Raw genomic sequence first — 72,089 nt, forward strand, 5'->3', positions numbered from 1 at the left:
CAAGCTTTCTGGGAGTGAAATGGACCAGAAGCTACAGGGTGGCTTCCCTTCCTTTCCCCAGCTTGACATACTCCTAGGAGAGCAGTTTATTGGGGGCACCTGCTTTGGGGGGCTGTACCTTGGCCCCCTCAATCCAGTTTGCACCAAACTTGGAAAGCAGGTAGAGGAGAGCCTGTTTAGGAGTTTTCTGCAAGTTTGGCATATCTTGCCAACTTGGGGGCCATTCTACACCTCCCCAAACTGAATGAACCAACAAAACATGAATCATTCAGGAAATAAAACATGAAACAAAATGAACCACCGAATCCGGCAACCCAATGAACCACAAAACAAAATGAATCACCATTTTCCCAGTTTGTGCCCATCTCTAAGCTCAGTCCTTGATTACTGAACATTCACTGCTTAAAATACAATATCTTAAGATAAAATAAAATACAATACTGTGAAACATTCACTGTTGAATGGGCGAACTGGCTCCATTGATTATGCTTCTGGTATTAAGGGCAGTCTGCTGGTTTATTCACAAATCTTGGCAAAATAGACAGAGCCTTAAATTAGAACATTATTGTTGTTTCTAACACATTTGCTGTTTTTCATTTGACTTATAAAGGACAAGAGTGTCAAAATCAAATGGGCCGGAGGGCTAAATTCTCACCCAGCAGAGGAGACCAGTGGCCAACTCCCCCAGTTTCAGGGGGAAATGTCTGTTTTGCTTAGGAGAGGATGTACTTGTTCAACCAGTAATCAGCTTCTAAAAGTAACTTTCAGCATTCAGTGAGAGTGTGCTACCCTGCATCATCTTGGTTCAAGCAGATTCTCTAGATAAGCGGCATAGGCATTTTCTAAATAAATACCAACACCCCTTTTCTCTCTACAGAGCATCCTTCTTAGCTACAAATAGACACTTTTCTAAATGTGCACTCTGTACTCAGTTCCACTTCAAGGCACTGTACTGTGTTCTTTTCACCCTTAGTACCTGTACTAATTTAAAAGGAATGGTGGGAGAGGCTGATGATGAGTCATACTTTTGCCTTATGAAGCTCATCTTCTTCCCTGCCCTGAAAACGCTTGAGCAGATTTCTTGCTCTTCACTGCACTCCATACATAGACTGCACTGGAGACCCTGATAAAGCAGACAAGGCTTATGGTCAGGGCCGTAGCCATGGTATCAAGTTTGGGAGGGCCCAAAACAGGATTTTTTGTTTGGGGAGGCCAGGGGGTCATCCGGTTTGGTGCTAAACACTTTCTCTGCTTCTCAAGTAAAGCAACAGCCACATTTTCCAAAAGTAATTCATTCTCCTCAAATGCTAGAGAAAGGGGCTCTTTCCTTCCTGGGTCCAGGCAGTCACAGCAGCTCCGCTCCCCACATCCCTTTCTTATCTGCCCCTCTCCTGTGAGGCACTACCTGGTGAGGTCGGCCCAGCACCTTCTCACTGCCCGCCCACAGACCTGGCTCCAGCTCCATGGATTGCCCAGGCTGGTTGCCCATCCTCATGGGCAGCTGAACTGTGATAGGCAGGTTACTGCTTCCCATCTGAGCTCCATGGTCCACTGCCTCCTCCCCACCCCCCAGGCTTCTTCTCTCTAGGAACAAGCCTGGGGCAGGGAGGAGGGGGCCTCTTGGCTGCAGCAGACGTTGGGTGGTGGCACAAAGTGCAAGAAAGTGGTGGGGGTGACAGTGGGTGCTGCTTGAATGAAGCGGCACCAAGCAATGGTGGTCTGGTTGATGGGGCCAGGAAGGTTACACAGGGGTTTGATTGGTGGGGCCTGGAGCCCCCAGGGCCCCACCATAGCTACAGACCTGCTTATGGTTGACCAGTCCAGGCTAGGAATTTGGGGATCTTCAAGCAGATCATATCTTAATGCTTTAACTTCCAGAGTGAATTGTATCTCTACAACAATTTGGAGCAGAGTTCTTTCAATCCTTATGCTTATTCGTACTTTCTAAGGAGCCTATTAGAACAACACTGTGACACATTGTTTGCTACATTGGACTTTGCTGCCTTGTGTGTGCGAGAGAGTGGAACATTATTCCTTTACCGCTTTGGACTTCTTGTAGACAGAGATGGCTCACTCAGCTTGCAGACAGGAAATGGTTTCAGTTTATTCAGTACTTTACAAAGGCCATGCTGAAAGCAGTGCTTATGATGAATGAACGTAGAGGGAGAATTAGTTATCAAAGATGTTTTTGTTTGCAGAAGGGGAAATAATCCATATTATTATATAAGCATCAGTGATGTTATAGTTATACTGTAATGGATCCTATTATAGATCCTTATATTTCTTTGAACCTAGCTGTGTATTCCCAGTCCTCTTGAACTCCAGAGACAACCCTTAGAGAGCATGGGTGGATCTACTGTGAAACTAATGAAGCTTAAGCTTCAGGGACCCTATAGCAACTTTTTTTTTAATGAGTGAACTTTTCACCAAAATTGATAGAGTTTTTAAAAAGTGTTTGTTATTAAAATAAGGCTATTTTAGTGAAAGAATCATAAGCCAATGGGTTGAAGTACTTAATTTTGACCTTAGAATATACTCTAATACCTGTTTCATATGGCCTTGAAATGTCCCTGCAATTGGTCAAATTTCAAAATTTTCCTGGGGGCTTGTAGCACCCAAAGCCCCAGTTGTGGTCGTTGCTATGTTTTATTGCATCATTCTATGATGTATCATGCATGTATATAATGTTTCTCTAATTTTCATCCCCCATAACTCAAAAATTATAAGGCATAGTCTAGAAAATTTTTATTCACACATGTAACTGACATAAAAGATAACCTAGTACAGTAATTTTAATCAAAATCTAAAATGGAGTGGTTAATTTAAAAAAAAAAAATGTAATCTGCCATGGAACAACCCCACTGAAGAAGATAACAACGGTTACCCAGACCTCATTGTTGGTGGGAAGGGGCTCACTGTAGGGCCCATTTTCAAGGGCCCTCCACCTCACCACCCTGTTCTCCCCCATTTGGATTTCGAGGTCCTTGCAAGGGCAGCAAGGCCCTTTGGACCTTGTTGAATGTTGCCCTATTGTTGCTGGTTGAGAAGGAGCTCCCATAACAGTTCAAGCTTCAGGCCCCAAAAATGTAGGTGCATCACTGCTAGGTAGTTTCTTCTTCCACCACTTGAGGTGTTCCAGATCAGTCATTCTTCATCCCTTGAATGGGAGGCTGCAAAGGTGTGTGAGAAAAGGATCTCCTTGTCCCACTCTTCTCAGGTTGATACCATAGAGAGATCTTAAAGCAGCAGCTTGTGAGGAAGCTAATCCAACAAGTCTCTCAAAGCCTGAGGTACAAATGGTAGAGGTCTTTTTTAATATGCACACAAACAACAAGTAGTGGAGAAAATTGACAAAGTTAAAATTAGAGAATAAAGGAGAACCCAGTTTCTTGCTTGCTGAGCACTTGAACAATCTTCAGAATATCTTCCTGCCTTAGAAGATGGCTTAGTATTGCCTCTGGCACTGCAATAAGTAGGCACCTGGGCTTGGCAAAAGGGGAAAAGAGCTATATTGATCAACACTTACTTCTTTGGAATCCATATTTCTATGGTTCCTCAGGATTTGCTTTCTCATCAAAAAGTGGGGACCCATTCAGAACAAAGGAGGTTTTGACCAAGAAACGTTTTTCCTTAGGATCCTGTATGGCCCCAAATAGTGTGGTGTACAAAAATGAAGAGTTGGTCCATGGGCTACTGTGACAGAGGACAAAGGTGTGATAGCTGTATGCTCCCCACCACCACTGCAACCACTGGAGCGCTAATGTGCTGTGTCTATATCATGGAATTGGGTTTTGTGCAAACTCAGAACAGGACAGGCCATAAAACATAAAGAATCTGTCCACAACAATAGACATTGTTCTGAAACACCAGAATAATAGAATTCTGACAAAGTGACATCTCTTTTTCCTCCTCTCCTGTTTGTGGTTAATTATGTATATAAAATTCCTTGTTAAATTCCTAAACACATCAGGAGAAAGTCCTATTGAAAGCAGTGGGATTTACTACTGAGTATCAAGGCTTTTTTTTGTAGCAGGAATTTCTTTGCATATTAGGCCACACACCCCTGATATAGCCAGGCCTCCAAGAACTTACAGGGCTCTTAGTACTCTAAAAGGTCACCACAAGTCAGCTATAACTTGACAGCAAAAAATGAAACAAAAAGCATCTGGTTGCACTGCATGAATGTACTTTATGATCCATTGTCACAATGTAAGTTGTGATGGTTTCTACTCTCATTCTCTCCCTTGCTCCCTTTGCTTATATTCCCAAAATGTCATAGTTAAACTTATGATGGTGTACCTGTAAGCCAACAGGCATGCTGGCGTTTGACATAAAGTATGTGTTGCATGCTCCTAAGCTTAAGAAAAATGTATCTAGAGCTTTGCTGTGTCTTTTTGGGAATGATGGAATTTTAGCAAGTTTCATTTTTCATAAGAGATTTTTGATTTGGTTTTGTTGGTCACCTGTTATTTCAGCTGGGATATACCAGTCTAAAGGTAGAATGTGAATGTTTTAATGAATAAGAAAAATATAGACGAAACGTGATGGTAAGAGGCCAAATTATAGAAGGGGATCCCTTTAGAGATGACATTTTTTAATATGAAGACCGTTGCTGTTTTGCATACAGAGCAGGTTCAGTGATATTTCTGAAGGAACTTTGTAACAGAGTGGACTATGATTCTTTGATAAAGCATACTCCTTTGTTTAATAAGGCAGAGATCAAAGGTTAATTACTCCCCCAGAGCATGGAATATTCTTGTCACTGAGAAGCTCTCTAGTGCATGGATTCTCAATTTGAAGAGCTTGAAAAAATACTGCAGAGTTTGGAAAACGGTATGTGTGCATGCATGTGGAAATGAATAAGGTTTTGAATTATTTAATCAGAATGACATTTCCTTTAGAAATACTCAAGGGCATGTAAGGAATGACATTTCCTTAAGAAATACTCAAGGGCATATAAGGAAGACCTTACACCATTGTTGTGGTACCTACTAATGAACGTTGTGTATGTCAGTAGGAGATATTGGAATGATGCTGCGGAGGGAAACTGGTGTGGCATGGGCTTGGGGGATGGGGCTGAAGTTTTCAGGACATTGTCTTAACAACAACATATTTTTGTTTTAGAAGCAACCTTGTATGGGATAATTTTGGTTGTCTGCATTGAATTTCTAAGTGTTAATTGCATCTCAGTCTTTCCCAATTCCAGAAACAGGAATGTTGGACACCCAACACCAGGGGCCCCCACCGTAGTGCCTATGAATGCTGTGCTGCCCACCAGCACCTTTACTGATGCCCACCAGGTGTGTTTAAAAAGTGGATGGGGCCATATGGAACTGTTACCCAGCAGGACATCTGATTGACCACTAGAGATCAGATTGATTGTGCAGATTGTAATAGTACTGCTTCAGTTGGAGCAGTTACCACACTCTTAGTTTTATTCTCATTACTCTTTCCTAGTGTATTTTTAAAATTATCCCCTTTTCCCCAATGCTTGGGCTTCCTCTGTGTATGTATCTCTACCTCCCGTGGCAGCTATTTTTTGGTTGGCTCTGTCTTCTTTAGCAGCCATTTTGTGCCCATGGAATAAAAAATTTAGGGATCCCTGCTCAACTCTGAGAAGGTTTGGCTGTCCTGGGTTTTGTCTTGAGATAGAAAACCTACAAATCTGGTTGGATTGAGTGTGGGCTCATCATAGCTGAATATTACAGACAGCTGTGCAAATACTTTTTTTTTTTTTTAAGAAATGGAAATAAAACCAAGTTTCATCTCAGTGAAACATTCTGACGAACCCTTCTGGAATCATTACTGAAGGATGTTTTCCTTTCAGAAATTCCTACTGCCTTAAACTTTGTAATTATTTCTCAGCTTGTAAAAATGGTCATATCGTGGCTCTTCTAATAAGTATAAAGTTGACAAATAATTATACAAATAATAGAACAAATTATTTACTTTTTACATTTGATAATACTCTAGGCAGGATTGAGTACTCTATTCACCATGTTACTATTTATATTTCTTCATTAGACAACATGAATTTGGGATTGGGGAAGGTGTTCCCATTAACTGATCTCTTTTCATGGAGATTGTTTTCCCTTCTGGAGCAAAAGAAAGCTTCTTTATATGCATAGACATAGCTCGGTGGTTTGTGACAAAGTGGATTAATTTTTTCCACTACCAAGCCTTATATAACTTAAACTGTGTTTAAATTAACACACTACAGCCTTGCATCCAGTTGTTCTTGATCTTCATCAGGAGAATTAGTCCCAACAGTTAGCTAAACAAAGCATGTCTCATGCTTTTCAACTACCAGCTCAGCAAAAGATTTTTCCCCTAAGGTGTGCCCTTCATGACAGATCATGAGACAATTTGCTTCATGGGTCTCATTACTGCTGTGAATGCAGAGGCATTCACAGTGGCAGTGAAGCATCTACACAATTCCTTTCCTTGCATCAGCCCTCACAGAATCATCATTTACTCCCCCTCTACTGAGAATTTATATATATATGGAATTTATAAATATAAATTCTTAGCAAGGCCAAATCTGTGGATACTTAAATATGAAGATTGGAGCCACAAAAGATACTAAGTCAGATCTTTCTGCAGACTTGAAATTGCCCCAGACTTGAAATTGCAGAAAAATCTAGAATCATAGAGTTGGAAGGGACCTCCAGGGTCATCTAGTCCAACCTGCTACACATCCCCAGTAATACCTGTTCCATGCCCAGAAGATGAAAAAAAACAAAACCCTCCAGGATCCCTGGCCTGGAGAAAATTGCTGCCTGACGCCAAAGTGGCAAACAGCATTTCCCTGGGCATGTAAGAAAAGTCCATGGCTGCGATCACACATGCTAAGTAATGCAGTGTAAATCCACTTTCAGTGCACTTTCCAGCTGGGTTTTACTGTATGAACTGGCAAAATCCTGTTTGAAAGTGGATTGAAACAACTTTATTTAGCATGTGTGATTGCATCCTATGAGAACTAAGCACTGATGCAGTGCTTCCTGCCCTCCTCCTTGTGATCTGCCTAAGTTCACAGAATCAGCATTGCTGTCAGATGGCAATCTAGCCTCTGTTTAATAACCTCTATAGGAGGAGAGCCCACCACTTCCTGAGGAAGCCTGTTCTGCTGAGGAATCGCTCTGTCATAAAGTTCTTCCTAATGTTTAGTCGAAAACTCTTCTGATTTAATTTAAATCCATTGGTTCTGGTTCAACCTTCTGGGGCAACAGAAAACAACTCCACACCACCCTCTATATGACAGCCCTTCAAGTACTTGAAGATGGTGATCATATCACCTCTCAGTCGTCTCCTCTCCAGGTTTAACATACCCAGCTCCTTCAACCTTTCCTCATAGGACTTGGTCTACAGACCCCTCACCATCTTTGTTGCCCTTCTCTGAACCCGTTCCAGCTTCTCTATATCCTTCTTAAATTGTGATGCCCTAAACTGAACACAATTTTCTAGGTGAGGTCTAACCAGAGCAGAATAAAGCGATAGCACCGCTTCACGTGATCTGGACACTATACTTCTGTCGATACAGCCCAAAATCACATTTGCTTTTTTAGCTACAGCATCACACTGTTGATTCATGTTCAGTGTATGGTCCACTAAGATCCCTAAATCCTTTTCACACATATTACTGCCGAGACAAGTTTCCCTCATCCTATAATGATGCATTTGATTTTTCCTACCTAAATGCAGAATTTTACATTTATCCCCGCTAAAATTCATTTTATTTGTTTTAGCCCAGTTTTCCAGCCTGTCAAGATCATCCCCCTCCCCCCTTCCCTACTGTCTCCTATAATCAGTCTCCTGGTCTGGTCTGCCTCTAATGCAAAGAAGGTGGATGAGGTGATGTTGGGCCTCCATCACACTCAGAGGTCTGTGTCTTCAGGTTGCTGTTGCCCTATGGCTGCCTGGCAAAAGGCACTTTGGCTCATCATTGGCTGCTCCCACAATGTCTGCTGTTAGTGTGATGTTTTGGGTTTCCCCCCTTATTTGGTGTTTTTGTAAACCACATTTTTTTAAAAAAAGTTTGAGATCTTTTTTCTGCAAAGTTAGGTGTAACCCTCTCCCCTCCCCCTAGTTTGTAGAAATATCTACTTTCTCTATTCATTGCCCTAATACATGGTTTTAACAACCCACATCTAGGATCATTTTCTGAATTAGGTATAAGGCAACACTTAATGTACAGTGAGCTATAACAGTTCCCTGAAAAAGCCCTCCATTGTGTGTGAGTGAAGGTACTGGCAACCATTTCGGGTGAGGCAAGGAAAACACTGTAGATATAGGTGGAACCTGCAAAAATACACACTTTCCATCCAAACAACTCCCTGCTATGAATATGATATATCAAAAAAAGATAGCACACCAGGTTTGAGAAAGATTGCAGCGAATTGAGGGGAAACAGAAGCTGGAGAAATAGCGGACAGTATCATGTGGATACCCCTGACAGCAGCACTGCTGTAAGGAAGCCAAAGTGGGGCAAAACATCTGTACAGAATCAGCCCTGTGTTATCAGTGTACTGTCTTTCTTCCTCACCAATTCTACAATATTTGTGTTTTTTCAAGTGGGTTGCCAAAAAAACTTCATTTGCTAGACAAGTTTTAGTCTCATGGTACTGAATTTCATACTCATGTTTATTGCAGGAGTGAATTCATAGAGGGCCTGGATGTGCCCCTCCTCCCACACCAATCTGGCTCAAGGAACATTCCTCAAGCTGTGATCATGTTGTTTTTGTAGGAATCAGATTAAAATGTAGCTAATGATGTCTGTTCTTGGCTCAGTTTCTCATGATACAGAAGAATACAAGCTTTTGAGTTCCACATAATTCTTTAATGACCAGAATGTCATCTAATCTGCTCAATTAGAGAGAGGATAAAGTATATACACCTATCTCTTAGCATATTTCAGATGTGTTCTTTAAAGGATCTCAGTGAATTAACACATCATCAAATCTAACCCTCCTGTGTCATAAGGTGCTGGTGCTATATGGCTGGGGACCTATATGGCTTGGGAACTAACATACCTGAAGAACTGCCTATTCCCATATGAACCTAGTCCTGTATGAACCTACCTGACCATTATGGTCATCTTTGGGGGCTGTACTTCAGGTGCCCCTGCCTTCTATGAATAGATGGATGACAACCAAGGAGAGGGCCTTCTCAATTGTGGCCCAAAACTCTGGAACTCTGTCCTCAGGGAGGCTCATCTGCCCCTTCTGTTGCCACTTTCCACCAGCAAGTGAAGACTTTGTTTCATTTAGAATGTTCTCAGTGATCCCACCTTCCTGCCCAATGTTTTAATTGTTGTTTTTATGTTTGTATATATTTTAGCTTTGGTTTCAGTTCTTTTAATGATGTGAAGTTTTTTGTTTAAGATGTGATTTTATTATGTACATTTTAATTTATTAGCTTTCTTGATGGCTGTAATGAAGGCAGAAAGGCAGAGTATAAATTTTGTAAAAATAAACAAGACTGAGAGCTAGGGCCTGTTCAGACACACAGTTTAATCAGTTGTCACTGCTGTTTCCTACCAGATTAAAAGTGGCTGATCATACAATAACATCTGCCTCCCCGTAGTTAATCGTTGTAGCCCCGCCCCATCCTTCTCCAAACCAGATTATTTTGTTACCTGCTCCTTTGCGGTGTTTTTTTAGTTGTCCGGTTTCACCTTGTCGTTTTCTCCATCTGGATAGTTCTTGACTAACTTCCGGATGTCTGAAGGCTGTCCCAGAGCAAAAGGAGCCTCAGACTCCTCGGTTTACAGTTGCCATTTTTTTTACCACTTAGCGATATGTGCATAACCGCATCACCACGTAATGTTTTCTGACCCACATGCACATTATGTGCTTATGCGCATTATGTGCACAAGTGCATTATGCGCATTATGTACTTATATGCATAATAGTAGGGGAAACAAAAAAAAGAACTGCATGGTGTTGTCATGTGGATAGTAGAAGACGGTTTCACTGCGGAGTGATTCGAATTGCAACATGGCAGTCTGATCGATAATATCCAGAACAAAGATATTCGGAACATAACCGGGTCAACATGCTGTGTGAACGGGGCCCTAGTGTAACTAAAAGATTAACCTATCAAATTTCTAGTTAAAAATCTCTTGCTGATGCCCTGAATGCGTGATGTGCTTTTAAGCAAGTCATTATCAGCTCCCACCCACCTCAAATGTCCGGGTCTTCGGACTCTGCACTGGCTTCCAGTGATATACCGAGTCCGGTACAAGGTGCTGGTTATTACCTTTAAAGCCCTATATGGCCTGGGACCTGCCTACCTGAAGGACCGTCTCTCCCCACATGTTCCCCAGAGAGTACTGAGGTCGGGAACACAAAATCTCCTCACTATCCCTGGGCCAAAAGAAGCCCGCTTGAAGTCCACCAGAGAAAGGGCTTTCTCCGTTATGGCCCCTATATGGTGGAATCAGCTGCCGGAGGAGGTGAGGGCCCTGCGGGACCTTGTTCAGTTCCGCAGGGCCTGTCAGACGACCCTCTTCCGGCTAGCCTACACCTAGCTAAGATGAGAACTCGATGTAGCTTGCTTGACGTCTGTTCTATATGTCATTGGAATGTTTACTGTTTTTTAAGGTTTTAACTGTTTTAAATGTTTAATTGTCTATATATTTAAATTGTTTAATTTTTATGTTTGACTAATTTCTGGAAGCCGCCCTGAGCCACTTGTGGGAAGGGCGGGATACAAATCATGAATGAATGAATAAATAAATAAATAAGTAAAAATATTGGCTTGCCTTATATGATTGCTGTAAGGATTATTGGGAATTGTATGAGAAGCACTAATTCAAAAGTGTTTTGTTAATGCTAAATATCCACTATTGACACCTGCTTGTTCAGCTATGCAGTGCAGACCTCAGAATATCATAAATTGAGAGCAGGTTGGGATGAAGCATAGAATGGTGTCTGTAGAGCATTTTGCTCCAAGTAGAGTTACCAACTTTGCTCCAAGTAGAATTACCTTAGCTGGGCCAGCCCTAGACTCTCTGGCACCCTAGGCAAGGCTGACTTCTGGTACCCCCCCATACCACTGATGATATCACTGAGTCACATGGGGTACCCAGTTTGGTGCCCGCAGAAAGCTCACACCCTAGGCAATTGCCTAGTTTGCTTAGTGGCAGGGCTGGTCCTGTCCTTATCTGTTTTGTTAAAATCACTTTCATCTGTAGCAGTTTTCAAGTTGTTATATCTCCATGCTGTGAAAGGTTTCAACAGCCCATTTCCACATTAAATTTCTACTAAAGGGAAAGGACCCCCCCCACCTCACCCAATTGACAGTCTTTACTCCAGGTGACTCACAGGACAATTTTATTTATTTACATTTACTAGCTGTCCTTCCTTATGGAGTTCAAATTGACTTACAACATAGATAAAACTCATGCAATAAAATCCATTAAAAACAAAAATTTAAAATCGGAACTCAAGACTGCTCATAAACTGAACATGGTCCTAAACAAAACCATTTTCAACTGCCTCCTGAAGATTGAAAGGGTGCCAGGCACACCTCCTTTTGGAGGTTGTTCCATAATTGTGGGGCTGCCATTGAAAAGGCCGTCTCTCATATACCTACCAAACACACTTCTTTGATTCATGAGATAGTCAGGAGGGCATGTCCCTGTGATTTTAATTTGTGGGAAGGAACATATGAGAGAAGACAGTCTTTCAGACATGCTGGTCCCAAGCCATGTAGGGCTTTGAAGGTCAAAACCAGCACCTTAAATTGGGCTTAGGAATGGATCGGTTGCAGGGTAATTGCTGTAATATTGGGGTCATATGCTCTCAATAGCAGACTCTGATCTGCATTCTAACCACAGCATTCTGCACTAGCTGTGCAGAAATGCTCTTCAATGCTCTTCAAGGGTAAAATAGGAGTCACGTTGCACCTTTAAGACCAACTTAGCTTTATTCAGAACATAAGCTTTTGTGTTCTTTCTAAGTACACTTTATCAAATGAGGAATCCTTTCAGTGAGCAAAGCCACACGTAGCTGGTAGTCCGTGGCCCAGAATGCAAACTGGTGAAAATTTAAGAACCAATGACAGTATAGTAAAATTATCTGGTAGGGAGTGGTTTAGAATGCAAAATGGTAAAAAAAAAATTAAGATTCAATGACAGATTAGTAAAATTAACAAATTGAACAAACCTTTGATCTGAGTAGCATGAGCATGCAAAAGCAATAAAACAATAATATGTCAAAATGTGAGAGTGTCTGTTAATGACTATATTGTATTAAGCCTGGGTCAAAAGGAAGGTATTTATATCTCAGAAGATTTCCCACCCAATTAATTTACCTTTTAACATGTAACATACATATAGTTTGCCATAGGAGAAAAATACATTAAAATTAGTGGGAGATGGGTTCAGTATGTGTAATGGGATAAACAGCCAATATCCCTGTTTGTCAATACAGCTAAAAGAGAAATACATTGGATAGTGATGTTCTTGTCTGTCTAATTTGCTTTTTAACATGTAAACATCATTCTAGTTTGCCATAGAAAAAAATACAATAAAATATAATGAAAATGGGTTAAGTATACGTAATGAGATAAACAGCCAATATCCCTATTTTGAGTATGTCAATACAAAAAATAATTCTGATACACTATTCTAAAAGAGAAATACATTGGAATGCTGTGGATGTATAACTTACTCAGGGTAAAGGTAAAGACAGTCCCCTGGGCAAGCACCAGTCATTTTTGACTCTGGGGTGACGTCACATCACGATGTTTTCATGGCAGACTTTTTTATGAGGTGGTTTGCCATTGCCTTCCCCAGTCATCTACACTTTATACCTAGCAACTTGAGTACTCATTTTACCAACCTTGGAAGGATGGAAGGCTGAGTCAACCTTGAGCCAACTACCTGAACCCAGCTTCCACTGGGATCAAACTCAGGTCATGAGAGCAGAGCTTGGACTGCAATATTGCATGTTACCACTCTGCATCATGGGGCTCTTCAAGAGTAGCCCCAAGTAGATTTCATTGCAGTAGTCCAGTCAAGGTGTAACTAACGTTAGTATGGATGATAGTGACTAGATCTGACTGACCCAGGAATGGATGCAGTTGATGCACCAGCCAAAGCTGGGCAAAAGCCACCATAGCCACCTGGTTTTTGAAGGTGACTGCTGTGTCAGATAGCACTCCCAAGCTGCAAACCTGACTTTTCATGGGGAGTACAACCCCATCTAAGACAGGAGCAATCTGAAGTCCCAGTTTTGCCTTTTTACTAACTCAGATAATCTCTGTCTTGTCATGATTAAGTTTCAGCTTGTTCACTTCATCCAACTCATTGCTGGCTCCAAGCCCAAGTTCAGAACATCAACAGCATCCTTGGAATTAGATGTGGGGAAGGTAGAGCAGGATATCATCTGCATATTGGTGACCTCCTGACCTCCTGATGACCTCTCCCAGTAGCTTCACATATATATTAAATAGCATGGGGGACAAAACTGAGCCCTGCAGAACCCTACAGGCCATGGGACAAAGCATGAATTCCCCAGAACCATCCTCTGAGACCCCCCTCCCAAGTTAGGACTTGAACCACTGTAACAAAGTACCTTCCAGTTCCAGTGCTGAGAAGCAGCACAGTAGGATACTATGGTCAGTAGTGGCCACTGAGGGATCCAGCAGAACTAACAGGATCATATTCTCCCCTGTGTAGTTCTCAGTAGAAATCATCAGCGAAGGCAACCAAAACAGTCCCTGTCTTATATCCCATCATGAAACGACACTAAAATAGATCCAGAAAAGCAGTCTCTTCCATGAGCCCCTGAAGCTGAGACGCAACCACCCACTCAAGCACCTTGTCCAAGACTGGAGACTGGCCAGAAGTTCTCCAGCATAGTAGGAGGGTAGCCATGTCTAGGAGCTAGATTTGAGTCTAGGAGCACCTTAGAGAACAAAGAAGCATTTGCCACTCCCCTTACCCACTTAGCTCCCCCACAGCTTTTATCAGCCAGGAAGAGCAAGGGGTGAGAGCACAGGTGGTAGGTCTCAGCTCTCCAAGGAACTTGTCCACGTCCTTAAGGTTCACAGGCTGAATGGTATCCATATAAATTGGACAATCAGGTGTCAAAGGTACACCATCTGAGCATGCAACCATGCCCATTGATTTTAGAAGGCTTGGACTGGAGTAACTCTGCATAGGATTGTGGTGTTTAAGCATTTAAGGCACGCCACATTCTGATTAAGAAGGCCAAAAGTTTCCATTGCCACTAGCCAATCTGCCAAGAAAAAAGAATCCATGTTGATCCCCCAAATAGCTGCCCATTGGACCCTTAGCATGAGCCAGATCCAGCTGTACTGACTTACAGAAAGGAGACTGTCCTAGGATGTAAATCCATTGCAGTCAGCATTCTGTCTCTAGTTGTTGTTCACTCATCCAGAAGTCTATGGTGACAAAAATATCTGCTTTCATTTTAAAAAAAAGTTATAGGATACTGAAGATAAATGGGTAAAACCCACAGGTGGGATTTGAATCAGTTAAGGATGATTCTGGAAATGAGGACCAGCCGAATTAAAGCAGATGGCTACATGCAGATGGCTCCTGTAGCAGTCCAATTAAAAGACATTTGGCAGAAGCACCTAGTGGAAGAGAATAACATTTTGAGGGAGGGAATTTACAGTGAAAATAAAGGGACTATGCTGCAGTCATAAAAAGTCAGCTCTTCACAGATTGATCAATAGTCTGTGTCCTGGCATTTATACACAGTTATAAATAAAGAAGAATGAGCATCAGTGGATCATGATTTGGGATAGCGCCCCAGCTTTTTTCCAGATCCATGAGGCAAATTTCACTCTTTCATTCACTGTTCTTTTCCTGTAAAATGGGAATGAGATTGGCATGCCTCACAGGGTTGTGTTTCTTTTGGCTGCTGAGATTTCAGTTACCTTCTCAGCCAACAGATCTCTAAACTTGCTGTTTTTCCTAAAGGACAACTGAGATTCTTTTCCTCCTGAAAATTGTGACATATAGCCTGACAAAGAGGTACTACTAAATGTTTCTTTTATTTATTTAGTAATATGTTTGCATCTTTGATTATTTTATCTCTACATCTTTGAGCAACAGTTACTTTCTCTTCTGGAACTGTTTCAGTAAGAGCACCACAGAATTTTCTTACAGGATAAAAAAAAAATCAGTGTAACTAGTTCTAGAGGTGCTTGTCTCATTAGGAGATTCTGGCTTCCATCTATGCAGTGAGTATTCTCTGCTTCCTGTTCATCATTGCCATGAAGACATAAACATTTGCACTGGTAACAGAGCATCCATACAGGAGTGAGCACCCTCGTCAGGTACCATTTTCCCTGTAGTCCCCCTTCCACCAGGCCACCAGAGGGCTTTTATTCTTTAAAAAGTTGCAACTGCTATTGTGTGACAATGAATGGTTTAATGCCATGAACTGCACATTCCTCTGAATACCCTGATTTCATTTTTTTTTAAAGTCACTAGTCATTTTCATTGCAGATATGTAAGAGGAAAAGTGCATCTCTTAATTAAAAGAGCTGGATAATTTTTATTAATGAAAACCATGAATTCAGAGAAACTAGTAAATCGTTACCAATAGATTGTTTTAGAGTTACGAAACTATAGTGGTCTAGCAATTACTGATTTATTTAAAAATCTCCTCTAATGGTATGGGAGAAGGAGTGACAGCCGCTGGGGCAAGGGAAATTATGCTGATGGGTGAGGCCTTCAAAAATATGCACCTTGAAGTCCACATGGTGTGCAGATGTGTGTTGTGACCTTTTGCAAGAGATAGTGTCAAATCAGGTTTAGGACAGGTTGGAACAAACCAGAGGGAAAACCATGTTGTATGAATACCCACCCCACACCCCACCTGCTGTGTCAAAGCCACTTTTGATGGGCATGGTGAAAGCAGCTTTGTTTACCAAGTCTTCCATGACTCGTTGGTGTTTTTTTTAAGCTTCTAAGCTTGCCATTCAGAAGTGAAATATGTCTGAGAGCAGAAGAGAAAGGCTGAATTTCCATTTGGAAGCTGGGAGTCTATGGTGGGGAGCTGGAAATCAGAAACAAAATACTTTAAAAGAGCCCATATAGCTTTGCTTAAAACAGAAATGGGCTGCTAGTTTTTAATCCACTGTCTTCCTTTCCCTCTCCCATTGAGCTGAAGCATTTATAGTACCAGTTGTAATTTACAATGGAGCATTAAAAACTATCATGGTTTGCCTAGAGGAAGTTTGTAAAGGAGTCACTGATGCCATTACACATCAGATTAAAATATAGTGGTGTTCTGAAGGAGAAAGTTTAGAAGCAAAATTATGTACTTCTATCTCATGTGTAATCCTAGTTTACTAGCCAGGAACTGAAATCCTTAATAGAGGCTTTGTAGTTGGATGGTTGCCCAAGTTGTTTTTTTCCTTTGATCAAATAGCCGCCCTGAGCCTGCCTCGGCGGGGAGGGCGGGGTATAAATAAAATTTTATTATTATTATTATTATTATTATTATGCTATGCCATGAAGGCTGATAAAAGGCAAAGATTTTGTTATTGGGCTTTTGCAGATCAGTACAGAACCAACGTAGAATAAAATCAATAAAGTTTTCAGCCATTGTTGGTTTAATTTAATTTTTCAAATGGTGGGAACTGGAGCCTTTCATTTTTTTTCTTTGCTGTTTTATCTTTATTTGTAGATTTGATAGTTTTATTGTTCTGATCTTTTAGATTTTTAAAAAAGAAGTTATTGTCCTTGTTGTTTGTTTATTTATTTATTTATTTATATGTAATTTGTATCCCGCCCTTCCCACCAGGTGGCTCAGGGCGGCTTACAGCATATAAAATCTAACATGAGAATATAAAAATTTAAACATTTCATACAGTTTACATGATTAAAATTTAAACAATTCAGACAATTTACATAATTAAAATATTAAAACATACAACAATCTTATAAAACTACGCTCGATTTCAAGTTTCAGTGCCGGTTAGTTGTAAACCTGCTGGAAGAGGGCTGTCTTACAGGCCCTGCGGAATTGAGCAAGAAATTGTGTATTGTTTCTGACATTTTTAGGATTTTTGCATGTTAGTAGTTTTACATTTTAATTTTTGTAATCTACCAAAGGATTTCAACTAGAGAAGAAAGAAATACTTCAGTATTAATTTTTCTGTTAGTCTTTCTTTCCCCCTTTGTTTTACTTTCCACTCCTTCCCTCTCTCTTTCTGTCAGTCTTTTCCCCCATCTCTCTCCTTCCCCCCCTTCCTTCCTTCCCTCCTTCCTTTCTCCCTCCCTCCCTCCCTCCCTCTTTCTGTCAGTCAGTCTTTTTCTCTGTCTATTTGCTTTATTTCTCTTTCTCTCTTTAAGCACTGCACCAGGGGTGGCCAAACTGTGGCTCTTTCACGTATATTGTGTGGCTCTTGGAACCCTCACTGCCCCGTCAGCCAATTTAGAGAAGGCATTTCTCTCTTTAAATCACTTCTCCAAGCCAGCCAGCAGCTTAGAAAATGCATTTAAAATTAAAGTTGCTTTCTTTCCACCTCTTTCTCATTCCTCCCCTCTGCTCTCAAACATCTGACGTTCATGCTTTGCGGCTCTTGAACATCTGACATTTATTCTATGTGGCTCTTTAAGTTTAAGCAAGTTTGGACACCCCTGCACTACACCATGCTGGCTCTTGTGATCGAGTAGTGTGCTGGAATTTGGGGTTTTTTTTCTGGGATGGCTATATATGGCTATATATTTGTGGACTTTTTCCAATGCTAGAATATCTTTTTTTGAGGTATTATAGCACTTTTGGTGATGTCAGAGGTGTGGCCTAGTATGCAAATGATGGTGATGTCAGAGGTGTGACCTAGTATGCAAATGATGGTGATGTCAGAGGTGTGGCCTCGCATACTAACGAGTTCCTGCTGGGCTTTTTCTACAAAAAAAGCCCTGAATGGACCTATTATTTAAAATGAACATATTGCTGAAAAATATTTTCTTGCATACAGTCAGTGTTGTAAAGAACCTTGTGCTGTGGTTGCAGCTGCTGCCAAAGCAATGTTTTTTTTTAAAAATCTGCACGTCTTGAGGCCTGTGGGGCAAAAGTCCCACAATGCTAAAAACTCTTAGTGAATGTCGGGAAAGATACTGGAAGGCTCCATGGTGCCCATGGGAACCAAGTTGGAGATCTCTGAATAGACAGTACTAAACTATATGAACCAACAACAAGGCAGCTTCATAGTCTTGAAAATATGTAACTATATCAAAGACCCTCTTCCATGAACAGGACTCTTCATGTAAACATATGAACATAAGAGAAGCCATGTTGGATCAGGCTATTGGCCCATTCAGTCCAACGCTTTTTTTTATCACAAAAAACCCAGGTGCCATCAGGAGGTTCATCAGTGGGGCCAGGACACTAGAAGTCCTCACACTTTTGCCTCCCCAAGCACCAAGAATACAGAGCATCACTGCCCCAGACAGAGAGTTCCAATAGTATGCTGTGGCTAATAGCCACTGATGGACCTTTGCTCCATATGCTTATCCAATCCCCTCTTGAAGCTGGCTATGCCTGTAGCCGCCGCCACCTCCTGTGGCAGTGAATTCCATGTGTTAATCACCCTTTGGGTGAAGAAGCACTTCCTTGTATCCATTCTGACCTGACTGACACTGCTTGCTGTTCATATAGTTTAGTATTGTTGCCACATACATTTGGAGGCAGTTTTGTTTGCTTGTTTTTATATGGTTTTGTTGCAATCATTCAATAGAAAATTTTCACATTTGAATCGCAAGTATAGCTGTACTTTGTTAGAAAATTCACACATGCATGTACGTTTTTCCTCATTGTTTGCAGGTAAATGTCTGAATGTCAGTCACTGGGAACTATTGTGGTGACTTTTTAACAAGTGGTATGAAAGTTCCATCTAGACATTAAATTAGGGTTACCAACTCTGGGTTGGGAAATATCTGGATATTTGGAGGTGGAGCCTGAGGAAGGCAGGGCTCCAGGCAGGGTGGGACTTCAATGGGGTATAATGCCATAGAGTTCTTCCAACAAAGCAGCCGTTTTCTCCAGCTGAATTGATCTCTGTCACCCAGACATCAGTTGTAAGACATCAGGAGATTTCCAGCCACGACGTGAAATACATTTTGACTTGAACCAGATTTATTTTTTTTAAAGGTTCCAGTATTTTGGCAATATGATCCTGTTGTGTTTTTTTTTGGGGGGGGGCAGGGGTTAGAAGTACTGAACCTGTTCTCTTGTTGACCATCTAAAGCTGAGAAACTCTGAATTAGATCTCAAAGTCCAAAATATCATCCAAATAGTAAAACCACTGTTTTTGAATATTATGTCCCTAAATACTAATGTTATATGATACATTTAATGGTTGCTTGGTTTAGTAAAGCAAGTGCCACCTTGCAAAATATGATGTCCTTTCCTTTCTCTTTGCCTTATTCATTTTCTTTCTGTGTGTTGTTCATGAAGAATTTCTGCAGAAAGTACTACTCTTCTTTTTAACTTGGGCCGCTGTTCTTGTGCTCTTTTGCTTATGTGTGGCTGCTTGCTGCACTTGGCAAACATATCAATGCCATGTGGTGGGTAGGCAGGTGCGATTTCACACCCTTTCAGCTTGTTGATTTGCTGCAGTGAGTGGCAGAATTGGAAAGATTTTTTTCTCTTAAAAATTAAAAGTGAGTGTGATTCACTTCCACTCTGGATGTAGGGTGGTTCTGTCACTTCTATATCTGGATAAGTTGTTTCTTTGGGATTCAGGGTGATCAGCACAAATGGAAAGAGCTTCTTTGCAGCTCATATAGCTAATGTAAAAGTGGATAAAGTTTAGAAATTTGTGTGCTGTGCTTAATGGCAGCACAGATGGTAACATAGTGATTTCATCCAGTCACTGATGTGAGTTCAAAGCAGTAGACAAGTGGTACCTTTAGGACCAAAGAAGTTTTAATGTGAGTTCAGTAATCTGGCATGCCCAGTTTATGACAAATGTTCAACACTGTGTTCTCTTTCTTACATGTTAACTTTTGGGTAGGCAGCCCTTTAGGTCTTTCTTGTGAATGGATGGATCACATGCATGCACAAGAGCATTCAGAGCAAGGGAAAAGATAAAATAACACAGCTTAGTTCAAAAATCTATCAAGCCCTAACAAAATGAGCCTATGCAAGAATGCCCTTCCCTTCCTGTTGAGATCTGAATAGCCAGCCCCACGTTTTGGCGAAGGATATTTAGGGAAAGATTTTCTGTTAGTTAGAAGGTGTCACTTACTGCTTTTCTTAAGAACATAGGAACATAAGAGAAGCCATGTTGGATCAGGCCAATGGCCCATCCAGTCCAACACTCTGTCACACAGTGGCCAAAAAAACCAAGTCCCATCAGTGGGGCCAGGACACTAGAAACCATCCCACTCTTTCTCCCGCCCCAGCACCAAGAATACAGAGCATCACTGCCCCAGACAGAGTTCCATCAATATGCTCCCATATGTTTATCCAATCTCCTCTTGAAACTGGCTATGCTTGCAGCTGTCACCACCTCCTGTGGTAGTGAATTCCATGTGTTAATCACCCTTTGGGTGAGGAGATATTACATTGACTTATTCATTTTTATACGTTGCAGGTTCCTTTGAACAGGACACAAGATGCAGTGTGCTTTTAATTGAATGAAATGCTTATAGTAATTATTATGAATAACATTACTATTGTTGTTATTATTTCCCCCAAGGAATCAAGTTGTTTGGGAAAGGTGACTGAAAGCTAAACATGGGAAAAGCAAATCTAGTTTCCACAAACTTCTTCATAGATATTACATTGCACTGGGCACATTTTAATGTATTTTAGATACTTAAGCCCTGCTTTCTTCCCCAACTGAGAGTGACTGGCCCAGGATCATCCAGCAAGTTCTTATGGCAGAGTAAGGATTTGAACCTGGGTCTCCCATGTCCTAGTCTGATAGTAACCATTATACCGTGCTGGCTACTGAAGGGAGTTTTTCTCCGTTTTGGGTGTCCTAGGGCAAGTTAATACATTTCAGCTTTGGCTCCTCCATCTGTAAGATGGTGATATCTCTAGTGGCCTACTTTGCAGGTTCCTTTGAGCAGGACACAAGATGCAGTGTGCTTTTAATTGTATGAAATGCTTAGAACAATTATTATGAATAACGTTTCTATTGTTACTATTCTTTCCCCCCAGGAACCAAGTTGTTTGGGAAAGGTGACTGAAACTAAACACGGGAAAAGCAAATCTAGTTTCCACAAACTCAAATCTGAATTAAATGGCTGATAAACAGATCAGGTAAAAGCTGTTCTTCCTTCACTCTCAACTGTTTGTTTTCTCAATTCATTGTGTTCCTCCACACTCCATCCTTTCTCAAAGACCCTTCTACTCCTTTCTTCCTTCTTGGTCCTTGGTTTTCAAATGATGTCACATATTGTCAAGGCTGCTTGTCTGAGAATTTTGCTCCCATGCATTGAGAGATGACTTTGGCTAGTACCCATCTATGGGAGGGAGGCGACTAACACCTGCTCCAGACCAGAGAAAAGTCTGGAGTTGTTCCAGTTGAACTTTCCTGTCAAGATGGCTTCTCTCCTGACATATGCTGGCTCACAACCTCTGACAAAAGCCATGCTGCTTGATGAAACCTGCCACAAATCAATTGTGTTTCCTTATCAGGGTTTACATCAGCTCAAAGAGGTAAATTTTTATTCAGGTAGCAGGATGGGAAAACATTTAACTCTTCCTTCCCCAGTGCTGTAGCCTTAATTCATATCACATATCCAGGGTATTTTTTGTAACAGGAACTCGGTTGCATATTAGGCCACATACCCCTGATGTAGCCAACCCTACAAGAGCCTACAGGGCTCTTAGTACAGGGTCTACTGTAAGCTCCAGGAGTATTGGCTACATCAGGGGGCTGTGGCCTCAAATATGCAAAGGAGTTCCTGCTACAAAAAAAGCCCTGCACATATCCCTCCCCCTCACCATTTGTTGCTAAATAACACACTGGGAGATCTGATCACAAATCCCCAATGTTGCATGCAGTTTGGCCATTAGTTAGCATTTAGTGAGTTTACAGTTGACATATAAGAAATACACTTTGTGATGTTAGGAAGTGAACCATGATGGCTAGCTAAATATAATGTTGATCTCATCACAAAGACTTTGGAATAGAATCCACTAAGTGTACTTGAGCATTCTGTTTCTCACACAGAGCAAAGTAGTAGTGGTATGTCATGCTTGGGTGCGTTGTCTGTTCATAGCTTTGATTCTTTGGCTTTACTGGTGGCTCCTTGTGAACCATTTGTAAGCACACAACTAGACACCATGAACACTAAAGCCTAAGTTAATAGTTTCTGAGAATGTAAGGGGGTTTCTATTTGCTGTTGATAAATGGCCTTCTAATCAACATTGGCAAAGTTTGGAAGGGCATCTTCTGCTAGCAGGTGATGACTTTTTGTTTTGTTTGCCATTACTCTCTCCCAAGTAATTGGCCCACTTTGTAGAGTTGCTTATGTTTTTTAATTGAATTTTACATTCAACTGTATTTTAATTGTTTAAATGTTTTTATGTTCACTACCTTGGGGACACTGATTGAGTTGAAAGGAGGCATTCAAATGTTTTAACCAAATTAATCTGGCCAGTTTGGAAATCCAGTAGATTAGGACCGCATCAGATTACAGTCTGCAATGGGAATCTCATTCCGCTACTCAAATTACACCAAGTCAGACACAGAAATCATTACTGCAAATAATGCCATGAGAGCAGATGTGTGTGTTGTTACTATTATCAGCTACATTCAGTTGTCTAGCGATTTAAAATACAAATCCAGACTCTTGCCTACATATAAAATGAAAACAAAACATTTAAAACACCTCTTCAGTTTGTCTTAATTGCTGGAGATTTTCAATGTGACAATGACTATAGAAAGTCCCTTGTGAGGAAGAAGATGACATGGCTTTGGACTTAAGAAGAGAAGAAGATGATATTGGATTTATATCCTGCTTTCCACTCTGAATCTCAGTGTCTCAGAGCAGCTCACAATCTCCTTTATCTTCCTCCCCAACAGCAGACACTCTGTGAGGTGGGTGGGGCTGAGAGGGCTCTCACAGAAAACTGCCCTTTCAATGACAACCTCTGCCAGAGCTATGGCTGACCCAAAGCCATTCCAGCAGGTGCAAATGGAGAAGTGGCGAATCAAACCTGGTTCTCCCAGAACAGAGTCCACACACTTAACCACTACCCCAAACTGGCTCTGAGCAAGGGGTTTGGACTAGATGGTCTGTATAGCCCCTTCCACCCAAGCACCATATTGGCTCTTATGGCTGCCAAACTACCAAAAGACGCAGTACTAATGAAATTTCCCCCCTCCCTTTTCAAAATGCCTTTCTAAGCCATCTTTGTCACGTGAAATCAACAGTGGCCAAATATGTTCCACAAGACTGTTTCTGTACAGTCAGTGGGTTTTCTTAGTACTCTATAAATGTGATTTTTCATTAATAATTATCTTTTAAGTTCTTCTAACAAGGGGATTCTGTAGTATTTTAACTCTCCAATCCTCCGTATGCTTGAATAATTACTGCTGAACTCTGTGGGACTGATTTCTAAATAGACGCATGTAAGGCTTGGACTACAAGGCTTATACAACCTTGACAGCAGACCAGTTCAGGTTTATGACAATGTAAGAACTGGGCCTTGGCTTTCATTTGTGGGATGAGAGACTTGGAAGGATTACCCTTGCAAATGTTTGAAAAATATTGTTAAGGGAAATGACCTGGCGTACCGAGAATAATAATAGAAGTTCTTGGTTTAGCCAGGGTTTGGGTTTGGCTGACACATTCTAGCAGGATAGCTGAGTTAGCCCAATTTAAATGTGAGGCACAGAACTTCCCTGGTATGATGTTGCACAGGGTCATGGTTTCATTTAGTCAGTTCTACAACTCTTGTAAAGTAGCTCTGTGTACTTAGCAGGCCAGCACAATATCTGAGAAGGCCATGGATCTTTAGTGCATCACTTAAACACGTGTAGCTGCTTTTCACCGATTGTAGCACTGCGTAGCACTTTTGTGTTACCAGCTTCACATGAAAGTCAGGTCTACATTTGGTGATGCAACAACAACAAAGCACTTAGAAGACTCCTGGATTGATCGCTGCACGATCCACAACTTGCGATCTGGACCCATGTCCCTCCTGGCTAATTAAGGCCTGCCAGGAGGTACTAAGATGTCCTATACGGGACATCATAAATCGTTCCCTTTCAGAGGGTGCTTTTCCAACACCCCTGAAAGAGGCAGTGGTCCGCCCTCTCCTGAAAAAAGTTACATCAGACCCAGCCGAATTGGCACATTACCGACCGGTCTCAAATTTGCCCTTTTTGGGCAAAATTATTGAGAGGGCTGTGGCGCTGCAGTTACAGGAGTTTTTGGAGGACGCTTCCGTCCTAGATCCATGCCAGTCCGGCTTTCGCCCGGGCCATGGGACAGAAACAGTCCTGGTCGCCCTCATGGATGACCTCCGGCGACAACTGGATCGAGGTGGCTCGGCAGTATTGCTGCTGTTAGACCTATCGGCCGCGTTCGATATGGTCGATCATCGGCTGCTGTCCCGCCGCCTCGCCAACGTAGGAATTCGGGGGCTAGCCTTACAGTGGCTCTCCTCCTTCCTTGAAGGTCGGGGACAAAGGGTGGCAATTGGGGGGGAGCTCTCCCGGAGACACCCACTTCACTGTGGGGTGCCTCGGGGCAGTTCTCTCCCCGATGTTGTTCAACATCTTTATGCGCCCCCTTGCCCAGATTGCACGGAGGTACGGGCTTGGCTGTCATCAGTACGCTGATGATACTCAGCTCTATCTATTGATGGACAGACGGACGGACTGGTGATGTCCCTATAAACCTGGACCAGGCGTTACAAGCCGTGGCTGACTGGCTCAGGCTGAGTGGGCTGAAGTTGAATCCAGCGAAGACTGAGGTCCTTTGTGTGGGCCGCGGCGGACCGGGAGGGGAGGTCACCCTACCGGCTTTTGACGGTGCGCCACTGATACCAGTGTGCAGGGTCAAGAGCCTGGGAGTGCTACTGGAATCCTCTTTATCAATGGAGGCCCAGATAGCTGCCACTGCTAGAGCCGCCTTCTTCCACCTTAAGAGGGCGAGGCAGTTGGCTCCCTTCTTGGAACGCAGCGACCTAGCAACTGTGATCCACGCAACGGTCACCTCGAGATTAGACTATTGCAATGCCCTCTACATGGGGCTGCCCTTATACCGAACACGGAAACTCCAGGTAGTGCAGAACGCGGCGGCCAAGCTGCTGGTGGGACTACCTCGGTGGGAACACATGCGGCCTGGGCTGCGGGACCTGCACTGGCTGCCGGTTGTATACCGTGTTCGCTATAAGGTGCTGGTTATTACCTTTAAAGCCCTATATGGCTGAGGACCTGCCTACCTTAGGGACCGCCTCTCCCCATATGTTCCCCAGAGAGCACTGAGATCTAGCTCTCAAAACCTCTTAAAAATCCCTGGGCCAAGAGAAGCTAGACTGAAGACAACTAGAGAGCAAGCCTTTTCAGCAATGGCCCCTTGATGGTGGAATCAACTTCCAGAGATGGTGCGAGCCCTGCGGGACCTGAACCAGTTCCGCAGGGCTTGCAAAACCTCTCTGTTTCAGCTTGCTTTTGGGACAGAACCTGGCTAAACGGATCTGTAGCCATCCAGCCATCCGGTGCATGATTGTGATCTATAGCACTTTATAGCACCTGTTTTACCCATTTAATTAACTATGTAATTGCATTTTAATCTGAATTGTGTTTTAAAATTGCTTGTTTATATTGTATTTTATTTATATCATGGTCTTCCATGCCTGTGAGCCGCCCTGAGCCCGCCTTTGGCGGGGGAGGGCGGGATATAAAAATAAATTTATCTTATCTATCTTATCTTATTGTGGCCAAAGTGTTTGCAGACTAGAGCCCGCTTTGTCATTTCATGCATGTTGGGACAGGCTGGAATCAATGAACACTTATGCTATAATTAATCTGCCACAGGATCCTTTCAGGTGTTCTTGTCTCCCTGTGCTACCTGTTCTATGGTCTAGCTGTGTTGTCTTTTCCTTTTGATATCCTGTTGATACTCTACTTCTGTGTTTTCTTTCCTCACAGTTTACCTGCCAAGCTAATCAATGGAGGGATAGCTGGGCTCATTGGAGTTACCTGTGTGTTTCCTATTGACTTGGCAAAAACTCGCCTACAGAACCAGCAGAATGGTCAGAGGATGTACACCAGCATGTAAGTGCTCTCCTGTTATTTAAAAAACCCTTCACTAAAGCAACTGATTGATTTATTATTGGTTATCATTTTTCATATCATGTTTAAGCAGGCCCATAGCCAGAAAATTCCAGTTGGGGGGGCCCACGGAAACATTTTTTGGATGGAGGGCCCCCCCTCTGGCGACCCCCACTCTCTCTGCTGCCACTCCCCCCCCCTGCGGCTCTGGCGGCCCCGCCCCTCTCCACGTGGCACCTCTCCCTCCCTTCCACCCAGCCACCCACTCACCCACCAGGCGAAAAAGTAAAGAGCGGGCTCCTGGGCTCTTGCAAGGTGCCCCCCTTGCCGATCACGTGATCAGCTGGAAAAGCTGCTCCAAAGCTGGCAGTATCTACACTGGCTTTCCGGCATGATCAGCAAGTTCAGCGCTGGGGTGGACAGCGCTGAACTTGCTGATCGCACCAGGAAGCCGGTGTAGGAACCGCCAGCTTCAGTGCAACTTTTCCAGCCGATCGCATGAGAGAGCTGGGGATGTATGGTGATTAGAGCATCTGAGACCAAACTAAGCAAAGCTAATTAGCAATCCTGTGGTTTGAAGAGTGGAGTTGCTGAGAAAAAAGCTGAAGATTATTTTCTGCCTAGTACTTGTCTTTTCCTTCCCAGAGATCTAAATCCAGTATGGGATGAGGTCGATTGATTGATTTGTGGAACAGTGACAAAAAAAGGCTAATGCAGTGACGAAAATGGCTAATGCAGTCTTGGGGTATATCAACAGAGGCATAACATCCAGATTGCAAGATCTCCTAGTCCCGCTGTACGCTGCATTGGTCAGGTCACACCAGGAGTATTGTGTACTGTTCTGGAGGTCCCACTTCAAAAAGGATGTGGACAGAATGCAGCAATTGCAAAGGAGAGTGACAAGGATGACCAGAGACCAAGCCCTATGGGGAAAGGCTGAGGGACTTGGAAATGCTCAGTCTGGAGAATAGGAGGTTGAGGGGGGACATGATTGCTCTCTTTAAGTATTTGAAGGGCTGCCAGAGGAGGACAGAGAGCTGTTCCTGTTGGCAGCAGAGGATAGGACTCATAATAATGGGTTTAAATTAAGGGGGGAAGGTACCAGCTGGATAGTAAGAAAAACTTTTTTACAGTAGGAGTTGTTTAACAGTGGAATCAGCTACCTAGGGAGCTTGTGAGCTCCCCCTTACTTGGCAGTCTTTAAGCAGCAGCTGGATGAACATTTGTCAGGATACTCTAGGCTGATCTTGCATTGAAGAAGATGAAGAAGATATTGGATTTATATCCTGCCCTCCACTCCAAATCTCAGAATCTCAGAGTGGCTCACAATCTCCTTTATCTTCCTCCCCGACAACAGACACCCTGTGAGGTGGGTGGGGCTGAGGAGAGGACTCTCACAGCAGCTGCCCTTTCAAGGACAACCTCTGCCACAGCTATGGCTGACCCAAGCCCATTCCAGCAGGTGCATGTGGAGGAGCGGGGAATCAAACCCGGTTCTCCCAGATAAGAGTCCACGTGCTTAACCACTACACCAAACTGGCTCTGAGCAGGGGATTTGGACTAGATAACCTGTATAGCCCCTTCCAACTTTCTAATTCTGTGATTCTATGTCTGAGGGCCAGTCTAATTGTGACAGGGGCCTTGTATTTGCCACAGGAGCAGCACTGTCATTTTAAATTGATTTTAAAACGCTGCAATGCATCTGCAGTGTGGTGGGCTGAGGTTCTTCCTCCCACCCACCCCCCACTTTTTCAAGTGCCAAAACAGCCATAAGGGGTAGGCATGCAGCCATTTCAGCAGTTGAAAATGTCTGGGGTGTGGAATGCCTTAGCCACTGTGCTGCAGACATGATCAGGATTGGACCTCCACAGTATTTTTAAATCACTTTAAAATGGCAGCTGCAAGGACACCATCACATCTAGTTTGGCCCTAATTTGGCACTGACTTGGACTGGGTGACTTGGGTTCATATCCACTGAAGCATGAAGTTTATTATGTGACCTTGGCAGGCTCGAGGCTAGGGGTGTCTGTGCCCCTAGGCCGAACTGTTCTCCTCTGCCCCCACATTGTGTTTCTTGTTGACATCACAATGACATCACTCACACACACACATGTGCCTTTGCCGCTCACTGCCCTGCCACCCACCCCCACTTTGCCATGGCCTCCCAAGCCTCGGGATACCTCGGCAAAGTTCGGAAGGGCAGCGGGCGCATTTAGAGCATGCTCACTGCCCTGCCAAGCCTTCCCCATTTTGCCGCAGCCTCCTGAATCTCGGGAGAACTCAGCAAAGTTCGGAAGGGCAGCAGACGCGCCAAGAGCATGCCCCCCCACTTTGCCATGCACTTAGAGCACGCTTGCTGCCCTGCCGCACCCCGCCACACTTTGCTGCAGCCTCCCGAGCCTCAGGAGACCTCAGCAAAGTTTGAAAGGGCAGCGGGCTGGCCTAGAGCATGCTCGCTGCCCTGCCACAACCCCCCACTTTGCTGCAGCCTCTCCCAAGCCTTGGGAGGCCACAGCAAAGTCAGGACAGCAGCAGCGTGGCCGCAGGGTGTGGGGACAGGGTGTGCCTCATGGCCAAGTGACGCCCTAAGTGGCTGCCTACTTGCCCTACTCTCATGTGCCGGCTCTGGACCTTGGGATAGTCATTATCTCTCACTAACCTGCCTCACAAAGTTGTGATTGAGGTATAAGGAGCAGGGATGGGAAGGTGGGATTAAAAAGTAATAATAATATTCGTTTGTGGGTATCCCAGTACTGAGAGGTACTCAACTACTGTTCCAAGCTCTTAAATATGTGAATTCATCCCAAGAACTTGAAGGAGGCCACTTCATCTTCTGCCTTCCAGTTTTTCTGTTTTGTCTTTTCTTTGTACCTCCGTGCTTTGGGTGTCTCACCTGCATAGTTTTGAATTTCTCCTACTTGGGCAAAATTTCACTTGGTCTTTCCTGGAGGCTGCTTTCAGTTCCAGGATCAGCCTTGAGCACATCACATTAAATCAACTTTTTAAAAGAAAATTCCATTTCTGGGCTTTTCTTACATATGGCTTGTCCAGTTGGCACAAGCAGAAAGTCTTAAGGACCAAGGTGTACATTGCCAACCAATTATGCTTCTGGATTTGTTTTTTTTTAACCAGCCATGGATGTCACCCAGGGTATTCAGATACATAATACATAGATACATAGATTTTGCATTGGGCTGTGCTACTGTTCTGCACCTGGACTTCATTCCTCATTTTAAAAATTGCTTATATAAAACCTTTCCTAGTTTTCCTGAGGGAACTGTTTTCAGAAGGTATGAAAGCCTTTATTTAAAAAGTGGGGGGGAAATAATTTTCCAACAGCATCCATTTGGAAGGTGTCTTTTCTTGTGACTGCCTTCCTTATGAGGGCTGGCAAGGTGTGAGCATTGCTGGCTCTTCTCATCTGCAGAAAGATGATTAAGGAAGGGGAGAGTGAGTGGGTTGAACCGTGTGGCCAGACCAAAGGAATCTTGAAACATCCTTTGGTTGTTTCCATTGAGACAACCTTGCATGCTGCCTTCACTGCAGCACTTTTTTTTGTCTCCCTCAAATACTCTGTTCAACCTGAAGGAGTTGTCCTGGCATCAGAGACAGAAGTGTTATTAAATCCCCAAGTGATGGCACTTTAGTTATTACTGCTCTGCTCTTTTCCCTCATCCTCCATCCATCCATATTTTCAATTCTTATATCTGTTTCTTGATTGTAGGTCCGACTGCCTCATTAAGACAATCCGTTCCGAAGGTTATTTTGGCATGTACAGGGGTAAGTGTTGGGCAGCATTCCAGTGAATTTGTCCATTGCAGACAGCTTTATTGGAGGAAGGATTGTTAGGTTTTGATCAAGGATGCTGAATGTTCTGGCATAGAGCTCTTGTGCCTTTAGCAGTGACAGGACACCCAGATTCTACAGGGGAAACTTTTCTCAGCATAGATATGGGGAGAGCTTTATCTGTTGAATTTCTACTTGAGAGGTGTTAAGAGATTCAGGTGCCCTGCCTGAAAAAAAGGTTGGGAATCCTGTCTTGGATCTGCAGATATGAGCTAAAGGTCAGTACGCTCATTATTCTCCATGAAGTTCAGTACAAGTTTTTCCAAATGATCATGACTGCATTATGGTTAATTAAGGGCCTGGAGGAACAGGAGTGGGTTTTAAGATGGAGTGTTGTGGTGACACAGGCATGGTGGTGTGCAGGAGACTGTAGCTGACTTTTGACAAGAGGGTATCTGAGATATGGATTTTATTGTAGTGCTTAGAGCTAATTACTACTTTGAGTCTTTATGCCATTTCTCAGTAAAACAAGAAAGGGAGTGGGACACCCTAGATATTTAAAATTTAGGATGGGAATTTTCTGTTAAGCAGCCATATTTGTAACATTTTGCAGTTTTTTATGTGCCGAAATTTCCTTGCAGGTATCGCAAAAGTAATGTGTGATTTTTATTGTGGCAGTGGCATCCCCTAGTTACTTCTTGGTGCTAGGATAGCTGCTTTTTTTCTTTGCAGGGCTCCCATGTCTTTAAACAGCTGCCCAAGAAGTGAAAATCCATGCCCCATCTAGGGTTGCCAGATCTGTGTTTGGAAAATACCTGGAGATTTTGGGGGTGAATCCTGGAGAGGGCAGGGCTTGGGAGGGGAGGGCCTCAGCATGGTACAATGCAATACAGTCCACCCTTGAAAGCAGCCATTTTCTCCAAGGGAGCTGATCTCTGCCAACTGGAGATCAGTTGTAAAAGTGGGAGATATCCAGGCCCCATCTGGAGGCTGGCCACCCTATCTCCATCACTGTGTCTAGCTGCTAGAAAAAGCTTTCCATTTGCCATGTTTGTGCTTGTAATGCAGCTGTTAAAGGCACCAGAGTCTTGTCAGGCATAAAAACTGGTGACCCCAATAGGCTGGAGGAAGCATGTTTGAATTTAGGTAACTTGCCTTTTGGTTCTTCTGCCTTAGCAGCCTTGAGTTTTACTGTGTGTAGTTGAAGACCAAAGGCACATTTGTTTTCAAACAATTGTAAACCTTGAAAATGTACATATGATTAAAATAAACTTCTCACATCAGCTCGTTAACTGTTTTATTTGTATGCTAATTTGTTGCTATTAACTGTTTTATTTGTATGCTAATTTGTTGCAATTCACAAGTCTTACCAGCTGCTTTAATCCAATCTCAGCTATGCTTATATAATGCAACTTGACTCTAACTAGCCCTTCCTACAACTAACCCACCTCTACCTGCATATAATACTTGAGGAAGTCTGTTTTAATGTACCTGAAGAAGTGTGCATCTACACATGCTAAGTCACTTGGTTCTTGCTTATACCTAGAATTAAACTCTATTGGCCTTAAAGGTTCCACAGAACTCAAGCTTAGTTCTTACATCTGCTTATTGACTCTTTTATTTGTATGCTGATTTACTGGTATTCATAAGTCTTACAAACTGCTTTAATCCAATCTCAGCTATGTTATTGCTCAGTTACTTATGCATCTTCACTCTAAATAGCCCTTCCTGACAACTACCCCCCCCCCTTCTCTCTCTACCTGTATGTAAGGCTTGAGGAAGTCTGTTTCAATTCATCTGAAGAAGTCTGCATACACATGAAAGCTTATACTCAGAATTAAATTTTGTTGGTCTTCAAGGTGCCACTGGACTCAAAACTTTTTTTTAGAAGCATGTATGTTCGTATCTTTTGGCAGCACAGATAAAATTTACTACTGATAATTGACACCAATTTTACTTTATTATAAATCCAAGTTCTAGTACAATGATATTTGAAACTGGCTGCTCCCAGGTAAATTGTAGCCTATTGCTGCAAGTTGTTAAGTTACCCAGAAAACTGTGATGGTTTGTGGCCATGGAGATAGATGGCTGGCTGTTAGGGGCAAGCTGTTGCAAGTTTACTGTTGGGAAGGAGAAGCACAATGAGTGGATCTGCGTTAGGAGTGGCTGACTCAGCAGCTGAGCAGAGAGTAGCCCCCAGACAGTAAAACAAATGTCCAGAAATAGCCTGTGCAAATAAAGCTCTCTGGTTTTGTGGTCTTTTCAGTCTCTGCAAATCTGCTGTAATATAAGTGATGAATTCAGATTTAATTGGATGCCAGTCCCGTGGCACAGAGTGTTAAAGCTGCAGTACTGTAGTCCTAAGCTCTGCTCACAACCCGAGTTCGATCCCCGGTGGAAGCTGGGTTTTCAGATAGCCGACTTGAGGTTGACCAGCCTTCCATCCTTCTGAGGTCGGTAAAATGAGTACCCAGCTTGCTGGGGGGAAAGTGTAGATGACTGGGAAGGCAATGGCAAACCACCCTGTAAAAAGTCTGCCGTGAAAACGTTGTGAAAGCAACGTCACCCCAGAGTCGAAAACGGCTGGTGCTTGCACAGGGGACCTTTCCTTTTTTCCAGACTCATTGCTGGCTGTGTACCCACCTCAGGAGAAAGGAGAATATAAACAGAGAAATCTGAAAGCTTAGATTTCTGTAAGTCTGGAAAAGCTGGATTCATTTGCTGGCCTTGATGGATCCCTGTGCAATTCTTGCACAATTCCTGGATAGCAGCTCCAAGGACTTAGTGTTCACATTAGCCCTTGGACAGTGATGGTATGAAACGTCCCTTCTAGCATGCCCTGTTTCTGCCTTACTTTGTGTTGTGAATGTGCCACTGCTGAACCTTTGCCAAGCTGTCTTCTGGCACAGAATTACAGCAGTGTAGACCACAGGCAGCCTTCTTACTGAAAATACCCTCAATATCACTCCTGCACTTGCACTGTAACAGGCAAACTATTCCAGGCTTCTGGGAACATAATGAAGCTTTATTTAGCTTCAGTGCAAGTTTATTTATACACTTTTGTAGCTGCTCTGTAACCTCCCCAATTGTGTCCTCCAGCAACATGTCGCTGCAGCTATGCACTGGCTCTGCTGAGGTTTTTCCTTTCCCCTTGCATGTCTGATAAGTGCAGAGAGAAACTTGCTCAACTCTCTTCTCACATCTTGTGACACAGAACAGTGTGTAGAATGGGAAATTACATAAATGTATCTGAATCTTTCATAGTCAGTTCTGATTGTGTAAATAAATATTTGGTTGGCTCTGAAAACAGATGACAGGGAATAGAGCCGTTGATGGAGGAGAGAATGTGGGCATTAAACTTGATGAGGCACGATTGAGGGAGGTTATGCCATCAAACCACAATTTCAAAGTAGGGTTTTTATAGCTGTTTTATTAACCGCATTTGTATTAATCATGGTTTGTTGTAGTGTCTGAATCCCTAAACCACACCGGCCCTTGCAACCACCAGGCCAGAGAAACAGCAGTTTAGGCAAGTTTGTCCTCTCTGATGGACAAGTTGTACAGAGAGGAGGCCAAAAGCAGACAAAGCAAGCTTTCTGCATAAACCAGGATTGGTTGCTTATGTCAGGCAGGCAAACCAAAGTTTGTTGTACAAACCATGGTTTACACAAATTACAGTGCATTGTGAAAGCTGAATGCAGCTTAAGAAAACAATCCCTAGATCATTAGTTATTGTAGGTTTTCCAGGCTGTGTGGCCGTGGTCTTGGCATTGTAGAACCTGACATTTCACCAGCAGCTGTGACTGGCATCCTCAGAGAGTGTAACACAGAAGGCTAGAGTTCTCTCAAAACTAATAGTGAACTCTGGCCATGAAAGCTTTTGACAATATTTATTCCTAGATCTCTCATATTTTTGAGCTCTTAGCTGGAATTGCTTAATGGGACCTAGAAATGTAGCTTCCTTTGTTCTTCTCATTTTTTGTCCATCTTCTCCTCCCTTCCAAGTTATATATTTTGCATAAGGTTCAATTTAATACAGATAAAAGTATTATATCATCTAAATCAGGGGTGTAAAACATATGGCCCAGTGGCCAGAATCAGCCCATCCAGGGCTCTTATCCATCCCAGGAGCGATTGGTGCAAGGGAGGGAAGGCAGGAGGCTGCCAGGAGGGGGGGGGGCGTGGCTGGGTGCACATGGTGAGGTACATATGGTTGAAGCTATCAGGAAATGTGAAAGGAAATGGCTAGACGGGCAGGTTAGGAATCCCTTGGGGGAAAAACTAGTCTTGCATATGATTAAATACATATATGGGAGCTTTTGTGGATTTCCCAGTAAAACAATTGCTTTCACTCCTAGGGAATCAATTGCTTTTGTTTGTTTGAGAGCCAGTTTGGTGTAGTGGTTAAGTGAGTGGACTCTTACCTGGGAGAACCAGTTTCGATTCCCCACTCCTCCACATGCACCTGCTAATGTGACCTTGGGTTAGTTATAACTCTGTCAGAGGCTGTTCTGTTGTTGTCTCCTCCTCCTTCTTTGTATTTTGAGTAAAACATCATATCGTTGACTGTGTTTACCTGTGTCATTTATAAAGTTTGTATCTCTGGTATTACATTTTATGGCAGACATGGCCTGACCCACCAAAGTGACTTCTATGTCAGAGCCAGTCCTTGTAACAAATGAGTTTGACACCTCTAAATGGTTAAGATAACTTATTTGACTATATAAGCCGTATATGCTACTATGGGCTTACAAAATATTTGCCCACCTTCATAAATAATGAAATTACCTCACCAAGATGCCTTCTTGTCAGAAGGCATTTGGCTTATGCCATGGCTGATGCCATCTGGGCCAGCAACCTCACTTCTTGACAAGTTCAGTTTGGAAAGAAGCTGATTTTTATGGATCTAAATGCTTAGGAATCTCAGATTTCCAGTGCAGTGTTCATGTTAACTGTCTATTAGGACAAAGGAAGAGAGCTGGCCCTCAGGGCATTGTATTATGAAGTGACTTGCCACCAACCAGAATCCCAGAGCTTATAATTAAATTCCAAGCTGTGCTCCTCTCCTTGACAAGACTCTGTTTACTTCAAAAGAGATGACTAAGGCATTTTTGTTAACGCCCAGGCATTTCTTTCTTATAAACTGTTGTTGCCAGGTTGATCCCAGAAAATAAGAAGAATAAAACAGGTACATGAAGACTTTGGTCTTTCAGAAGCTCTGCACAGTCTTTCTCCTCACCTACTATTTGATCCTTGTAACTGGAGCTGCCATGGTTTGAACATGGAACCTTCTGAAAATGAGACATGAAGTATCACTAAGCAGGAGTTCTTTCTTAGGCAATAGGCTATCTGAACCAACTTCTGCAGATGTAGAAACATGCAAATTTTCAGTTTACACGGAGCTCTTCATAATGCAGTGCCATTGCCTTTGAAGAATTCTCTATGCAGGGTTATCTCCAGAATATTAACCTCCTATAGCAAGGGTTAACATGCCTCAGTTGTATGAGGTATAATTTAATAGCAAAAATCTTCACTAATGGTCCACATCATATTTTGTTCCCTAAACCCAGGTTTTTTACAGTTCAATTCTGAGTTATACTCTTCAAATCCCATTAATTGCAATGTGCTAAGATGGGTGTAGTTCATTTTAGGATTGCACTGTTAATATTATCACATAACTCAAAAACATACAGACCCAAGTCAAGATGCTCCAGCAGAAATGGGTAAGACAAAGAAGTCACATGCTTTTATTTTATGCTTTTCACTTTCACGGTTATTGAGAGTTATAACTCATCAGTAAGTGGTGTGGTTTATTTGTTTGCTCCCTCTATTTTCCTGTAGTAATGTTTTGGTTTTCTAGTAAAAGCCACTGTTTTGTCCCATTTAAAATTCTGACCTGGCCAGCATCAGGTACTTTCACTGCTTGGCCCGTGCAGATAGTATTCTGATTACTAGTAGAATTTTCCCCAGCATTTCTCCACTGTCAGTAATAACATTGAATAAAATAGAATGTAGATGTTTAGGAAGCAAGGTTTTATAATAGAATAGACTTGAGTGAGAAGCTCCAGTAACTTTGTTAAATGAAAAGGACCAGATAATAATTTAATAGAGCAACAAATTGACTAGGTGGTTAGTCTTGGTAGTAGCCAAGATCACAAAGATTTATGGGGCTTTCAGTTTTAAACCTTGTAAACTCCTAGTTTTATGGATGCTATTTGTTCTGCCTCCTTGTCTTTTGTTGGCATTTGAAGCTTGTGTAACTTTATTTATATTCCACAAAGCGCTTCTACACTTCAGTGCTAGTACATTAGTATCTAACATCAGGCCAGGTGCTATATACCAATATTGTGACATAGGGCAAGTCTGTAGATCTTTTCCTGATTATTTGCAACCATTGTAGGTTACTGAGGACAAGGATTGTGGATTTTTGTATCAAGCAGCTTTTCTGAAAATACTAGGTTTAGGAGGGAAAAGATTGACTTTTGTCATTGTCTAAACAGTTGATGGAGTGACCCATCCAGCTTGGCTGAAGCTTTTTTACCTGCACAGCCATGGTGGGCACCCCCCCCCCCCGGAAGAGTCACCTCCCCAAGGAAGATGCTGGCAGTATGGCCAGAGTGGCTACCTTTTTGCTGTTGTTTTTTTAAATTATTTTTTACAATTTCAAATTGAGCCCCTCCAGCTCCCGTTGCTGGTGCAGGGCATGCCTGCAAGTCCATGGGTGCCAGAGCCAGGAAAGACCTTCCTCACATTATGTTTTCATTTGCCAGTTGCCATCTTCCTCTTTTCCCAGCCTCAGCAGTGACTCCTCCTGCCTGAGTTTTAAAAACCCACTGGTGGGGTTTTGCTCTGCCTGTTGCTTGCTGTCCACTGTTCACCAATGGAATTGGTTGGTCCCTCTCAGCTTGAGCTAATCTGGGCTCTGGTCTGTCTCTGTGGCCAAGTCTGGCTGACTGGTACCTCAACACGTTGCCAGCTCCATTTGCAGCCAGGCTCTGGTTGCTCCCTTTAAAGGGTTGGAGTGTCACTGTGGTTTGGCTTTTACCTTGGGCAAGGGAATGCACCCAGAGTGTGCCAGCCAGGGAAACCAGGAGGAGGCGGAGGACGGGGCTACACTTCTTCCCCTGCATCTCTTCATTGATACAAACTGGAGAGAAAGTCCTAAAAGTGGGGAAAGGGGAAGAAAAGTTTTTCTTTTCTCCCTTTATTTTTTCCTACTTCCTTTCCCTCCCATGTTGCTTTTCTTGCCCCTTCTTAAAGTTCCCTCCCTTTCCCTTCTGCAGGCACAGCCAGCTTGTCTGCAAGCATTGTGTTAAGCAAGGGAGATCATCTTCATGGAAGTTTGGCTGCAGACACCCTTGGCTCCCCCCCCCCCCACATGAATGGACCCACTGAAGAAGTTCAGTGCCCCCAAAGAACTTAAACACCGACTTAAATGTTCCTGGATACAGGCCTGGGTAGAAGGACTGGTAACTGCCCTATGACAGGAGGAGATAAGACTTGCTATTTAGCACTGGAGCATAATAAGAATTAGCACAGAATAAGCAGAGAATCTGCTTTTAGCAGCAGCAGTATGAATGGCGAACATCTTAGCTGATAAAACTATCCCCACCATTCCATTTGCATGGTCGTGTAGCAGTTCTACCAGTTATGTAGACTTTTATGGGCAAGGAGGTCCTGCTCATGAAGCCCCTACTGCTTTCTTGTGGCCAGATTTCTCAACCCTGGGTTATTGAATCACACTTATCTTTTGTTCCTGTCCCATGACCCTCTTGGAACCCAAGGAGCATTGCCACAGCACTCAAAGACAATTGCTGTTCTTGGCTCTCCCAACCAGAACTATTTCCATTTAGTCAGCCAGGACTTGGGAGAAGGAAAGAAAAGGGAAAGAGGTCACAGCATCAGGAGGGAAGCTGCTGGAATGAAACATTTGTGAAGTTTGAACACCCAAACAGCCGTTTTTTCAAGGGACAGGAGCTGGACAATGTATGCCTCCCTCTCCAAACTTTTGTGCCTTTCCTGTGGCATTCTACTATTAATAATGATCATTTCTAAAACATCTTACTTTGTAAATTAATTGCAAATTAACAGCAGAGATATTATTCTTGTTGGATAGTGTTCACAGCAGGTCCAGAAGAAAACTCAGCGATCTATAAATGACCCAAGGGAGTTGGCAAGTATGGAGGGAGAGAAATCCAGGTATTCTTTGCTTAGGTAGACAAAGGCTAGAGAGGCCTCTCTTAGGCTGATTCCCCACTCACCTTTCTCCAGGGCAGGCTTCCGTTTCTGGACGGAGCAAACTGGCAATTTTGCACCAGTTGCTCCACGCCGGTATTTTGCGTGGGGCAAACCTGCGATTTGCCCCACTGCAATGTAAACCTGTTTTTTCAGGTTTACACTGTGACAGGGCAAATCACGGGTTTGCTCCGCGCAAGATGCTGGCGTGGAGCAACTGGTGCAAAATTGCCAGTTTGCTCCACCCAGAAATGGAAACCTGCCCCGGAGAAAGGTGAGTGGGGAATCAGCCTAAGTGTGAACAAGCCCTTGAAGGGAGCTATTCAGGAGATGGCCCTATTTCAGTGTGCCAGAGCTGGATGGCCCCTTCTCATACAAAGTGCTCCATGAATCCAGAATGGAGTTTACTGTGGGAAAAGGCAGTGCTGCTCTCCCTTCCCTAAATGACCTCAGTGGTGCAAGGCATCCTTGTGTCACTAATGCTGTTTTCTTTTGTTTTCCAGTGCAGCACACAATTCATAGTGGTCTCTGCAGTAACAGGGATTTGCTGGTAGTTGTTTTCCATAATAGAGTACTTACATTCACCATGTGCATATCAAGTGCTGTTTACATTCCAGAGGACAGAACTGGGTATGCTCCTACTCACTTGGAATCAGGCCTGATGTTTTGGTACAAGATATCACACAGAGCAAACAGATCTTAAACCCTCAATAAAGTCTTTGTGGGGCAGAGGAGAAAACACTGCTGCTTAATGGAGATGCTTATCCATGGTTTCATAGACAATAAAATCTTAGCAACGGGCTTCACATATACGATGACAATTCTCTCATGTAGGCCAATGATATCCATTTCTTGCTCTGAGGAGCTCCCCATTAATGTGCTTGGAGTTTTGGCCATAGGCTATTACAAGAAACAATAATTTTTTGTGATACGTAGAACAGGCTGGCAAAATCAAGGATTCAAAGAAAGTGAAGGATTGTTTTTCCCTGTAGAAGCTGATCACAACCTTAGTGAGATTTGGATCCCCATTTGTTGTGTAGCCATGTGAAAAGTCCTTAATCATAATTCGAATGGAAGTTTCAGAAAGCGTTCCCTGAGAAGAAGTGTGAACCCTGAAATTCCTTTGCTGCTATGGGAACATTGTCTCAGTCTGATCCCATGAACGCTAACACATCAAACTGAGGTTTGTGCCTCTGTGACTGAAGCATTGCATGATCCCACTCTGTTGTTTGACTGGCTCTGTCCTATCAGAGAGAAAAAAACTCCCAAAATTGTTAATGCAGGATTGCATTGGGTTCTTCCATGGTTTAACCATCTCAGCCATAAAGTTGGTGTTTTCTGAATGCTTCTACATGGCACAGCTGTTCTGTGACAAGACAGGGCGTGTGCACTGATGAAGCAGCCACTGCTATTGATGAGGAAAGAAATGGGCTTAAGCACCAGTTGCTTTTGCTTGCGGTGAGTCTCTGAGAATTAAGATATAATTCTCACAGATGATTCCACAATGCATCTTCTCTCTTAAATTTAAATTTTGGGGCAAAGGTGAGTGCCTAAAAAATGTATGATTTTGAACCTGTATGTTCTTTTCTTTGTGTTTCTTGCTCAGGGGCTGCAGTGAATTTGACGCTAGTGACTCCAGAAAAAGCCATCAAGCTAGCTGCTAATGATTTCTTCCGACATCATCTTTCTAAAGATGGGTGAGTGATGGGAGTTGGGCAGAATGGATAGAATCAGGGTGGTGTTTATGTTGAAATGTGCAGTGGGTCAGCTGGATATTGTGCTTAGCATCTGCATTGTTTCATCTAATACATTTGGGGGACAACAGATAAACAGTGTTGCAAATTATAAGGTGATGTCAGTATTTGGTGGAGGTTGATAATCAAAATTATATTCTTCCTTTGCTGTGCAAGAATAGCTGTTGTTCATCTTGGGGCTCTGAGAACCAAGGAAATGTCTTATTTTTAATTTTTTTATTTATTTCCAAAATTTATACTTTACTTTTCTGTCCTCAGTAGGGCCACCAAAGGAGCTGACATTAAAAACATATAACAAAAATTGTAAAGCATGGATTGGGTAGCATCAGCTGAACAGAGAATGACTTCTGAACTGGATGCTGGGGAGATTCAGTCTGATTTGAGCCTTAGCTGAGAAGAGTTGAGTACTGATAGTATTTATTTATTGTAAGGCAAAGTTACACACAGGAAACATATAATAATATAAAATATGTAACCGAGTAGATGCAACAGTTGTGCAGACAGATTGGGCAATTCCCCTACATACTAATAGCTCAATTTTCAGTCCACACAATTGCAACTGGGGAGGGTACAAAGAGCTCCATCACATGTCCCTGGAAAGCACAACACTCACATTCCTGTGACAGATGGAAAATTGTTTGGTGGGCTGCATCACCATTGTATTCAGGTGCTAGTATTTTCCTCTATTTAAACAAGTCTGCACAACTACCAAAGCTTGCTTGTTGTATTCTATTAGCCATCTTCTATACTTTCCATAGCAAGTAAAATCCTGTGAACCTCTTGTTGGTGTTTATCAGGTTATAGATATCAGGTGGAACTGATTTCATCCAAGTTTCCAATAATTCATTCCCTAGATTGAAATTTTGTGATTGCAGATTTTATTGCTGGGTGTCAGGACATTAGGACCATGTCAGCCATGTCTTTGTGGATGGGCAACTCTGTTTTCAACCATCTTTCTATATTTATGGAGAAGAGCATCTTGCCTTTGAAGATGGGAGGAGAGCAGTGTGGCACAATGTAGGTAGCCAATGGGTTGGAGTGGGTTTAATACATCTGCTGATGGTTCCCATTGTTGTAATGACAGTTTTGGAATTCAGCCCTGACTGGGAGCAATCTAACAGACAGGAGAACTGTGGAAAGTTAGCAAGGATGTGTGGGTAGTTATATGGAGACCCCCATTCAGGTCAAAGAAAGGGAATAGATCTTCTAGTGAGAGGAGAATTTCCCTACTCAGTCAAACAGAGAGTTAGCACACCAGTCTGGTGTGCTTTGAAGCTGCCTCTGGAGACTGTAAGAGTCAGTTAAAAACTCAAGACAAGTTACTGATGTTTCAAGAGAAGGGGTTGGGTACTGGAAAGAGTGTACCAGCCATCTGGAAACCAAAAGAGTCAGAGAATACTCAAAGAAAGTGTACTAGAGTGTTGGAAAAACACTGGAACAATAGCCTCTCAACATAAAGATTTTAAGTTACTGTGAATAGCTTAAGAAACTCTCAGCTGCAATATAAGAACTAAAGTCTGTGCATGTACTGATTTTACCTCAGAGTTATTTATATTGAGTTACCTCAGAAATGTTACCCCTGATTTTACCTGACCTTTCCCTTCTATGTTGAATAAAATATTTCGTTAATTTGGAATACAAAAACTTCTTGAGTACCATTTAAGTTATATAAGTTAAAGGAGGCTCCCATTTCTTCCCTCAGGTTCCTGGGCTGAGCAGACAGCCAAAAGCTTATACTTTGACAAGGTGGGACAGCCAGAATTCTTCAGGAAGAAGAAAACAAATAACTAGGGTGGCTCAGTCACAGGAAAGGAAAACATGGGGAAAATCTTGCCTCTGAGGAAGGGGAGAGGGCCATCATACCCTCATCCACTTCAAAACTAGGGACTGTTAGGTAACTCAGCATCACAAAGGTTGTTTGCCCTAGTTCAGATGATGACTACGACTACTGCTGCTGCTGCTACTGCTGCTTGTTGGGATTGTCACCCCAAGCTAATAACATCTGTTTCCACAAATAAGAAGCTCCATGAAATAAATTACACCCTCTTGTTGATTCCCTTGAATCATGTACAGGAGTCAACTATAGAACTATTAACTCTTATCTAGTGGAGATAACAATCCTGTCGTTTGCTTTCTTGATCACAAACCAACAGAGGTATCCCCCCCCAATGACTTTATGTAGCAGAGAGTAGAGTAGAATCATTTTGCATACTTGCACAAAACCATCCCTGCATAATTCTTTCTCATTTTCCAGAAACTGCCTGCAGCCCTAGCTACTGGAATTAACATGGGAAAGTATCTAAAAAAGAATGCATTACCTGTTACTATTACAAAAACAAAAGGACAGTTATATAGAACAGTACCACAAGTATATTTTTCAGATAGTCCTATAATCAGACATTGCTGGTGCAGTTATTTTCATAGGAGTGACTGCATTAAGTAATACTAGTATTGCAATTGCTTCCCAAATTTGGGTGCCTGTGTGCAATCTAAATCTTGAATAGTTTTTTTAATCCACAGGTCATTGACCTTAAGTGCCACAGCCTGTTTATTTACAAAAAAAATGACCATTGAAGATAGGCCCTTGGGGTCAAACTGTTGGCAGAATGAATTCAAGTTCATTTCCTAGCAATTAACCAGTTATTGTGGCTTGTTTTGGAAACTTTGCGGAGCTGGTTTTAAGGCTGAAAGGCCCTGGCCCTGGTCGAGGCAGTGAACGTACTTTGGACCTGGGACTGCTAGACAGTGCTTCTCAGAACTGGACCCAACTGCAGCCCCATTACAAAGTAAAAATACAGTACACACAAATGGGAACTATTGCGAACCAATGTGTTTTGGCCTGAATAGGCCTTCCTCAGTGGTCAAATTTGGACCGAAACACGTTGGGTAGCAATAGTTCCCACTTGTGTATATTGAGCCCATAAATGTTTTTCACCCTTTGACAGTATTACTTAGGTTTTAAATATTGTTGTTAAAAATTGACCCTGTACTTGGTTGGTAACTAACCATTTTGGTTCTTGATTTGGGTTAAGTCCCCCCCTGCTTTCCTTTCTTTTTGTATAGAAAGAGTGTGAAGGAGAGAGAATGGTTTTAGTACGCGGCCTGTTAATGCTGTTGCTGCTTTTGCAAAGTGAAGTGAAGTGACTGCAGTGGCTGTCTGCTACTAGAGTTGCCAGCCTCCAGGTGGGGCCTGGAGTTTTTCAGCTGGCAGAGATTAGCTCCCCTGGAGAAAATAGCTGCTTTGAAGGGTGGACTCTGTAGCATTGTACCATGCTGAGGCCCCTCCCCAAACCCTGCCCTCTCCCGGATCCACCCCCAAAGTCTCCAGGTATTTTTCAACACAGACCTGGCAACCATATCTGCTTCTGCAGCTTGAATACTAATGCTCGATTAAGCATTACGTATCAATCCTATAAAAGGAACAGATTTCAAAAAAAGAAAAAATAACGAATTGGAATTGGTGGCTTCTTTATGTGGCTTGCTGCTGTTTGTTTTCTTTTGGACCCAGCAATACCAGGAACACAGCTTTTTAGGTAAAAACAGTCCTGCCACTCCCACAATTCTATTTTTTAGAGCTCAATGTGTGCTTGGGGCATAAAAGTGATGGGTGCTCTAGAGGATGTTTATACGCTGAGACGGGATAAGGTAAGAGGCAAGGGGTTGATTGATGGCATTTACAAGACTCTAAATGCTGATTCTATTTTGTATTCACAATATATGCCTAGACACCCCTGTGCATTATAAATTTATGCAGCTGCCTATTATCTTGGAAATAACTAGCCACCCCTCATTTTCCTAGGCTGCAGGGTGGGTAATGAGTGCCCTGCCAAAGCCTCCACTTTGTAACATTGGCAACGTTGCTGCCATCACTGTAAATTGAGAATTAGGGCAAAAGTCCCTCTTTCAGTGTAGCCCTTTTCCTTTTTGTCTGTTGGCCTTGCTGAACTGTGACATGTAGATACTGTTTTTCATATGGAGCTAGTAAATATCTGTTGTCAAGAATGGGTAGGGTAGTTGACAAGGTTGAGTCCTTCTGAGGTTGGTAAAATGAGTACTCAGCTTGCTGGGTGTAAAGTGTAGATGATTGAGGAAGGCAGTGGCAAACCACCCCATAAAAAGTCTGCCATGAAAATGTTGTGATGTGATGTCACCCCAGAGTTGGAAACAACTAGGGCTTGCACAGGGTGCTCGCATCTTTACCTTTTTAAACTTGTGCCATAATTAATAGGGGTTCTTCAAATGTATTTAGAATTGTTGTTCTCCTTTAGTACCTTTGCTTGAATATTGTATATAATTCATTTTCTGTTAAATAAACAAAAGGGTTCTTAAATTCTGAGAGTGACATGAAATCTATAGCTTCTCCCTTCTTCTGTTTATTCTAGTGTGGCAGTAAGCCTGGGCACCCTTAATTTTTTCATTTCATGTCATGGAGATGAAATTTCTTTCTGCAGTAGCAACTCTTGTTGTTGTTTTAATTAGGGTCAACAGAGGCCATAAAGTCCACCAGGCACCATTTAGTCTTCTCAATGTCATAAAAGCATGAATATGATTCATTAGAATTTAGGAATATGTATCAGACTCTGGGGAAGCTACATTCAAGTTCTTAGTCTTGCAGAAACGTTTACCACAGGTGTGCTTAGCTGCAAAGCTCTTCTAATGGCGTGGCACAAAAGAAGCAACCCATTTCATCCCCAGTTTTTCATTGCATTGCACAACTTGAGGTTTGCAATCTTGCAGAGTACATCACTTTAAAATATAACCCTGACTTTTGCCCCATTAGACTTGATTGATTGTACACTGTGTTTCAGGCATTGTTAGGGGAAAAAACAACATTGCTTTCTGACAAACTGTTCTCAAGATTCTGGGTAAGTTTTTTTTTTAAATGTATTTTTTATTTTCATTAATATAGGAACCCTCCTGATAGCTCTGCATAGACTCCATCCATTTTTTTTTTTAAATCTTGACCTTCAGTGTGTTTGTTGTTCTAAAGTGGGGCTGGAAAATGCTGACTTTTGTTCTTTCTCTTCCCAGTCACTAGGCATTATGGCATTAGCTGTTTCTTTGCTGATGCAATCGGAAGCAGTAGGAAAATGGATATCTTTACCCTCCCCTTTCTTGTTTTGTGTAAGTGGTAGTGCTTTGCTTGGTGAACAGAAATGTGAGACGCTTTACTTTTCCAGCACCGTCTGCTATGGCTGCTGCTGTTCCAGATGCTTAGGAGCATTTTGGCAAGCTCTGGCTCTTGATAAGAAGCTTTCACGCTTGAGTCTTGTGATGAATCCAGGAAGTTTCAGAGTAGTCCCTCAAAGCTTGCTCCAAAGCTTATTAACATCATATGGTTTTCCCAGTATTTTTGCAGTATCTTCAGAGCTTCCTAGTTTGTCATCCGTCCTGAAAAACAAAGGCTGAAAGAGGAATTCAAAACTTATGCAACCAGAGATGGTAGATTTAGGTCAGACAAAATGAAGTACTTCTTCACACCATGCATAATTTAGAGAAGATCATTGCTGCAAGATGCAGAGATCTCTAAACTGGCATGAAGGGCTTTTTGAAAAAGGATTAAATAAATCCATGGCCATGGTAGCTAGAGTTTTCATATACAGAAACATATATCCTGATAGCTGCAGTGGGGGTGGGGGCAGCTTGTGCTTTTGCCATTTGTGTGCCATGCTGTGCTGTGTGTGGGCATCTGGATGGCCACTGTGGGGAAACAAACACTGGACTAGATGAACTTTTAATCTGAATCACCAGGGCCCTTTTATGTTCTAATGAAAGCTAAATAATAGAATTTATTTGGTTTGAGAATTTATGTCAGTGGCTGGTTGCTTAATCTGTTAGATTAATAACACTTTATGTATTATATTACATTGTAGATGTCTGCTAAATTCATTGTTGGAAATGTAGTCAGGTTGGGATAGTGCTAGTTAGATACCCAGTCCTAATTATATCATTGCTGTAGTGCAGCGGCAGAAAGGAGTTTCAGAAAGCATGTGGAACATTGGTAGAAATCTGTGGAAGAGGGTGCATTTTGTTCCCTTTGTAGCCTCAAGGAAAAGTTGCCAAGCCTGGAGATTTGAGGCTGTTTCTCAGTGGCCAAGCTCAGGCCTCCTGACTGTGATGGACCTCCTCAGAGTGAGCTCAGCATTTTACTATTCAGTCAACTGGTAGGGAGTGATCTGCAGCTCCTTGGCCTCAAGAAGCGAGCAGGTGCCAAGAAACACTTTGGCAGGTGCCATGGCACCTGGAAACACTGTGCCTGGGATCTGGCCTGTAGCACTTGGTACATTATCTTGTAAGGTCAAATCTTATCAGTCTAAGAGCTAGGAAATGATTGATCAGGCTGTCCCTTTTGTTTCCACTTTTTCTTCCGAGAAACTCAGAGCAGCATGCATGATTTACCCTCCACCTCCATTTTGCCCTCCCAGCAAACCTCTGAAGTAGATCAGGCTCAGAGAGAGAGTGGCCCAGCTTCATAGCTGAGCATGGGTCTCCCCTTCCTAGTCTGAAGCTCTTACATGTGTTATCATGTTACAGTGTTATCATGGACATGGGGAGCTGCTGTTTGTTGGGGAAACTCAGGTAAATGTCAGTTTTCCGAACAGGTAAATAGTGTCTTCCCCACTGAAAAGTGGTTCTTTCAGGTCAGGAAAACAGCTGTGCCATGGTCCCAATTTGAATTATCTTCATGTCTGGGAATTAAGTTCCCAAGTGGGGAACCCCAAGAGTACATCACTATGTGGGGGACACATAGACTGTAAATGTGAATCGGCCCTTAGTCCAGAAGCAAATACTATACCAGAAAAAGTCAGTTAAACAAATATTGTTTGTGTGTGTAGTTTTTAAACTCTCTATCAGTATCCCCTTGTAATTGGGATCTTCACATGTATTCCTGCACATGTACTGTCCTGCTGTTTAGGCTAAGAGCTTTTTAAAAACATGGTATATTGCAGTAATGGATGGTTTGAGAAGCAAATCACCAATTCAGTGATTTTATAGCAATGCAATTTTGAGAAGGAAAATAAGTGAAAATTCCTTTTTCATCATTGTGGCTTCTCTGCAGCCCCCCATACTGCATGATTGTAGGCCAGCCATGGAGAAGAGTTTCCAGGCTTTTCTGAAGAAGCTTCCTTCAGTCTATAGAGATCTCTGTCTGAAGAGATTCTGCTGCTTCAGACCAACATAGCTACCCACCTGAACCTAATGTGCGTGTCTGCCACTTGGTATGATTCCTTTCTGGCATAATGTTGCAAAATTAACAAGAAGAAATGCAGAAACTGGTGACCTGCTAATGCAACTTTACCACTCTCTCCTATGAAAGGGCAAGTGCCCTATGGCCTCACAGAGTATCGTTGCCATAACTGGAGCCCTGTGCAGATGGACTTTTCTGGATTTCAGTAACTTTCTTTCAAAAGGTTCAAGACCACTAGTGCGGGTAATTTTTTTTATTCGTGCCAAGTGCTAAGCATTCAGATTTTTTAGTCCATTGTGAACAAGATCTTTAACATCCTATGTATATTAAACACTAAAAGTGTGTCAGTGACATTTCACATCAGTCTTTCTGTTTAGGTTGGTCATTGATCTTGGGCAAATATTTGATTTTTTTTGTTTGCCCAATCTGAGGCTCCTTTAAGGAACCTAATGTGCATATAGCAAGAGCTTAGAATTGAGCTAATCTCTCCAGCACTCTTTTAGTGTGTGGTATCAAACTGGGCATTTTAAAAAAATGAAAACCTTGGATGTTTCTAGAAGATATTTTTAAACTTGAATTGCAATGGTTTTAGGATGTGTGGGTAAGGGAAGTGTATTATTCTTAGCCAGTAATATCTGTTGTTATATTCTAAAATAAAGATTCTGAAGTAGTTTAATTGTAGTTTAAGTATAACTCAGTGATGGAGCATCTGCTTGGCATGCAGAAGACCTCGGGTTCAATCCTTCACATCTCCAGTTAAGGATCAGGCAGTAAGTAATTAGGAAGATTTCAGCCTAAAACCCTGGAGAACTGCTGCCAGTTTGAGTAGAAAATACTATCTTTGATGGACCAAGGATTTGATTAAGTATAAGGCAATTTCAAGTATAAGGCAATTGCCATTGTGTCTGAACTGAAAACCTGTGAGAGGGGCTATGACTCAGTGGTAAAGCATGTGCTTGGCAGAAGGTCCCAGATTCAGTCTCTAGTACCTACAGTTAAGAGGATCAGGTAGTAGGGGATGTGAAAGACCTCTGCTTGAGACCCTGGAGAGCTACTTCCAGTCCAGGCCCGTAGCCACGGTGGAGCCCAGGGCGGGGGGGGCACGGCCCCTCTATTAAGAACCCCCTTCCCCCTGTAGTGCCCCTCCATTGGAGGGCCTCCAGGGCTGCTGCTGCTCAGTGAGGATGGTGTTTGCATGGAGGAAAAAAACCCGACAGAGAAACCCCCCTTGAAGGGATTGTTTACAAAAATCAAAGGCAAAGTGAAAGCAACTCGCTCCAACTGGGGGTGGCTTTTTGCGCTCACTCCTGAAACTGACAAGGCAGCTGCTGGTCCTGGCAGAAGGGGGGGTGTGTGTGGTGAAATTGACAAGGTCAGCAAAGTGGGAGATTCTCTCTGTCTGGTTGTGTCTCTCTGAGTGTGCACTATGGCCAGCGCCCCAAACCACTACGGCAGACACCAAACCACTCCAGCTAGCATTGCAGGAGGGAAGCGAAAACTTTTCCTTTTTTTTTCCTTTGTTTTCATCCAGGTTGGAGTTTGCACGAAGGTCTCTTCAAGAGGAGCCCTTGGTGCAAACGGGGCAATCTGGCCCTGCTGGTCTTTCCCACATCGCAGGAAAGCCCAGCAGGGGTGGAGTTTGCACAAAGGGCTCCTCAAGAGGAACCCTCCGTGCAAACGGGGACATCTGGCCCCGTTGCCCTCCTACCAAATTTCTTACCTCGGGGGCCCCTCCACCCAAACTATTCTGGCTACGGGCCTGTTCCAGTCTGAGTTGACAGTACAGACTGTGATGGACCAATAAAGATTCAGTATAAGGCAGCTTCATAGATGTTCATATATAAGAGATTTCTTTATATTCCCCTTCCCAGACAAATTATAACTTGGATGCATCTTATACCTGAAACCTTTTATTTAGCCTGCATTTAGTCCACCAGAGCTGTGTCTGTCATAGTCCCATCTATTTTCAGCCACTGCCACAAGACTGTGTTTCTTACAGCCACTTTGTTGGCAGGGCTACAGCCAGGGCCAGCGCCAGACTATTTGGTGCCCTAGGCAAGGCTACCTACTTGCACGCACACACCGCCAACCAATGTTTAAAAACAGAAGAAATGTAGGAAAAATGAATGGTAATCTTATGTTCTTTCCACAATGGGGCTTGAACATTTCCACTTTAAAAGCCAACAATGTCAATCAGCCTTCCTATTTTCTTCTCTTTAAAAGTTCTTTATAATTCTTTGGGAGTAGGAGGAAACTCATCAGCTTGTAGGCAGGGGGAGGGAGAAGGGGGGGGGCTAAGGCTGGAGGGGGGGCTGGGGGCAGTGGTGACTCCCTTCCCAGAAGGTGAGGAGTCTCCCCTCCCTTCTGTTTGACATATGTTTCTAGGCTTGCTGCCTTCTTCTCACCCTCTGCTATGTGACCTCCTCACCTGCTGGCCTTCCCTTCCCTGATCAGTGACTAGTGGTGGGAGGGAAGTCATGATCAGTGACTAGCACTGTTTAAGCCCCCGCCCCATGTGATCGTAAAACAGATAAAAGCTTCTCACCAAATCTGGCTATTTTGCCCAAAGACAGGTTAACTCAACTGAGTCATTCGACTGACTTTCTTTCGGTGTATTTCTCTCCCATCTTTTGCCAGGAAGAAGCTGACATTGCTGAAGGAAATGCTTGCTGGTTGTGGGGCTGGGACCTGCCAGGTGATTGTCACCACTCCTATGGAGATGCTCAAAATCCAGCTGCAGGATGCAGGCCGAATTGGTACCTCACCCGTCTCTCTTCTTTCTTTGTAGGGGTGGTGCAGCCACAGAGAGTGCCTCCTGGGGTGTCTCAAGTAATGGGGGAGGACTTTAATGAGACAGTAGCGGGAAGAAAACAAGAACACATTTAGTGAATCAGTCCAGAGGGCTTTTTAGCCAAAAGAAATATTTTCCCTGATCCACCAGATAAGGGTTCCAGTTTCTGGTATGCCAAATATGTTTCCCTCATTTTTCTGTTATCTTGATGTGGAAAAAGGCCCCTCATAAAAAAATGAAGATGATATATAGATATATGTATAGGGGAGAGGAAGCAGGTAAAGGAACAGACGTTTTTGGCTTACATAGGGGTAACTAGTGTAGAAGGGAGAAGAACCTTCTTGTCCTCTGTTTTTCTGGGATGTTTCTTCTTTCTCTGTCTCCCACCTCATTAAATCCTTAGAGTCAGCAAACATTTTGCCCTAGGCAGTGTTTGCCCACCATTGTGCTGCCTTCTCTTTTCTGCCACACCCACAGGTGTGGGGTATAGGCAAGAAAGGAAGGGATGGTTTTAAAGTTATACTATATCAACCATTATTTCTAATGATGCAAGGATATCCAGGGCCGGCCCGCCCACTAGGCAAACTAGGCATTTGCCTAGGGCGCTGGCAGGGCGGGGGCGCCAAATTCAGCCTCCGCCCTGCACCCTAGGCAAATCCCTATTTGCCTCCCCCTTCCTCCATTCCTCACAATTTTAATGCTCAGGAACAGATGGTGAAGCGTCGCACGCCCAGGGCTCTTTAAAGGCTGATTGATGGGTAAAACTGCCAGCCCTCTGGTGCGCTCACAATCAGCACAGGGGCAGCAGTGGCAGGAAGGACAAGTCAGCCGCTGAAAGAGCAGTTGCTGCCACTACCTCCTCTCCACTTCCTTCCCACATGATCCAGGAAGGAAGTGGGGAGAAAGGCAGCAGCGGCAGCTCGCTCCTCCAGTGGCTGGCTTGTCTTTCCCACCATCGCTGCCCCCACGCTGATCGCAAGCACACCTGAGGGCCAGCATAGGAGCTGCTGGCCTCTGGTGTGGTTTTACCCACCCATCAGCTGATTGCCAGAGGTGTGGCCTTTAAAGAGCCTGGGAGCATGGTGCTTCACCGCCTGTTCCCAGGCATTAAAATTGTGAGGAAGAGAGGGAGGAGGCACCATGGCAAGTGGGGGGCACGGGCACCAAGGCTGCCTGGAGTGCCATGCGCCCTAGGGCCAGCCCTGAGGCTATCTTATTGCTTAGCATAGTGGAATTAGGCAGGAAAGAACTGCTGCTACCATCTGAATCTCTGATGGAACTGAGCTAGCATTTTATCAGTCCCCTTTATGTGGACATTTCATATCAGGCAAAGTTGCTGGGATTTCTTAATATCTCCTTGTGCTTTTGTCTGCAGAACTGAGACCACCTTTACCCCTCTTTCTCTGCATCTCCTTTGTTTCCCATTGTAATTCAAATCTTTTTTTTCCAAAATGTGTCAGATTAGGAAATGGAAAAAAGGTTTATGCTGCAGCATACAGCTGTGTCCCAGTTGCAAGAGTGTACAGTATATGGCAAATGTGTCAGCCCAGAGGACTGACATGTGCTCCATCTCCTGGTGGAATGAGAGAACTACACCAGAAATAGTTTTGGGGAGAGGGAAGCTTGTGTAGATCTCCAAAGTACTTTAGAGCAGTGGTCCGCAACCTTTTTGGCCCGGGGACCGGCCCCAGGGTCAGCAGGGTGGGGGCACCCAATATGGCCTCCCCCCGAGGCATTTCCTCCTCCCTCCTTCACCCCCTGAGCAGCCTTGCTGCTGCCTCCTCCCATTTTCCTCCTCCCTCCTTCACCCCCCTCCCCACACAGCCTCGATGCCTCCTCCTCCTCCCCCCATTTTCCTCCCCCATTTCTTCCTTCACCACCACCGTCCATGCAGCCTCCCTGCCTCCGTTTTCCTCCTTCGCTGCAACTGTCCACGCAGCCTCCCCACCTCCATCTTTTGGGGCTCATAGAACTGGACCCTCAGGTCCAATCGTTTTGAAACTTGGGGGGGGGTATTTTGGGGAGAGGCACTAGATGCTATACTAAAGGTTTGGTGCCTCTACCTCAAAAAATAGCCCCCCCGGAGCCCCCAATACCCACGCATCAATTCCCTATTATTCCCTATGGGAATCGTTCTCCATAGGGAATAATAGAGTGCCCAGTAGATATTTCCCTCCCCCCCACGCTTTCTAAAGGGGGGGAGGGCCTCCAAACCAGGGAATCCCCTGCCCCCTCCCTCTCTCTCACACACAAATACTTACTAGATCTTCTTCCTGCAGAACTCTACTTGCTGTGAAAACGAAAGCAAAAGAAAGGGAGGGGCCGTTCTCCATGGAAACTATTACTGACCCTTTCCAATGAAGCCCTTCCTGTTTCCTGTGCAGCCTTAAAGGCACACATTTTACAAACGGATCAGGAGCTCTACAACTACATGATGCCTACTTGCATGTTCTTCCCACCCCCCTACCCCGCTTTGGATTTTTGGAGAGCGGGGGAGGAGGCTGCAAATGCGGGGGGGGGGGGGGGTTGGGAAGCCTACTGGGTAGCCACTATTTCTCCTAACAGGAAAACTTACCTACCATACATATGCAGACCATCAACACATGTTAAGTTTCCCCAGTGTGGCAAACACCAACTTTCCTGGGTTACTTCAGCTCAAGAAGATGGCACAGGGGAGGACTCAAGGGACATTTTTCTCCATACCATAGTCCCGATCTGAATTGACTTCCCTACACCTGAATTCAAAGCATGGAATTTGCTGTGCCCATCTGATCACCAGGACCCAAGGAAAACATAGCAAGTAGTTAGGTCCTCAGACACTATCTGAGCACAAAGTCTTATGGGCAAGTTGCCTTTGCCTCACCAACATCACATTTAAATTTGGCCTAAAGCCTGCTCTGTAGGATGCAGTGGTAAAAGGCCCAGGTGGTGTTGTGGATTCTACTGAAGTGGGGAATATCACTCTAATGCTTCTCTATGTTAAAAACTCCCTACAAATAGAAAATCAGCATAGCTGGGAAAAGTCTCAGAACCTTTCTTACTAAGGGGCTTTCAATCTGTAGCAAATATTTTTATGTGGGAAAATATTCAAATTGGCATCAATGCTGTCAGTGATGATGAAGTCCATTTTATTACTTCAGCATTGTCCATCTCATTTTACATGTGGAGCCAAGCCTAAGTCATTCTCTATGGGCATTTTGGGGAAAAGGACAGTATACTTCTTGCATGAGATGGAGTGGTGTGAACTAGGGTATTATCCAGGACAAACTAGAGTTAATGACAGCAAACCTGGAGCTGCCCCAATTATGTAGAGAGGACTGATTTTAGCATTCCTCTTTTCAGGTCCCATGTACTGTTGAATTCTCTCTGCATTGCCTGTGGCTTACTTTTCCAAAGTCTGTCCTCCCAAGGGGCTTTTCTTCTGAGCTGACCTCCAGAACTGGAAGTGAATTTAGGTGGAGAAATGTTAAATTGGCTGCAGGGAGATAAGTGTGTGGGATAGGCTCGGTTTTCTTCACTGGTAAAACTCTTTTATTCTGAAAGTTGGACACCCATTCTTTACTTTTTACATGTTCTTGTTCTCTCTCCCTCCCTCCTTCCTTCCATTCCCCTCCCCCACTGAGAAAAAAAGAAAAAACCAGTCTACTACAATTATGTCTGGTTTGGCCATTGGTCATAGCATTCTTGGCAAATAGTTGCGTCATATGAGAAAAGCCTCTGTAACTCTTTTGCATAAAATATAAATTGAGTGACCTGAATATTAAAGTAGTGAGTTGCTCTGAAACTATAACATTTGGTTGCCCTCAAAAATATTTTGCTTAAACAGAACTGCAATTTCGGATCTGAACAGGACAAGATTCATTTCAGGATATGTAAAATACTGATGAGAGCTGATTTCAGGCAGCGCTTTGTTCCCTGCTTCTGTGACTGTCCTCTTTATTCTCTTGTTAGAATAAGACTTTTTCAATTGTGGGTGTACATTCATGTTGCAGCATCAACCTAGTGTGGAGGTATGTAAGTGATTATCTGCTCTTGATTCCTCTGCAGCGGCTCAGAAGAAACTAATGGCAACCCAGGCTCAGTTAAGCCCTTCTACTAGTGCTGGGGCAGCAGAGTCTGTAGTGGAGGCACGAACAACAGCTATGCAAATCACAAGGGAGTTGCTTCGGAACAAAGGCATTGCTGGACTATATAAGGGACTTGGGGCTACATTACTAAGGTAAGGTTGTCCTTTAGAGAAAGCAGTTTAAAAAGTCTAACTAGATTAGTCTGGATTATATGGCTTGTGTGTCTTGTAGCAGGGAGCCTAGTATATGGTGGATTCTGCCTTGAATGGGGAATTTGACATGACAGGTTCCTGGCCCCTTTTATACACATTATTATAAATAATGGTAGTATTGCTATCAGAAGTATTGTATTTAATAACATTTGTTGTTATTGGTATAATATCATCATGGCACATTGTGGGAATCATAATGAGGATATTTGATTACTATATTTCCCTATGAGAGAGGGTAATCTTTGTTACCATGAGCAATCACCTGTTAGAAGACAGAAGCAAATAGCTCTTTCCTTGTTGTTCACAATCTTGTTTCTTCCTATGCAGGGATGTACCATTTTCCATTGTTTATTTCCCATTGTTTGCAAACTTGAACAAACTGGGGCAGAAGAACCCTGATGTCAAGGCTCCATTCTATGTGTCCTTCCTTTCGGGATGCCTGGCAGGCAGCACAGCAGCTGTAGTAGTCAACCCTTGTGATGGTAGGGATGGTAACAAAGTTCAGTCAGAGGGTTATGTATGATATGTGGGGAAGTTCATAGGGGTTGTTAACAACAGGGGAGGAGAAAATGGAAGAAAAACCCTGATGCTTCTCTGTCTGACTTCTCATGAAATGTGAGGTGGGACAAAAAAATGTAACCTCTCATGAGATAGGTGGTTTATAGCACTAGGGTGAATGTGAGACAAAAGAAAACAGATGTTTCCTCAGATTTCCCAGGGATCTAGCACCACAGTGAGAGGAGGTGCTATCCAGATTGCTCCAGCAGCCTCCCTTGTGGAAGGGAAGGAACCCCACTACTGCTGTAGCATATTAACAGTGTTTCAGAGAAAGGGGAGCAGAAGCATCTGCGGGGGGGGGGGGGGAGAGTGATAAATATTGCAGCTTCTCTCGGCCCCTCTTCCCATGAGAATAGGGGCAGTCAAAAGGAGGCATACACAAAAGGAGGATTACATGCAGTCTAAAGGTGGCGTGTAAACAACTATGCATCAAAAACTTAAAGTGGATGGAGACTTCTTTCTTCCTGCCCCAATGCAAGAATTTGGAGTCATCTAAGGAAATTGTTTAGGACAGAAATTACTTCATGATACAATTAATGTTATAGAATCCACAGCCACAAGTTGTGATGACAACAGTCACTAGCTGTGATTGCACATATTAACGGAGGATATGCTATTAGCCAAGATGGCTCAGTGGAATCCTCATGTTCTGATCCAGTCTGCTTCTGAATGCCAGTTTCTGGTGGGAGGCAATGGCTAGGGATGACAGTGGCCTTCAGGCCCTGCTTGCAGGTAGGTCATTGTGGGAAACAGACTGCTGGATTAGATAGCCCTACTAGTCTGATTCAGAAGAACTCTCCTTCAGATAAGTTCTTATATAGTAATTTGTGCTCTTGGCTAGAGAAATGTGTCCCTAATGGGCAGGGGCAGCCCTGGACTATCTGGTGCCCTAGGCAAAGTTAACTTCTAGCACACACACACACAGCAGTTTTTGAAAACAGATGAATTATCACCATGACTTCCAGGTGTGTGCGTGCACACACACATAGATACCAAAGAAACCAACTTGAATACTCCCAAAGCCCCTAAGAGTATGAGTTCCCTTGCTGGATCAGAGCATAGTTTCCTCAGTACAATGGTCAGCCCCGCATTTCTAGAACCATGCACACAAGGTAAAGTTCCCATACATTCAACAAGGTAAGGGATCTCCTACTCTATCCACTATGCAACACTAGCTCTCCATACATCTACATCAGTGACAATAAATACATACATTGGTAACCAAGTCCATAATTTAGTCATAGCCCGTTTCTTATTTTTCTATGCCAAAGAAAAGAGTGTGAGCGCTGAATGTATAAACCCCACAGGACAAAAAAGTAGGAGATGTGATGTGTGCAAGGCCAGTGGTTTCTCTTGCAACCCATGAACACTAGATTGGGCCCAAAACTTCAAGATCATGACACAGGCACCTAGGTTTCTAGACAAGTCAGATTTCCCTTTCAAAACAGCATCAACCTTATTTTTACATGCAGATTGGTAGAATGGGTTGGATACCTTGCATTACACAAGTCACTGCAGTAGCCTGTAGTTTGAATCCCATAGAGTTTGAATCTTCAGGTAGTTCTTGTATTGTTAGATCTGAGTGGCAATGCAACTGGCCAGGCCTGCTAGAATTGCTTGCAACAGCTGACCAGTGCAGAAGAGCAATTTGCCAAGTGCTGCCGGGTGACACAGCAACCATAATCTCTGCCCAAAGCAAAGACCAGCCTGAGACTAGTCTGGGTTTTGATTACAGCTGCTGTCTGACCTATGTCTCCTTCCTTGGAGGTTTTTAAACAGAGGCTAGGTGGCCATCTGACAGCAATGAGGATCCTGTGAATTTAGGGGGAGGTATTTGTGAGTTCCCTGCATTGTGCAGGGGGGTTGGACTAGATGACCCTGGAGATCCCTTCCAACTCTATGATTCTATGTGCCTCATGTACACTTTTCAGTAGCACATGGAGGAACTAGCCCAACTGTGCTGGATGTTCCCTCCCACTTGTGCCCTGCTGGCCTTACCTGGCTTTGCCTTCGGCAGCTCCCTGGGCTTGCAACCACCTCCCCCTGGGCTCGGCCACTTGCCTGTACTTGTGTCAGTCTCCTCCTCTCCCTAGAAGGAGAAGGACAAAGGTGAAAGCACAGCCGCAACAACGGGGCTGGATTCCCTCATTACAGAAGCCTTGCTAGAGGAAGGGGGGGCCTCTCCTGCCTTCCCCCACCCTCTCCACACATTCCCTTTTCTTCGGTTCCCTCCGTCCTGCTCTGCACAGCTCTTCCAAATGGAGGAGGCACTCTGTCGAAGGAAGAATTAAAGGCAGCCGGTGGAGGCCCCCTGGGAGTGAAGTGTTCTTTTTTCAGCCCCTCCCAGGCCAGCAGCAGCTTGACCAACCAATGCGAAAACCTTGTCTGGAGGGTAAACAGGATGCCTGGCAGATCATATACTTCCAATACACTTTAATGATGATTCACAACTGAATTTTTCCAGTACAAAAAAGAAAATCCGCTTCAAAGGGTCACGGAAGTGCACTGAGAGTGCATTATTCAACATATATGGAAGCAGCCAGTCTTCCCCCGACCCCAGAAGTGCCAGCAGAGCTGCACCACCCCGATGTCCCCCTCGCGGCATCCCCCACCAAGTCCCTCTCCTCAGCCCTGAGCCCCCCCCCAGCTCATCAGCTCCCCTCTTGGCACCTCAGTGTGCCTCAGACCCCGAGCCTCTCCAGTGGGCTCCTGCAGAAACTTGGGAGGAGCAGGCATGGCTAACACCTCCCCCCCCCCCCCGCCTGGCTCTCACCTGCTGCTGCGGGGACTGAGTGGGGAAGTGCAGGCAAGAACTAGAAGGGCAGTAGGAGAGCGGGGAAGCTGGGGAGAGAACGAGAAGGGTGATGGGGAAGCCAGGGAGAGAAAGAGAAGGGCAGCGGGAGGGCGCTAATGGGATGTTGTATCAGGCTTTGCTGTCTTCTTTTCTCAGTAATCAAGACAAGGCTGCAGTCTTTGCAGAGGGGAATCAATGAGGATACATACTCAGGGATCACAGACTGTGCCAGGTAAATGAACTATTTGTCAGTCATTCAAAGGATTTTGTTAACCATATGTCTTCTATACCTATTCAAAGCTACTTAAAATAACATGTACTGAGGCAACTCTAACTAGGCCCATTTAATCCTGAAGTGAACATTCTCCCCCTCCCCATTTGTCCAGACCCAATTCCTTACTTTGCGTTCTTCTCAAAGCCCACTCATTAACAAGCATGGAAACTTCACCCTCTGTTAGATGCTAACAAGGCATATGTCCTCTTTGGGAAAGCTGAATAATGTAGTGTTATCAAGGCAAGTGTTTGGGGTGGGTGGGGGGATACACATGTGTGGCCTTTATACATGCATCTGTTTTCTACTATGGGATGTACCCAGGTAGCATCTGAAGGCACAGTCTTCAGATAATGTTGGTGGTGGTGGTGAATTGGTATAACAGAAATAGAAGGCAACTTTTAATTGATCTACATTTGATCTTTCATTGAACATTCATAAAGAGAAGACAGTGCAATTCAATGCACCAAAATGGAGGAATACTGTGGAGAAGTGAAAAGGGTTGTTGCAGGTCCATGGTGGAACGGGAGAGTGAGTTTGGACTTAAGTAGTGAATCAAAGGCACAGAATGGGTTTGATGATGGTGATATTGGATTTATATCCCGCCCTCCACTCTGAAGAGTCTCAGAGCGGCTCACAATCTCCTTTACCTTCCTCCCCCACAACAAACACCCTGTGAGGTGGGTGAGGCTGGAGAAGGCTCTCACAGCAGCTGCCCTTTCAAGGACAACTTCTGCCAGAGCTATGGCTGACCCAAGGCCATTACAGCAGGTGCAAATGGAAGAGTGGGGAATCAAACCCGGTTCTCCCAGATAAGAGTCCGCACACTTAACCACTGCACCAAACTGGCTCTCAAGTTTGGGGCTTAGCCAAGTGAGACTAGAAAGGAGCAGAACGAGAAGCAGTACAAAGCCCAGGGGAGAAAGGTAATATTAAATTACTTTTTTTACTGTGCCAGATTCTCAGCCTATATAACATGTGCCCAACTCAGCCACCACCTATAACTGTATTGTATTGTTGTATTAATATGTTTTAATGGTTATTTATACTGTTTTTATAATGTTGTTATCCGCCTTGAGCCCTTTTGGGGATAGGGCGGAATATAAATGGTCTAGCAAACAAACAAATAAATAAAGGCAGGGGAACTAGGTTGCTGGTAGAAGAAGAAAGAAGGGTCTCTGGAACAGAGCTCCTACCAAGCAAGGAACAGAGAGTGCAGTTAGAGGTGAAGAGCCAGATAGAGCAAATTATTAGGGGAGAGTGAGAAAAGATGATGGCTAATTTGATCAAGAGTAAAAACCTGTTTCCTTAAGAGACCGGTGTGCACTAAAGCATAATGGGAATAGAATTGTTGAACTAATTGATGCTCTAGCTGGCACAGCTAGGAGAAGGAATTGTAATAGTGGGAAATACATAAACTCTCACCAGTTTTCTTTGTTTCTCTCTTTAGGAAAATCTGGAAGAAGGAAGGTCCTACAGCATTTTTCAAGGGGGCTTATTGCAGAGCTCTGGTTATTGCCCCACTCTTTGGTATTGCACAAGTTGTCTATTTCATAGGCATTGCTGAATTCATCCTGGATATGATTCCAAAACGGCGGGATTAACCCTCCACATCTCTACCCATCCAGAGGGAATTCATCGTAGTATTCTTTGTCATCATGGTGTCAAAGCAACAGCACAAAGGGTTAAAGCAGTAACAGATGAAATGAATGTTGTCTCCCAACAAAGTTTTTCCCCCCTTTGGTTAGCCTGGGCCCCACCAATATCCTAGAGAGGATGCTTAATTATGCATATCTCCTTTTCAGTTATGAGCCGCAAATACAACAGTTAGTTAGCAGAGATTGCTCTTGCAAGCCTGTTGCTTCTCTATGGCAAGGGAGAAGCCAGCCACCCGGGCCTCTCAGTTACCAACAAATCAAGAAGGAGCAAAGAACTTGCCTGTTTCCTCCCATCTTGATATCAGGCCTCTAAGGAAGATCAGGGATCATTCTTGTAAAAAGGGAGGCTTGATTATCAGGCAGGTAATTGCTGAGATCAAAATGCTTGTCTTTAGGTAGTTCTCTTAAAGATCTACATCCAATATGCCCTAAAAATGTGCTGGACTTAAATGAACTCTGGATGCTGAAGGAGGGGGAGGAGAAAGGTGTGTCTTCTGTTTAGATATTAACAAAGGGTCTGCCTTCCTACATGAGTGTGGCCTGGGCAAAATGTGTATCCCCTGAAATTATGGTCTCACTCTTGAAAAAGAGCATTTTTGTGGGAACACACTGATTGTCCCAAAGTAGGCGTAAGCTACTGGGGTGAGGAAGAAGAAATTAATCATTTGGGATCATTTTTTAAAATTTATGCTGGATAAAAATCCACCACAGTGATACATTCCTTTCAGCCAGCCTGGCTGATGATGGATATGCTGCTGTCATACCTAGTGTGTCATTTTTTTCTGTCGACTTGTGCCTGAGATGTGTACTTCTGTTTTTTTTTTCCTTTGGGAGTACTGATATCCCAAAGGGTCACTTTAGAAGAGCTGACCTCTGTGCAGGCTGTGAATAACGCAAAACGTTAGGTGGTACAGAGCCACATAGTTCAACTAGAATTGTGGTCATCTTAAGTGTTTCTTGATGTTCAAATGTGCTGAAGTCACAAGAACAACAAGTTGGATCCAAACTCCTGCCACTGGAGAAAATTTGTGGAAGTGGATCTTTTTTGCCTTTCACCTAGTAGCCCCCTAAACCCCTCTGATGCTGCTGTTAAAGGCTGGGGACCTACAAGATATCATGGGGGTGCAGCAAGAGGGAGAACTAGATAAAACACCTTCTCTTGTTCCTGTATTAACTTGGGGGCTGCTGCAGGAAGGATCTGCTAGCCCAAACTACATCTACTTGCAGGAACTTGGATCCCACTCTTCTCACATTATCTGGGTTACCAATTCTTTACTGTAGTCAAGTGAATTAGTCTTGAGGGTTGCCAGTTTTGTTATTCTTGTTAAAATGGGCAGCTGCACATATCTTACATAGGAGCTGGGGATGTTTAGTCTGGAGAGGAGGTGGCTGAGAGGTGATATGATCACCATCTTCAAGTACTTGAAGGGCTGTCATATAGAGGATGGTGTGGAATTGTTTTCTGTGGCCCCAAAAGGCAGGAGCAGAACCAATGGGTTGAAATTAAATGAGTTTCCGGCTCCACGTTAGGAAGAACTTCCTGACAGAGTGATTCCTCAGTGGAACAGGCTTCCTCAGGAGGTGGTGGGCTCTCCTTCCTTGGAGGTTTTTAAACAGGGGCTAGATGGCCATCTGACAGTGATGAAGATCCTGTGAATTTAGGGGGAGGTATTTGTGAGTTTCCTGCATTGTTCAGGGGGTTGGACTAGATGACCCTGGAGGTCCTTTCCAACTCTATGATTCTACATATAGATTACTTCCAGTGAAGCCACCTTGTATATGATTTCATTCCCCCCACAACTGTTCCTTAGAGTTAGTAGCATAAAGCAGCCATTTGTTTGTTTATAAAGTCTTCGGTCTATTCCAATCAATTTTACTATTGGCTTCTCTTGCGCTAGAATTATACTGCTTGAATTTCCAACAGTATAGAGCTTTTTAAAAAAAAGTTTTGCAAATTTCTTTGTTCCAGAAAAAAAAATCTGGACAGTATGCTTTTAAGAGGTGTTTTGCATCCGGTTTGGAACTTATTTTCATGTTGCTTTGCCTCTGCAATCTATTTTAATTACATTTTGTACATCCCATTCTGTAGAAAGGAGTTTTTGTACACAGGTAACTTCTCTAGTCTCTGAACAACAATTGCCATTGGTGACGTATTGAATGTTAATAATGTCCATGTCACTCTTTGATCCTCTGAACAGCAATGAGGAAAATCTTTTTTTTTTTTTTAATGTGGCTTGCACTTTGCTTTTCCAGGATATCTAAATATGTCCTGACAAATACGAGATTATTTTCCTCCTTGCTTTTCAGATATTCAAATGTTAAATTCTAGTCTGTTCTGGAAGGCTGGTTTTTAGAGCTGTTCAGGAAGTGACTCATGAATTGAGAAAAATGGCTAGGACTGGTTTGTCATAGGTAATAATGTGACTTGCTTCATTTCTCGCTGCAATTTTCATCACAGTTGGGGCCTTGTTCACTTTAGCCTTTAATCAGTGTTTCCAGCTTATTTTGCAATGCCTGTCTCACCCACATGGCCAAACACCACTTCTGAAGGAGAAAGGCCTTGATTTAAGGTCCCACTTGTGCCACCACCACCAGCAACATTTTTGAGCTCACCATGAAATCACAGGCCAGAAACCAACTGTAATTATATGTTTCATATTTGTTAAGCAGAAATCAAATGAAACTGGCGTTTGAAAAAGCACAATCTTCAGGGTTAATTTGTGCACTTTACAAAGGTAAAACTTCATTTTGAAGCAAGCCCTTGTCAGAAACTTTTTTAAAATTGTGGGGGGGGGGGTTTGGGGGGGGATGAAAAACAGATACAACACTAAATGTAACCATAATCATACATGTAGAGATATCTATGGTTTGAAGCTTTATTTTAATTACACATGAATGAACCTTTGCCAGGATGAAAGCAAGGGTTTATAAGAAGTACCAATATGAAGAAAATAATCTGTGCCTAAAATATGTCCCAATTAATAAGGTTGCTATAATGTTTGCTGTGGCCTGCTTCCTTTCTAGTGTGGTTTCCTGCTGTGAGATGGTTCAGCAGTGCTGCCAGTAAAGGGGAAAGGGGCTAGTGCTAGGTATAAAAGAAAATATTCCAATTTTAGTCGGATATGGTAATATTATTTCTTAGTTGATGCTTTCTTCCAGTTGAAATGCTTAATGCTGACAAGTTCTCATTGCTTGTAGTATTAGGCTATTTCTATACTCTACCAACATTAATGAGCTTCAAGTGAGCTTGATTAACAGTTCTAACAGAGTTTGTAGCCAGACAGCTTCTACCAAGGAACCTTGGGAATGTGGTATTGTGTGGATTTAGAGAAACTTGTGTTATGTTCCCTGAAGTTCACAAGGTGTGGGAAGGCCATGATTCATTTAAACATAGTACAGAGATGCACTAAAACTGAAACTTCCTAAGTTATCCAATCATCAAACTTGGAAAAAAGCAACATCTTTTTTAAATTTTTAAGTCATGTCAGATTATGATCTGTGAATGCTGGAGGTGTGCACAATCAAATTTTTGTTGAGTCGCACAGTCGAGACCGACTCTTTGCGACCCCATGGACAAAGTCACGCCAGGCCCTCCTGTCTTCCACCATCCTCCGAAGTCTGCTCAAATTCGTGTTTGTTACATCAGTAACACTGTCCAGCCATCTCATCTTTTGCCGTCCCCTTTTTCTTTTGCCTTCTGTCTTTCCTAGCATCAGGATCTTCTCCAGGGAGTGCTCCCTTCTCATTTGGTGGCCAAAGTATTTGAGCTTCAGCTTCAGCATCTGACCTTCCAGGGAACAGTCTGGGTTGATTGATTTGATCTTGCAGTCCAAGGGACTCTCAAGATTCTTCTCTAGCACCACATCTCAAAAGCATCTATTCTTCTGTGCTCGGCCTTCCTTATGGTCCAGCTCTCACAGCCATACATTACTACTGGGAATACCATCGCTTTGACTATACAGACTTTTGTTGGCAGGGCGATGTCTCCACTTTTTATTGTACTGCCCAGGTTTGCCATAGCTGTCCTCCCAAGGAGCAAACGTCTTTTAATTTCATGGATACAGTCACCATCTGCAGTGATCTTGGATCCCAGAAATGTGAAGTCTGTCACTACTTCCATGTCTTCCCCTTCTATTTGCCAAGGTGTGATGGGACCAGATGCCATTATCTTAGTTTTTTTGATGATGAGTTTCAAGCCTACTTTTGTGCTCTCCTCTTTCACCCTCAACAAGAGGTTCTTTAGGTCCTTCTCCCTTTCTGCCGTTAGAGTAGTGTCATCTGCATCTCTGAGGTTGTTGATGTTTTTCCCAGCAATCTTAATTCCGGCTTGTGCATCCAGGCCAGCATTCCTCATGATGTACTCTGCATATAAATTAAATAAGCAAGGTGACAATATATATCCTTGTCGAACTCCTTTTCCTATTTTAAACCAATCAGTTGTTCCATATCCCGTTCTGACAGTTGCTTCTTGACCCTTATACAGGTTTCTCAGGAGACATGTGAGGTGGTCTGGTACTCCCATCTTTTTAAGGACTTGCTACAGTTTGTTGTGATCCACACAATCAAAGGCTTTAGCGTAGTCAATGAAACAGAAATAGACGTTTATCTGATACTCCCGTGCTTTCTCCATAATCCATTGAATGTTGGCAATTTGATCTCTAGTTCCTCTACCTCTCCAAAACCCAGCTTGAACTTCTGGTAGTTCCCGATCTACATACTGCTGAAGCCTAGCTTGTAGGATCTTTAACACGACCTTGCTGGCATGTGAAATGAGTGCAATGGTACGATAGTTTGAACATTCCTTGGCATTACCCTTCTTTGGGATTGGAATATAAACCAATCTTTTCCAATCCTGTGGCTACTGTTGTGTTTTCCAAATTTATTGACATAATGTGTGCATCACTTTAACAGCATCATCTTTTAGGACTTTGAATAGCTCAACTGGGATACTATCATCTCCGCTCGCTTTGTTGTTAGTAATGCTTTCTAAAGCCCATTTGACTTCACACTCCAGGATGTCTGGCTCAAGGTCATCGATTCACTGTCATGGTTGTCCGGGACATTGAGATCCTTCTTGTATAATTCTTCTGTGTATTCTTGCCACCTCTTCCTGATCTCTTCTGCTTCTGTTGGGTCCCTACCATTTTTGTCCTTTATTATGGCCATCTTTGCACGAAACGTTCCCTTGATTTCTCCAATTTTCTTGACTAGATCTCTTGTCCTTCCTATTCTGTTACTTTCCTGTATTGCTTTGCATTGTTCCTTCAGGAAGACCTCCTTATCTCTCTTTGCTGTTCTCTGGAAATCTGCATTCAGTTGGGTGAATCTTTCCTTTTCTCAAACCTAGGTTTTAGGGATACTCTTAGGCCTGTGTGGTTCATAGTATACAAAACAGCTGCTTTCAGGTTTGCCTTTAATAGAACAAAAATAATGACTTTGAAATGCCATTGTTACATTCCAAGGCATCAGCCCCATATCATTCCTTTTAAATTCGCTTTTCATTACTGAGTTCTAAATTGCTTGGCTAGAAACATGTAGACAGAATGAAGACTGACTACAGTAGAGCCTCTCATTTCCCTTGTTTCAGTTACTTTTCTGTGTCTCTATAAATGTTCTCTCTAAGCAGAGATAGTGTGAGCTAGCTCACAGATTTTTTGCCTCCAGTTCACACATTTTTGTCTTAGCTCAGGAAAAATGGCCCCAGAACAAACTAATTTATGCAGTATCACAACTTTAATGCCAATAGCTCATGACTTTAATACCTGTAGCTCACCAAGTAGAATTTTTGCTCACAAGACTGCAGCTTAGAGGGGACGTTGATCCCTATCCTATCCAGTGCTGCTTCACATGCATAATGCAGTATGGGAGATATGTGCCCCAAACAGCTGTACAGTTGCAAGCAGATGCTTGAGAGGGGCAAGGTTAGGGTCTGAATATGGCCACTTAAAGTGCTAGACTGGGACACCTTCTTATAGAGAAAACAGCTTGCTTCCAGCATGTGGCAGTGAACCTTTTTGCAACAATAACCAGGAAAAGAAAAATTGATATCAATTGAGCTGTGATGGAACTGGCATTGTTAGTGAAAATTTTTGAATGTGGCCCTAGAATATGTGTGGTGAATTTAAATTGGATACCCCCAATACTGATGGCTATCATTCAGGCTCAGGGAGCTCTGCATTGCAATCTCCAACAATTATGTCTTGTACACATTTAGCTGTTCTGCTCTGAGCATGTCAGCTAGTTTATGCACAAGATTCTGTGTATCCTATTATTCTGACTTCATTTTGAATAGCTGCTGGTGTCTACCTTTGTCCTTGCAACCTACAATCGCTTCTCACATTTTAAATTAGTTAGATGCATTTAGCTACCTTGATTGTTTGTACAAAAGTGCAGCTAAATGGTGTCAAGGGAACAACATGCATGTTTAAATGTACAAAAAGCATCATTCCATACTAGCTGTGAACAAACTAATTTAAGATTACTGTAACTCATTCACTATGCAGGGATTAGCTCTACCAGTTTATCCCAGCACTAACTGCTTTTAGTTCAGTAAATTCTAGTTCAGGGGTGTCAAACATGCCATTCAGAGGCCGAATCAGCCCCCCCCCCCCAAGAGGGCTCCTAGCAGGCCCTCAATCAACTGGCTATCATCTGCTTCCTTCTCCCTCTCTCTTGCTTCCTTCTGCATAACAGCTTGCTTCGCCAGGCTTGCTCAACTGCACAGGAGCTACAGAGCAAAACCTCTGTTTTCTCCATTGGCTGAGGCTACTCCCTGGGGGAGGAATAGCTTGGTTTGCCAGGCTCTCTCAATCGCACAGCAGAGCTCCTGAGTCAAGCCTCTCTTCCTTCTATTGGCTGAGGCTCCTCCCCCCAATCCCTAGGGAAGGATCCAGTTCCCTGGATCCCATGGAAGAAATACAAGGAAAGCACCTTTAAGACCAATGCGTGCTAACATTTTAAGCATGTTTTAAATGTTTTAAAATATACGTATATTTGTGTTTGTTCTTTATAAAATTTATATCTCTGCTACCTAATCTTAAATAGGTACACACATGGCCCGGCCCAAGATGACTCGGCCCAACCCGACATGGCCTGGCCCCTCAAGGTCTCATTTATGTCAGATCCGGCTCTCATAACAAATGAGTTCGACACCCCTGTTCTAGATATTCTAAATACTGAGTGGTGCACATTTCACAAAAAAAAAAATGTTCCTGTTTTTCTCAGTACATTTATAATAAGTGGTAGTCCAAATTAAGTTGGAGGACCTGCAGTTTACAGTAAATGATTAACACCTTAACAAAACCTCATTTAGACATGCCATTGAAGGTAAATGTGTATAATTTTATGACAGGAAAAGGTCACCATGTGACTTTTCAGTGTCATTATATTGCAATTATACTTTTCTCATTAATGTTTATTTTCAGATGTATGTTGAAGATTCATTTTTAAAAATCATTTTTATCATGGTTACATAAAAATCTGGCCATATGGAAATGATGGGAAATGTCACTGTGGTAATATTTTCCTATCATAAATGATTGTATAAACTTTCATGAACCTAGAATCATGACCCAGCCAGCCATTCTAAAGCAGAAATTTGTGCCCCAGGCAAGAGATCTGTGTAGAATTTAATTTGTGAAGTTCTAAAACCCAGCCACCCAGAGCTGAGTCAGTACTACCTCTTCTGTATGTAACAATTTTTAAAATTTATCTTAATTTATCATTAAAATTTTAATACAATAGTGAATAAAACAACTTAATAAATGTATTGAAAATCCTCTTGCCTCTTATCAGTCATCTTGTTCTCTTGAATTTTCCTTGTGGCAACCAGATATTTAAAAAATGTGTTGTATTTTATTTTTTTAGTTCAGTGTTACTAAGATAATATACTGGGAGAAGCAGCCAATTAAAATTACTTTTATTTTATTGGGCATTTTATATCTTGGAGCTTTTAATAGGCATTAGTTTAAGAGAAATACATTTCTCTCAATGAACAAATTTTGGACTTCGTAGTATCTCGTGCATATTTTGTTTCTAAAAGAAACAATTTTTATAAGCAAATTCCTATTTTTTTAAAAAAGTCGTTTCTGGTCTGTAACTCAGATTTTCATGAGAGGACACCCTTTGAAGGCTTCAAATGTATCTGTACAAGACTTTGTCTCCTTTGTAAAATGCACATTACACAACTGAAAATGGAAGTGACAATGTGAGCCCCTTCCTTGAAACTGAGGCGATCTGCACTGCCTCTCTGATGAATCTGGGGGATCTGTTTGGTTTTATGATACAAGTGTTCCCCTCAGTTTCAAGATGTTATTACAGTAGCAAGCATAAAGGCTTTGTGTTGTTGCTACAGGGTAAGTTTTTTATTGAGCACCAAGAGTGTGGAGATAATTGAAGCAGGAAGTTTAATAAAACAATAGGGAAGAATTATTTATGTGCAGCTTATGTGGTGAATTGATCTACTCAGGGCTTTCTTTGTAGAAAAAAGTCCAGCAGGAACTCATTTGCATATTAGGCCACACACCCTGACATCACCATTGTTTCACATAGGGCTTTTTGTAGAAAAGGCTCAGCAGGACCTCATTTGCTTATTAGGCCACACCCTCTGGCACCAAGCCAGCCAGAACTGTGTTCCTGCTCAAAAAAAGCCCTGGATCTACTCATCACCAGTGATGGGCCTCAAAACTTTATCCTTTCCCAGAGGTAAAGGTAAGCCAGTTATCAGGTAGAGCTACGTATTAAATTGTCCACTTCCTTACTAAGACAATTCTGCTCCTCCTGTCTGCCCTCCGACTCAGGCAGCCCTCTATTCTCTGCTCCTGTGCAGTCCCCCCCACATCCTATGGAAGGAGACTGGATACTGGAGCAGCACTCAGAACATCTCCAATTTGGAGGACCTTTGCTTGGAAGGAGATAATTGATGGTTGTTCTAGCTGTTGATCCATATTGTCTTGTGTCAGTGGACCTACCCATACTGTATTGCTCCTTTCATTCTCTTGGCACCAGGGCTAGGGGAGACAATTTGATGTAATTGAAGAAGACACCGGTAGGAATGTTTCATCTTGAGTTTTGTTCCTCTAGCATAACTCTTGGAATGAGATCCTTTGTGACCTCACTATCTTGCTTAACTTTCAAAAACGCCCCCAATAAAAGTGGAAACATTTACTTAATGCTTCATTAAGGTAAGTTCTCCTCAGTCTGGTGCATTGTGTCAGCCATTATTCAAAAATCTGGCTAGCTATCACTGAACAGGTTTTAAGATTAGATATGTGGGCTATAGATCAGATCCATTTGATTTATAAAATTAACAAATTGTGGACAATGAAAGGACCAGCAACTCTCATTAAGTTAGTTAAACCCAGGAAAGTCATAGCATAGTATCTTTGCCTCAATGCCTCTCAGTAGCTACATGGTTAAATGAAGGATTTCTGGAAGTGCCCAACAATCATCCTTTATGACTTTTAGAAGTCAACTTAGAAGTTAAATATTGTAGCATAGTAATTTTCATTTGTGGAATTGTAATGTGAATAAGTAAATTCTCTTTTCATGATAAGGTTAAAATAAAGCCTGGGCACCCAACCTCATAATGGTTATACCTCCATCACACTTCAGTGCCTTCCTTTCCTTACTCAAAGAATGTGTATCTAGAATAAGTCTGCAAATGCAAAGTATACTGACCCTAATGTTAGAAAGGATTGTATTGCTATAGTAGCTAAAATGTCTAGGTATGCATTGCGCAGTTCTCTTAATATAGGAAGGCAACATTCTTTCTGAATTTAATAATTATTTTCATTGCAGCCTTCAATTCTCTCCCCTCCCCTAATGCGTATCCATACTGAGCGCATTTGCATTCCACTTTGCCTTGTGTCAGCCACTTCCCAGATGCCATGTGGACCTGCTCTGCACACAGCATACATTTGCATTTGTTTGCTATTAGAATCTTCCAGGAGTGCAGGTGGAGACTCATTTCCCCCCATAGTTTTGGCTTTTTAAAACCATTACTGTTTTTACAAGTCATAATTTTCGTGCACACTTCAAAGAAGCCCTTTCACCAGGGATCCCTTTTTGTCTTTCCCTGATGACTGTTTTGGCACCCAGATTGTCTCAGCACATAAGAATGCTAAGAACTCTGATCTAGACCAGTGGTCCCCAACCTTTTTGGCCCCAGGGAGCAGTTTTGTGGAAGACAATTTTTCCATGGACTGAGGGGATGGTTTCTGGATGATACAACTGTGCACTTTATTTCTGTTCATTTGGTGTGGTGGTTAAGTGCATGGATTCTTATGTGGGAGAACTGGGTTTGATTCCCTACTCTTCCACTTGCAGCTGCTGGAATGGCCCTGGGTCAGCCATAGCTCTCACAGAGTTGTCCTTGAAAGGACAGCTTCTGTCAGAGCTCTCTCAGCCCCACCTACCTCACAGAGTTGTGACGGAGGCGGTAAAGGAGATTGTGAACCGCTCTGAGATTCGGAGTGAGGGGCAGGATATAAATCCAATGTCGTCTTATTATTATTATTATTACATTGTAATATATAATGAAATAATTATACAACTCATGGTTTAGTTGCTAACAGGCCATGGACCAGTACCGGCCCACGGCCCAGGGGTTGGGGATCCCTGATCTAGACAATATACTGTTTCTTTTTAAAATCAGAGAAATCATATACGCTTACCATACAGGAGCTGTATATTCTTATTTGCATCTTACTATAGAGATACAGCTGCTGTCTAGTGTTAGGAGCTTTGAGTTTTCCCATAGATTTTGGTTTCATCTTTCAGCCTATGTATAGCATTCCTGCATAAATTTTTGTAGGGAAATGTGAAGCTGGGAGCACAACAGCTGGACTAAAGATCTGGTTCTCCATTGCAGCCAGCCAACATGGAAAGCAGTAAGAACAAATTCAGCTAGTTGGGGAATCTGACAGCTATTGTGTGTTGGGATGTTTTTTATGCCCAGTGCTGCTTTTTGGTGATACTACTGTAAATTCCTGTAAACACACCTGTAAACACATATGGACACCTCCCCGCCCCTTTATTTAGTGGTGTTTAGCTGTTGAGAAGTGAGTCTTACACAAAACAGACTTTGGCTAGGATCCAAATCCCAATTTTGCGAACAGAAGGCACTACCATTCCTGTGGGAGAATTGTTCCCATCTGCAGCTCTCTGATGTTTCCCAAGAAGCCAATCTGGGGGTGTCCTAACCCACTGAGAGACAGTTTCTGGGGAGTAGGTCTGCAGATGAGAGATTACTGTGAGAGTGTTTGGCTCAACTCATAGATGAGCTACAAGACTACAAGGTAAGGTTCAAGGTGCTGGTTTTAACTTTTAAAGCCCTTTGTGGACTGGGACCACCATACCTTCAGGACTGTCTCTCACAATACATCTCCCAAAGGGAATTACACTCTACAGACCAACATCTACTGGTGATCCCCAGCCTGATGGAAGTCTGCCTAGGCTCAGCCAGGACCAGGGTTTTTTCAGTGCTGGCCTCTGCCTGGTGAAACAGCGAGTACCTAGACTGTACTGGCCTCCCCTGCTCTGGTTGGTTTCTGCTTGCATCATTCCATCTAGTGCCAATTCATCTGCCCGCCCCTTCTCAGATTAGTTACATCTATTGTGCACGCATAGGCAGTCCTAGAGTATTACCGGTGCCATTGACTGTGGACAGTAGTGTAAAATGTGGTGTTGATTTTAAATCGTTAGTATGTTTTAACTGATATATGCATGCTTACACTGTTGTAACCCAGCCGGAGCATGCTTGCAGAAGAGGGCAGCCTAAAAGCCTAATAAATTAAATTAAAACTGGCAGACCTAGCATTGACCAGGGATGGGTGCTGTTTGAATTCCACCCTACACAGAACAAGAGTGAAGAGGACATAAAGTGTTGACTGGACTGTGAGATAGTGCTGATTCATGTCTAGGACCTTGAGTTTTCTGCAGACAAAGTGAATAGGCTTTGTGCAGTGTACACATGACCACAATATGCTCTTAGTTTGTTGATATCAGCCTCCAAGCCTGGATCTATTCCCATAGCGTTATTTTGTTTAAAGCTGTCAATGAGAGCAGCTCATTCTGACCTATATATGGGGTATTGTGCTGTGTCATGTGGCCACGTAAGTGCAGAGCTGATTGAAGAGAAGAGAAGCTAGAGATGTCTGAAGACAAATTGCTAGTTGCAGGTTTTCAGTGGTATTTATATGAGAAATGATGTGTAGATGAGACCAGTTGAAAAGTGGTAGGGAACATCTGGGAAACTAACACAACATGAGGGAAGTTAGGCTTATGTGAAACAGGTTAGCATACTGTGGCGTTAGTGCTGTCCCCTGCTCAATATTAAACCAGCCTGATTTGTTTGTTTATCCAGCTCTTTTTAAACTCATTCTAATTATGTTAGCCTGTGCCAATGAGTGATGTCTGTTTTTCTCTGAGACTTTGTAGCTTATTCTTCCTTAATGCAGGTACTATCCACCCCTTTCCACTCAAGATATCAGGTAGGGAACAAAGGCCCTGGATCTAAATGGATGTCTTTGGGAGATAAA

At 43.0% G+C, this 72,089-nt stretch overlaps 1 protein-coding gene across 1 annotated transcript; it reads left to right on the plus strand.

Moving 5' to 3' along the window:
• Positions 1 to 21,159: 21,159 nt before the first annotated feature.
• SLC25A22 (solute carrier family 25 member 22) lies at positions 21,160 to 60,014 on the plus strand. Its single transcript, XM_060262754.1, has 9 exons — positions 21,160 to 21,263; positions 26,113 to 26,238; positions 29,960 to 30,015; positions 39,863 to 39,953; positions 49,837 to 49,955; positions 54,038 to 54,209; positions 54,597 to 54,751; positions 57,778 to 57,853; positions 59,343 to 60,014. The coding sequence occupies exons 1-9, from the start codon at positions 21,244 to 21,246 to the stop codon at positions 59,494 to 59,496; spliced, it is 969 nt and encodes a 322-aa protein (XP_060118737.1). The 5' UTR covers positions 21,160 to 21,243; the 3' UTR covers positions 59,497 to 60,014.
• Positions 60,015 to 72,089: the final 12,075 nt, after the last annotated feature.

Source organism: Heteronotia binoei, chromosome 21 (genome assembly GCF_032191835.1).
Source record: "Heteronotia binoei isolate CCM8104 ecotype False Entrance Well chromosome 21, APGP_CSIRO_Hbin_v1, whole genome shotgun sequence".
Taxonomy (NCBI): Eukaryota; Metazoa; Chordata; class Lepidosauria; order Squamata; family Gekkonidae; genus Heteronotia; species Heteronotia binoei.

Coding starts and splice junctions, on each gene's coding strand:
- SLC25A22 (XM_060262754.1), top strand. CDS start 21,244: ATGGCTGATAAACAGATCAG. Junction 21,264..26,112: donor ATGGCTGATAAACAGATCAG/GTAAAAGCTGTT, acceptor CTTTCCTCACAG/TTTACCTGCCAAGCTAATCA. Junction 30,016..39,862: donor TTATTTTGGCATGTACAGGG/GTAAGTGTTGGG, acceptor TTTCTTGCTCAG/GGGCTGCAGTGAATTTGACG.